This window comes from Vicugna pacos, chromosome 17, assembly GCF_048564905.1.
Source record: "Vicugna pacos chromosome 17, VicPac4, whole genome shotgun sequence".
NCBI lineage: Eukaryota > Metazoa > Chordata > Mammalia > Artiodactyla > Camelidae > Vicugna > Vicugna pacos.
Window position 1 is genome coordinate 7,561,709 of NC_133003.1, and position 72,089 is coordinate 7,633,797.

Consider the following 72,089-nt stretch of genomic DNA (forward strand, 5'->3'; position numbering starts at 1 on the left):
CAGCCTGGCCTGCCTCCCGCGCGAGCGAGGCGCTGCCGCGACCCTGTTTATCTGGCCCCCGCACAACGTTGTCAAGACACATTTCCATTTTCCAAGTGACTGCTGCCACTGGGCCACAGTCTGTGCTCATTTCTCGAGTAGCTAAACCCTTTGACACTGTGGTTTTTAATTAAAATTACATTAAAGTTAATCAACCAGAAAGAGGCTGCTGTAGAAGGCAGGTTTGATTGCAACCTGCAAAGGGCACGGAGGCTGCCAACTTGCTAAACATGTGCCTGCAGATGCCAATCTGCCTGCGTGAGTCCCACGGTTGCAGGGCCGCTGCCGAGAGGTCAGCTCTGCTCGCGTTTGCCCTGGGACCGTCAGGCGACATCACGAAGGCAGCCGCGTGGCGCAGAGTTAAAAAGCAGACAAGCTTCTCTGAAGAGCACCAGCCCCACATCTCGGCTGCCGCTCCAGCCACGGATGTGAAATGGTCACATCCCCACCGTTTCATCCCCAGGAGCAGCTGGGCTAAACCAGGAGCCATCGGTTTTGTCGTTTTGGGTAGCATATGGGGCTGTGTCGGTTTTGCTCTGCTTTGCAAGGGACAGAGGAAGTATTTTGCAAAGTACATGACCCTTGGTAAGGAACTGATTCGCTTTCAATAAATGAAGAGATGAATGAGTGAAGGAAAGAGTGCATTCTCAACACAACCATCTAGGCTTTTTTTCTAAAGCTATAAAACCACCGTCAGTACAGAAAGTCAGCCATCATTTTATCCTGATGGCCAACTCTGACCTGTTGGTAATTGCTGCCTGAATCCCTGTGTTGAGGAAGATTCTGGAGTGGTATCCAGGTAATCAAGCAGAGAGAGCAATCTCAGTCAAGGGCTCCAATGCTCTCCTCATTCTAAGGCTCTGTGGGTCCTGGGTTCAACCCCCAGTATCTCCATCAAAAAAAAAAAAAAAGAAGAAGTAACTAAGGCATTGTGCTTAAGTAAACTGACAAAGCCTCTTCAGGTGCTTTATGAGGGAAGAAAGAACTTTTTCGAGGAAAAGTAACTAACTTTACTGAGTCACAAACTCTCACTAAAAGCTGGCAAAAATGTTATGTAACAGATCCCTGAGTTGTTTCCTGAGTCCACCAGCGGATTCTGCTCCAACCACTGGTCCTGTAATTGGTACCCATGTCCTGCATGGGGTCTGCCCAGGGTGCTCTGCTCAGTGGCAAGTTTCTTGAGACAGGTGCCCCCCAGGTGCCATGTACATTCAAGCTGTGAACATTAATGGCTGGCAAAGTGTCTCCCTATAAAAACAAAATTTTATTCAAGAAGTTAATTCTGTTTTCCACAAGGAGATCTAAGGGCAAGACTGCTAGGTTCTTTAAATAATTTCTCTTCTCTAACAAAAGGAGAAATAACCTTGCAATGTGTTCTTTTTGCTTCTCTGACCAGCTTACTATTTCCTTTCTTTGAATGTAACCATGATGACTGGAGCGACCGCAGCCATACTGTGACCACGAGGCTCAAGCACAAAGCCAGAAAAAAAAAAACAAAAATAAATTCGGAGAATGAGAAAACAGAAGGATGGAAAATAACTTGGGACTTTAAAGACATTTTTTTAACTACTGCCCTAAAACTGGAATCTCTAGATTCCCAGCTACATGAAATAACTAAATGTCATAGTACTGAAGCTACAGTTAGCTGGGGAATCTTTTACTTGCAGCTAAAAGCTTTCTAATTGATATAATAGTCTTGCTTTCCAATGTAGAGAATAAAAACCTCCCAATCCCAAGGTCTATTTCATTCCTTCCACTTTAACGTTCTAATCATGCTACATGATTTGTATTCATACTACATCAAAGTCTGTCTATTCTTTGTAGACATCTTTGGTAGGGAAACACATCAAAGGTTAGCTTTTCTTGCCTGGGCAGATTTTTGGAGTAACATCTCTCTATAGAGGCCTCTATAGGCCTCTGTCAGACCTCCACAAAACTTTTCCCTGTCAATACTCTTGTAGCTTTAAATCAGACAGGATTGGCCCCTAGAATGCAATTTTCCCATGAGAAAGTGAACACTTGTTTGGCGTCTGCACCGATCAGATCATTCCCCGAACTTTGGGAAAGGCAGTAAACAGGCTGATTAGGTGAGCAGGCTGAGATCCATAAGGAAGAAAAGAAAGATAAGGTTGAGGCTGCCACCAGCAACCTCTGCCAGCCCCGTGAAAGGTCTGAAGTCCCGACTACTCACATACATCCCACCATAGAAGTGTCTGGAAAGCTGGCCAGTTCTGCCACCTACACTGACAGACTGAATTTTAAAATATCCATCTACATGCTTTTCACAAGAGATATCTCTAGGGGATAAAGAGCACAGAAAAATTGAAAGTAAAAGAGTGTTAAAACACAGACCACACAGATACTAAGAATAAGAAAGTGGAAATCGCTATGAGACAGGAGGTTAAATTGGAAATTCAGCCGGATGCTCAGATGTGATCAGTAGCCGATACCCCGCGGACACCTAGGAGGTGCCTGCACTTGCTCCACTGACTGGAGCAAAGGGTGTTTGTGCTTTGGGGTGGTCCTTCCCAGACCTTCCTGGAAGAGACCCGATGCTCACTCAGCTGGCTGAGGAGGGGAGAAGGAACACAGAAGCCGCCAGCCTTTCCGCCCTAAAGAGCTGGCCTATCTGCTCCCGTCTGGGCTGTTGAGGTGGAGGGAACAGGGAAAACTCTTTGTTTTTGATGAAAACTGAGAGGCAGATTAAAGTATTGATTAATGCTGTAAAATAAAACACAATGAAACAAGAAAACCACTATGATACTATAAATAGTCTCAAAACATTCAATAGTAGAAAATACGGGTTGCATCGCTGGAATTGTTACCGAGTCCAAACTCGTTCTGCTCGCCGTACAACAGGCCAATAAATCAGGAGACGAGGTATTGAGGCAAGGACTAGTGACTTTATTTGGAAAGCTGGCAGACTGAGAAGACGGGGGACTGACGTCCTGGAGAATTATCTTCCCCAAGTCAGAATGCAGGCTCCTTTTACACTAAAAGGGGAAGTGGGTGTAGTCGGTTGTTGCAGACTTCTTGGTGTAGGAATCCTTTGTTCTTGCAGCTGTCCACATAGGTCAGGTCCGGATGTTCCTGTAAACCTTCAACAAGACAAAGGTTATTTTCTGTTCTGCCAACTTTTTATCTCTATATGAACAGCAAAGTGTTATACCTTTAAAGGTCAGAGCCTTGAGAATGGGCCATCCTGTATATTTCAGGCTCTGAGGCAACATTATTTTACAAAAGCTGCAGAACCAGCGTGACTGAGCACAGGAAACAGAGCACAGGGTTAGAGCCATAGGAACAGATCTAATATGAAGTCAACTTTGTTCTTCCCTATCACGGGATGTGAATCATATGACGAGGGTGAGGCTGCCCACTAAACTGTCGAAAGACCTATGGATCTGTGTCACGTCTGAATTTGTGGTACTGCACAGCACTTGTGGGGTGTCACGGTCGGGATGTTGGAGAACAGTGGGTGCTAAGACAGAATGTGGGACACAAGGTGGTTATTAGAGTCATGATCCACATGTGCAAAGGCGATGGGAGTGGGCAGCAAAGCTGCCAGGTGCTCAGGCTGTCAGCACTGTCCCACGTTGAGCCTGCGGAGCAAAACCCCACTCGGTCATGGGGTGCAGGTGGCCCCAAAAGGGTGTGAGCTCAGTCCAGCCGGCTCTCTGCTGCTAGACCCGCCCTGCAGCCACTGCCAGCTGGAGGCAAACCTGGCACCGTTGACTCTTGACTGCACTGTTCGGCCGTGATGGTCTCTGACCTCCTGTCTTTATTGGGACAGACAAGCCAGCCAAGATCAGTGGCCACTGACTGTTGTTTACAAGGCCCAACTGAATCTGCTGGAGCAGGGACCACATCCAGCATGATGGCTGCGGTCAGAGCTCATCCTTGAGTGTGCTAATAAGCATACAGAGAATCCTAAACCCAGTGATTAATTAAGAAGTACACGTTGGGGGAGGGTATAACTCAGCAGCAGAGTGCAGGCTTAGCATGCACGAGGTCCTGGGTTCAATCCCTGGTACCTCCATTAAAAAAACAGAAAAAAAAATCTTTTTAAAGTACACATGACAGATAAAAAATTCAGGACAATTCATTACCTGTTGACCTTAAAAACAAGTCTCAACATTTTTTGATAACCAAGTCGAAGACAGATCATGTTCTCAGCCACAATGCACAAGCAGTTAAAATGTGAAAGATGGTTTTTTAATCTAAAAAGGCAACATATTTGCAAAATAAGAAATACACGTCTAAGTAAGCCATGAGACAGAGAAGAAACCACAGTGGAAATCAGACGGGCCGTTACGGTCCATCCTAAGCCAATGCCTTTATATCAAAAATGAGGAAAGTGAGACCCAGGGTGGTTAAAAGGTTGCTCTCCATAGCACTGCGTGTCGGTACGAATTAGAGACCAGCAGAGTGTGGTTGAGAGCACAGGGCTTGGGAGTACAGGCTAGGGGTCAGACTAGTTCTAACTCTCTGTCATTTACTAGCTGTGTGACCCAGGACAAATGACAGTATCTCTCTGAACCTGTGCTTTTGGGTAAGGCAGTAATATCTCCTTTGGAGAGTCGTTTTGAGGATAAATTGAGATAATGAGGCATGGGAGGGCGGTGTCGAGAAAGAGACTTGTGTTGCCAGAACTTAGCAGACCCTGGAAGTAGGGCATAGTTGCCGGCAACCCAGACAGAGCCGGGATTTCAACACAGGTTCAATGAGAGGCGTGTTGGTGCGGGGAAGGCAGTGCAGGCGGCCTGTACCCCTGACACTCAAGGCAACTGCAAAGACAAAGAACAGGACAGAACAGAGCAGCCACAGATCCGGTGGCAACAACCCCAGCCCTGCCTGAGGCTCAGAGTGCAATAGAAAAGAACAAATCTGACTCCGTATCAGATCTGTTCCTTTGGCTTTAACCTGGTGCCCTGTTTCCTAGGCTTCGCCTTGCTGGCTCTGCACCTTTTATAAAAGAATGTTGCCTAGAGCCTGATATACGGGAGAGTCCATTTTCAAGGCTCTAACCTTTTAAAGATATTAACGCTTTTCAATTCATATAAAGATAACAAGTTGCAGAATAGAAAATAACGTTTGTTTTGTTGGAGGTTTACAGGGACACCATGATCTGACTCCCATGGACAGCTGCAAGGCCAAAGGAGTCCAAGAACAAAGGATTCCTACACCAAGAAGTTTGCAGCAACCAAGCTCACCCCCTCCCCTTTTTAGTGTAAAAGGAGCCTGCATTCTGACTTGGGGAAGATGGTTCTCCAGGACGTCAGCCTCTCATCTTCTCAGTCTGCCAGCTGGAATGCTACACTGTACCCAGTTTTTATGAAGGTGAGTTTTTTTTTGTACTATGTGTTTGGCACAAAGGCAGAGAGGTAGAAATCCTTACAAGTACAAAAAAGCATGACAAATGTAATTTTCACTTCTAGCACACCAAAAGCTATACTATAAACAAATGTTGAGGATTCCATCAATTATATATCCATGAACCAGAATTCCAGAGGCTCATCTTTACATTTCAAATAGCAAACTTTAATCAATTCATTAGTACATTTGAAGTGTCATGAGCAGCCTTATGTTTGGAGGAACAAATTAAAACACCTTTATTTTTACAGCAGTAAAACATCATGAAATTTCATTTGGATTTTTGCACATTTGTTGAAACCTTCCCCCACTTCACACCTGTACAAGATAAAAGTTATGGAGTAAGAGTTATATAAAAAAGAAATGCTTATACAACTCTTTTGAGAAACAACAGTAAACTATATTATTGACAGAATCAGCAACTTAATTAAAAAGTCTGTTCAAGCCAGTGTTAATAAACCTGGCATATTTTCAATTCAGATTGACACTGTTCAAACTGATACTTCTCAGTAATACGGTATGTCACAAAATCTGGATGGGAACATTGGCTGTCTAAATTAAGCTTTTATTCCTTGAAAACACTGCAGGCTATTACAGATGCTCTGTGATCAAATTGTATTTTTTCATAACAATATTCTCCTTAGGAAGTCAAGATGAAATAACAGGCTGTGTACTGTTCACAATCCAGCTAGAGAAAAAATCACCAACACACAGTTGTCCATGATATTAAAGTTTTAAATAAATAAACAAAATTACCTTGTTCAGGATGGGTATGTGTACTCTATGGATTTCAAACTTGAATGATTTCTTGACACTTTCACTCCTTTAGCAAATATTTATTGAGTTCCTGTTATGTGCCAGGTACCTCTGTAGCAGTCAAGAGTCTGGAATAAGACAAAGATGTAGTTTTGAGTAGTTTACATCCTAGTGATTTTATTACCAGAATTTAATGAGTCTTATTAAACAGGAGTGACACAACAGCTTCTTAAAAAGCTATGATGATCTAAAATAAAATTTCTGATAAAGGTTCAACTGTTCCTAAAAAGCCACATCAGAGGAAACCATATGTCAGTAAGTGGATGTTCAATTTTGTCAAATGCTTTTTCTGCAAGTTTTGAGATGATGGTTATCCTTGGTTTTGTTAATGTGTCTACGTTGAGAAACAAAAAACAAAAGTCCCAAATGAACAACCTAACTTTCCATGTAAATGTCCCACTGGTTTTCAAACCAACTAAGGCGGTTCCATCTTCCCAGTGCCAGACCTCAGGGCTGGGGTGCCCAATGTGGGGCTCGAACCCTTAGCTCCCAAGGAATATTTGTGAGCTTGTGATATCCCCCTCTTTTCTGAGTCACCTGCCAGGGGGGTGGATCCCAACTAGATGGCTTCTTCTTCCCTCCTACCAGACTCCAAGTAGTTTGTTCTTTGTAAGTAAAAGAGATATATAAAAAAAGAAAGATCTTTGTTCTACAGAGAGGTGACAGTGAAGGGCTTACAACATTCTGTGATACTTCACAGTGAAATGCTTCATTTTTGTTAATTCTAAGGTTGAAATTAGTCACCTATAAACTAGAAATGCATCAGGAAGAAGAGAAAGAAATGGATTGGGGTAAAACATTGTTGGAAGAAAGAAAAATAATCAACCAGTGATTTCCAATAAGTTCGACAGTTGAGTCAATAGGTTGTTCCATTATCAATTTCCTGGTTTAGATAAACATTCCGAATGCAAGACACACAAAGTGATACCTATAGCAGAGGAAATCAGATATAGAAAAAAGCTAATGTAGTTATCATATTTGTGAAATTTAGCATTGATACGATATTATCTAAACCACAGTCAACATCCTAATTTCAGCAATTGTCTCAATAATGTCCTTTACAGTGATTTTTTTTTCTGGTTCAGTATCCAATCCAAAATTACACATTGCATTTAAATGTTAGCTCTCTTAGGGCTCCTTTGATCTGGAACAGTTTCTCAGCTTTTCTTTTTCTTTCGTGATATTGACCTGTTTAAGATTACAAGCCATTTCTTTTGCAGAGCATACTCAATTTTGGCTTGACTGGTGTTTTTCATGAACAAATTCAAGTTATGCGTTTTGAGGAGGAACACCCCATATATGATGTTTTGTCATTCTTAATGCATCACAGAAGGGACACATGATGTGAGCTTGAAAATCATCACTTTGCAACTATCATCTTAATAACTGATCCAGGCAAGAATTATCATTGGAGACTAAGTCAGTGAGTAAAACTTTGATGAGGAACAGAATAGTTACATGGTCACAAAGCATCTCCCTATAAATACTTATTAATATTACCAAAGGATAAATAGTAGCTTTGCAATGGAAAAAGTTGCTGGATACCACCTTAACAAAATGATCCTAACCATGTACCCTTAAAGATAATTAAGTACACAGGGAAGTCCTTAAATATGTTTCTTATTTTATTTTCTATCACCTGTATGGAAAACTACATACAAAAATAAAAACTAAGAAAAAAGAATAATGAGACAAAATACAGCACCAAAGAAATAGCATCTTCCTTTCACTTAAATCCTAAGTAAATGGGTCTTATAAGTTGAGATACTTCCGCACTGAGTCTCTGGACTAACAAAGGAATCAGTACCCAAAAGCCTGCCCAATAGATTTATCAACAAGATAGAGCATGACTATGATTCCTGAATTACTCACGTATAGTAATAATTCTAGAGGCTCCCGGCGCACAGGCAGCACGGGCAGCACGGGCAGCACGGCCATCCCAGCGCACAAGCGTGCAACGCGGCCGTCCCGGCGTGCAGCGCGGCCTTCCCAGCGTGCAGCGCGGCCGTCCCGGCGTGCAGTGCGCGCGTCGGGCAAAGGCAGCCGTTAGGCGCTCAGCCCAGAAGGCCGAAGCGTTGGCAGCGTAGCCTGGAGCTTTGTATATGCCTGTGGCCGGAGGCGACGAGGCGGGATCGGCATGGAAGTGAAGGATGCCAGTTCTGCGCTGCTCAGTTAACTACGAGATATTAAAACATGTATCAAAAACCCCATGCAGGCATCTGCCCTGAGCTTGTCAGAGACCTTCTCACGTCATTGGAAAGCCACAAGTTGACCAAAGCCGAAAATCTTAAGCTGCTCCATCTCAGGGTCCCTCTGACGGTGGAGGAGAGTGAAGGACAGCGGGCAGAGGAGCAGGTGGAAGCTCTGCTCCAGACCGTCACAAGCCTCCTCCCTGCGGGCCCAGAGGCTGAGCGGAAAACAGCCGTGATGCGACTGTGGACGAAGAGGACCCAGCGTAGACCCACACAGCTGGCCCAGGCGTCCTCTGAAGGTGAAAGGCCCAGCAACCATTTCCCAGACATTCAGGGGATTGTCTGTTTGGTGTTTCCTTCTATTTCAACAGGCCTGATTTTGTGGTTAGTTGGGTAAACCACAGAAGTAAGTAAGCCCTTCTTAAAAATAAGCTACAAAGAAATCCTTGTGCCTCTGGGAGAAGAAACATGTTGAAGACAGGCTGCGGTTGTCAGGGCAGAGAGCTATCAAGAGGACAGCACGGAAGAGGACCATGACTGTGGAACCCTCTCTGGTAAAGACATTTCTCCTATGGCCTTTGCCACAGTTGTGGGAAGGTCCCTGTACAAAGCTGGTAAAGTGCTTGTGTTGCCTTTGATGGGCTGCATCCTGATTAATTTCATCTGCTTCCCCCGGAACTACCCAAGCACGGGGAGGAGCCCTGCTGGGAGGAGAGCTGAGTTATGCGAATCCGGTGAGATGGCTAAAAACTCCCCAGGCAGCAAATAGTTGCTCTGAGTTAAAATGAGACACTAAACTTGGCTCACCTTAGAGGAATTTTTTCTTTGAAAACAGCAGAGACAAAAAAAGGAGGACCTGGCCAACCCTTAATCGGGTCTGAAGACTCCTTTCGTCTGCTGGCATGGGCTTTGTTAACCGGCTCACTAGTTGGTCGTAAAAGTTAGGGCGCTAGCTCACTTCCCTTGAAAAGAGGCGCTCCAGACTGGATGACGGTGGCAGCAGAAATACAGTGTCGCCTGCCTTTCTGACCAGTCACCTTCAGTTTCCTGCCCCGTGACAACACGCTGCCCGTTGAGGCCAGGTAAGCCTTATTTGCATAACGGGCAAATTGTTTGCATTTTTAAGGGCACAATTGTCTAGCGCTTTTCGTGGACACAGTATGAAGAGGTTAAGTAAGAATTTGAATTTGTTGGCTGTTGCAAGGCTGCATCAGTTTTTGAATTTAAAATAGTAGGATAATTACTGTGTGAAGAATTGTTAATATTCAGGCTTTGGAAAGTTTGATAGCCCCAGAGATGTGCTTGCTTTAGGTCCTAGGAATATTGTTAAGAAATTAATTTCCCACATTCACTTAGCTCCCTATTTGGGGAAGAAAATGCCCATAGACATTAATTTTATATATTGGTACTCGTTTTGTTGTAAGATTACTTATCTTCAGTGCTTCTGTTAATTGGATTACTCCCCACCACTTACAATTCCCAGTTTGCTTGAGCCTTCCCACCACTCCAGCCATTCTGCAGTTATGTTGGTCTGAACCTCATCACCTAAGGATCAGGTGAGATCTGCTTACAGGCAACGTTCAAATTAACAGCACATTTGTTTTTATTTTTAAATCTCTGTTGAGTATTAGGAATTTTACCAGGAGCTGTTTTGTCTAGGCATACATGTGCTTTCATCGTTGTTTCATATTGACTGTGAGTGTGTTAGGTGCTTTTTCTTGATATATTTAAAGCTTAATTAGTTGATAATAAATTGTTCTTAGGTGAATACCAACTTGTGATATTTTATGAATCTTAGAAGAGTTTGTTTTGCCATGAATAGAAAGAAATAAAATGAAATCTGACTTAAAAGCTTATACACACACACACACGTGTGTGTGTATATATATATATACATTTTTTTTCTTAAACTGAATCTGTTTAGATCTGAATTCTTTGTTGAATTTCAGGAAAATTTTAAGTTTCTGTATTTAAGACCAGAGTTTAGCCTTAGTTTCTGATTAAGCCGGGCAGGCTCTGGAAGACATAACCTTTGTAAGAACATAGTTTGTGTAATATTCCTGTCATGTTAATAATCAACAAGTCAGAAATAAGAAGTTGTAATTTACGTAAGAAATGTAACCGGGATCACATCTGGGAAGGAGAGCTGGAGAGTCTGGGAAACTTGCTTTTCATTTTATATCCTTCTATGTGGTTTCAGTTTTTGACCACATGACTGTTTTAATCTTTAAAAAGAAAAGTATGTTTATTTGCCTGTTGTCTTTGGTCTCTGTGAAAGTTATTAAATGTATAGTTGACAGTTAAATTATGTCCCAGACATGGAGGCTGACACCCATGGGAGTCACATCACTGAAGGAAGCTGATCTGTCACAAAGGTGCTACTGAGCTCTTTAAAAATGAAATTGACTCCCAGTTAGAGGTTTACCCAAATAATATCCTTGCCTCTTTTTGCTTTAAAGTTACTGTATGACCCCCTACCACCTTGGAAGACTTCTTATTTATTCAAGGCTCATTTATAAAATAATGGGTATTATTACTATGAGCCATTGTCCTAATCACAATGATTGATCAATACCAGCTGTTCAGAACTTATACCCTAGTGAGAGATGAGTGAATTAATCGTCCAGTATAATCTTTGCTAAATCATTTTCTCCCCTGAAACCTTATTACCATTCAAATAAATGGATCATTTCTCAATAAACTATAAAACAGATCACATACCCTGAAAAGCATCATTAACCCTATTTAATTACACAATGAACAAAGAGGATAAAAGGAAGCAAAATTGCCCAGAAATCCTTGTACGTATTTAAAAAATTAAGATAATTCACATATCTTATACCATTGCTTAGTGGTTCTGAGTATAATCACAAGATTGTACAGTTATCACTAGTACCTAATTCTGTAATGGTTTCATCACCCTAAAAGAAGCCCCATATCCTTTAGCAGTCCCTCTCTATCCCCATTTCCCCATAGTCCCTGGCAACCACTGATCTACTTTCTACTTTTCTCTGGATTTTCCCATTGTGGGCATTTCATATAAATTAATTCATACAGTGTGTGGCCTTTTTTATCTGCCTTCTTTCACTTAGCATATTTTCAAGGGGAAAATATGTTGCACCATTCCTTTTTATGGCTGAGTAATATTCCATTGAATGGATATACCACATTTTGTTTATCCATCCATCAGATGGTGGATATTTGAGTTGGGTCTACTCTTTGGCTGTTACAAATATGCTGCTGTGAACATTCATACATTAATTTTTTGTGACTGTTTTCCTTTCTTGCATATACTTTGGAATGGAATTCATGAGTCATGTGGTAACTCTGTGTTTAGCTTTTTGATGAACTACTGAAGTGTTTTCCATAGCACCCATACCGTTTCATGTTTCCACTAGCAGTGCAAGATGGAATCCAGTCTCTCACTTGCTACTATCCCTCTTACTGATTTTAGCCATCCTAGTGGTTGTGAAGTACTATCTCATTGTGGTTTTGATTTTTATTTCCCTAACAGCTAATAATTTTGAGCATCTTTTCATGTTCTGATTGGCCATTTGTATACCTTCTTTGGAAAAATGTCTATTAAGATCCTTTGCACTTAAAATAATAATAATTCTAGCCACAGCAGCAGTGGTGGAGGAGGGGGCTAAGATGCAATAATCAGAAACTATTAGGTTTCTGAGCAAATGCCTTAAGGGGGAAAAGTAGAGCAAAGAAAGCCAGAAGACCCATGAGTACAGGCAATAACTACAAAACCTAACGGCTTGAAAAGAATATTGAAAGACAATACTCCATTTGCATCCATAAAAACAGAAACAATATACCACACTTCAACAACAGATACTTATTAAATGCCTTTTGTGTGTCAGACAGTGAGATGGCCTTAGGAATCCAAATATGGATAAAACATAAACTTGTCTCCTGGATTTACTCTGCAGTGGGGAGCGTGGACTGAAAGCGTTTTATTTTATTATCGGCTCTGTAATGAGAAAAAGTGCCCGAGATGGTAAAGTATCTGGAAAGCCCTCAGGGAGTTGATAATTCTCCATGTAGCCTATTGGAGCAGTCAGATGTGGCTAGAGAATCATCCTTCTTATGACACTCCTAGAGCAATGATTACGAGCCATTGTCCTAATCAATTAACATGTATTAACATCTGTAATTCTCTTAGCAACCTACACAACAGTGACTGTTACTCAACCTCTGGTTTGCAGATGAAAATGCTAGAGGCAGAAGACAGGATAAAATGAGTGCTGTGCCTAAAGTTTTAATCAGAAGCCAAATTAGGGGAAGATTTATGTCCCATGCTAAGAAGCTGAAATGTATCCCATACTCTGCGAGTTCTTGTAGATTTTTCAGAACAAAGATGTGCACTTTAGAAGTTTGTTCTGGGAGCTGTGTGAACAGCCGAATGGAGCTGGAGAGGACTGGGAAGAGAGGGGGCAACTCCAGAGGAAGGGGTCAATGAGGAGACAGTTACTATCGGTCTAGCCAGGTAAGGAGAGGACGTGAACCACTGAGGAGGAGGTGGCTGGAGAGGGTGGTCTGATTAAGAGCTGTGTCAGCGGGGTCAGTGATTCATTGGTACGGGACCGCGGCAGGCAGTGGAGGAATTAAGTATTGCTCCTTGTGTCTGGCTAAATCTAATATATGATTTCTTACTCACTTGATTAAAATTGTTGGTTCAGTGTCCACATGTGGTCATTAGCTTGGATTCATCTTTGATCACCAACCTCATCACTAACCAAGACTTTCATTACAAGGGGCACTAGGTGAAAATTTAGACCCTTCTGGACAAATCACTGCTTCTGATAGGAAAGAACACTCAAAAGACACATTAAAAGTGGCTGGCTGTGCAGACAATAACTGCTAGAGAGGGTGTGGAGAAAAGGGAACCCTCCTACACTGATCGTGAGAATGTAGTTTGTTGCAGTCACTGTGAAAAACAGTATGGAGGTTCCTCAAAAAACTAAAAATAGACTTACCATACGATCCAGCAATACCACTCCTTTGCATATATATGGAGGGGACTCTAATTTGAAAAGATACATGCACCCCAATGTTCATAGCAGCACTGCTTACAATAGCCAAGACATAGAAGCAACCTAAATGTCCATCAACAGATGGCTAAATAAAGAAAATGTGGTGTATTTATACAATGGAATACAACTCAGCCATAGAAAAGAATAAAATAATGCCATTTGCAGCAACATAGATGGACCTGGAGATTGTCATTCTAAGTGAAGTAAGCCAGAAAGAGAAAGAAAGATACCATTGATATCACTTATATGTGAAATATTAAAAAAAAAACAGACACAAGTGAACTTGTTTACAAAACAGAAACAGACTCACAGACATAAAAAAGAAACTTATGGTCACCAGGAGGAAGAAGGGTGTGAAAGGATACACTGGGAGTTTGAGATTAGCAGCTTCTAACTACTATATATAAAATAGATAAACATCAAGGTCCTACTGTACGGCACAGGGAACTATATTCAGTATCTTGTAGTAACCTATAATGGAAAAGAATATGAAAAGAAATATATGACTGAACTATTATGTTATACCCCAGAAATTGACACAACATTGTAACCTACTATACTTCAATTAAAAAAGAAAAGAATGAAAAAAAAAGTGAGTATGAATTTGTCAGATCAGTACGACCATCTTATCGTAGGGAGTACAGCATGTATCAGGAACTTCAAGGAAGGATGAGGTGATTCTCCATGAGTCATACGTTTTTGCGGGTCTTAAGAGTTTGACACTGTACAGCCTTTTCCCCAGGATCCTTTTTAAAGATGTTTATATAGTCAAAATCCTTGAAAGCTAGAGATGATGTCTCCCTCTAGAGCAAGAATAGATTTGCTTACAGCCTTGAAGCTAGTCTTCCTTTAGAGTAAAGGGCTGATATGTTTATTGGCCTTTGTAAAAAATTTGAGTTCCCGAGGCTGAAGTGAGGCTGTTCTCCTGTAATGTAGCCTCCTACGTTACCAAGGCCACCTGTGTTGCCCTGTGGGACTTGGGGACAAGGATGACTGACACATACATATTCATACCAGGGCCGCTCGCTGTGCAGCATTTACAAAGCCATCTGTCTCTGATCAGGAGACTTTGGGTTTCCACCAGCACCCATAAGGTTGTGATAGGCTGATTAGCTCATAAGCAGGATAAAATCACAGACACTTCACAGTTCTTGATAGAAAGTTAGACTGATTCCAAATTGTGATGTGTTCAACTTGAAAGAACCAAACTGAGCAATTTTTGAATTAAACATGGTAATTTTTAAAAATCATCTCTAAGGTTGTATCTCCATTCCCCACCCAGAAGCTTGCCTAAGATTGAAATAAACTCGGCTTCTTGGTGATTGACTTGCATTTTCATCATTTTTGAACAGAAGTGTTAATGATGAGTGAGTTTGACCTGCTAGAAATCCTCACAGAACAACAGGAGCGGATGGCAGCACTCAGATGTCTAGTTCAGTACTCCCCTGGGGAGACTTTTCTCTTTTCTAAAGGAACAAACCCCCGGAGGGGTCTGAGGATGACTTAAAAAGTGCAAAAATAGCTTCCTCTGAGATTAAATGTACAGTGGCTGTTGTCTGAGATGAAATTCCTCTGAATTTCAGACACTATAAATAGCTACTAAGCATAGAGACCAGTTCTGGGATTTCTTAACCACATTACAGGTGTAACAGGGTAGTGGAGACTGAGATGGGCCCCGTGAGCATCTGAAACTTGAACGAGCTGATTCTGTAAACACTGTCACTTGAAAGTTTTGTCTTTTATGAACTGGAGGCTACAATTTATTTTTGAAGCCAACTGACCTTTTGTTTGAGGAAAACCACACAAACGGGCTTTTGTACCCATGAGAGAGAGATTTCTGAAATCCAGAGATCTGAGGAGAGGATCCAAGGAGCTATGCTTTTCTGAGAAATAACGGGAAACCTGACTTTCACAGTGGTCAGAGTACATCTCTGTCATTAGAATTTTTATTTTTATTTATTTTTTAATTGAAGTATAGTCAGTTACATTATGTCAATTTCTGGTGTACAGCATGATGTTTCAGTCAGACATATGCATATATATATTTGTTTTCATATTCTTTTTCATTATTCTGTAATTTCATATATTATTATATTTCATTCAGTATAAGATATTGAATATAGTTCCCTGTGCTATTCAGAAGAAATTTGTTTTTTATCTATTTTATATATAGTAGTTAGTATTTGCACATCTCAAACTCCCAGTTTATCCCTTCCCACCCCTTTCCCCCTGGTAGCCATAGTTTGTTTACTATGTCTGTAAGTCTGAGTTTTTAAAATAATTAATACAATTTATTTTTAGGGCAGTTTAGGTTCATAGAAAATTAAAAAGTACAAATTTCCCATATACCCACTAACCCCACCACACACACAGTCTCCCTTATTAGTTAGTGCATTACATTTGCTGTAACTGATGGACAAACATTAGTATATTTTTAATAACTAAGGTCCACAGTTTCCGTTAGGTTCACTGTTCCTGTTGTACGTTCTATGGGTTTTGACAAATATATAATGACATCTTTCTGCCATCACAGTATTAAAGAGAGGAGTTTCACAGCCCGAAATATCCCCTGTGCTCCACCTAGTCATTCTTCAGTCTTTCTCCTCAAACTCCTGGCAACTCATATTTTGGAAATGTCCTGATGACCAGTTACTGAGTTCTGATGAGAGTTTTGGAGACACAGTTTTCCCTGGGAAAAGTGGACAGTGGAACTTCCCTCTTTTAACCCTGTGGAAGGCAAGATTTAGACTCTTCTTAGTAAAAGAAAAACTGTCTTCTTTCTCTCGCCTTGAGGTTGTTGGAAACTTGGATTCAAGGTGTATCAGTTGAGATAGGTGAAGTTATGCTGCTAGCCAAAGTTAGGTTTAAAGACCTAAACAGAAGATGTGACACCAAAAAACTCCTAGAAGAGAACATAAGCAAAACACTTTCTGACCTAGATCGTAGCAATATTTTCTTAGATTAGTCTCCTCAGGCAAGAGAAGTAAAAGCAGAAATGAATAAAAATCTTTTGCACAGCAAAGGAAACCATCCAACAGAATGGAAAGATAACCTATGGATTGGGAGAAAATATTTGCAAATGATGTGACTGACAGTTAATATCCAAAATACACAGACTGCTCATACAAGTCAACATTGAAAAAACAAACAACTCGATCAAAAAATGGGCAGAAGACCTAAATAGATAACTCTCCAAAGGAGACATACAGATGGCCAACAGGCACATGAAAAGATGCTCAGCATTGCTAATTATTAGAGAAATGCAAATCAAAACCACAATGAGGTATCACAGAATGACTGTCATCAAAAAGGCTACAAATAATAAACACTGGAGAAAATGTGGAGGAAAGGGAACCTTCCTACACTGCTGGTAGAAATGTAGTTTGGTGCAGCCATTACGGAGGACAGCATGGAGGTTCCTTAAAAAAAAAACAAAAATAGAGCTAACATATGATCCAGCAGTCACACTCCTGGGTATATATCCAGAAAAGACAAAAACTCTAATTCAAAAAGATACACGCAGCTCATTGTTTATAGCAGCATTATATACAATAGCCAAGACATGAAACAACCCAAGTGCCCACCAACAGATGATTGGTTTAAGAAGATGTAATTGATATATATATATATATACATACATACACAATGAAATATTACTCAGCCATAAAAAGAATGAAATACCGCCATCTGCAGCAACATGGGTGGACCTAAGAGAATATTATACTCAGTGAAGTAAGTCGGACAAAGAAAGACAACTATTATACGGTATCAACTATATGTGGAATCTAAAAAATAATATGTATGAATCTATATGCAAAACAGAAACAGACTTACAGACATAGAACACTAACTTACGGTTACCAAAGGTGAAAGAGGGTAAAGAATAAATGAGGAATATGGGATCAAGGAATACAAACCAGTATACATAAAACAGATAAACAACAAGGATTTACTGTAGAGCACAGGGCACTGTATTCAATATCTTGTAATAACCTATTGTGGAAAATAATCTGAAAAAAATATATATGTAACTATCACTTTGCTGGACACCTGAAACGAACACACTATTGTAAGTCAGCTATACTTCAAAAAAAAAGTTATGCTGCTGAAAAGCAAAATCAAACCCAGAAAACCTAAATCTGGTGACTTTTAACAGCAGAGGTTTATTCCTTGCTCATCCCTTTTGTCATGATGGCTCAGCTGGGGACCCTGCCTCTGACTGCCTTCCTCTGGAACCTGGGTTGATGGTAAACCCATGGTTCCAAGAAATTGCCGGGCTCACAGCAGAGGGAATGGAGCGCCCCAGGCCTTGCACTAGCGATTAAATGTTCCCACCTAGAAGTGACACGGGTTCCTTTCACTCATTGGTGGCATCCCCTGCCCAAGCAAAGGAAGTCAGATGGTTCAATGCTACCATTTTCCAGAAGACTACAGGTTGGAAATATTTGGTGAGTAGCAGCGAGGACTACTGTGGTAGGCTGACCTGTGGCCCCCAAAGAGAGATCTCAGTCCCTGGAACATGAGAACGTTACCTTATTGGACAGGGGCCTTTGCAGATGGGATTAAGCTAAGGATCTTGAGGTAGGCCCTGAAAGACACAACATGAGTCCGTATAAGATAGACTGTGGTCTCGTAATTTATAATTGGAAATGTAAATTTCACCTTAGTCCTGTTCCTGGCGCAGAGCTCCTAAAACTCTTGGAATTTCCTGTGATGGGAGCAATAAGGGTGTCTTTTGCTAGGCTAATGAATGACTTTTGGAAAACCCTTTGGTTACCTAAGGGTAGGAGATGATTGCAGTGGAACCAACTCTGTGATTAGAGGGTTGGGGCTTTCAGTCCCACCCTCTGACCTCCAGGGAGGAGAGAGGGTCTGGAGGTAATTTAATTGTCAGTGGCCAAGAATGTGATCAATCATGCCTCTGTCATAGAGTCTCCATGAAACCCCAAGAACAGGGTCCCGAGAGCTTCCGGGTTGGTGTACACGTGGAGGTGCAGGGAGAGAGATGGGTTCAGAGAGAGCATGGAAGCTCCCCCAGACCTTACCTGTGTATCTCTTCCACCCAGCTGTTACTGAGTTCTAGCCTTTTACGATCAATGGGTGACCTAGTAGGTAATATGTTTCTCTGAGTTCCATGAGTGGATCTGGCAAATTAATCAGACCTAAGCATGGGTGACAACCTGGCCTTGCAGTTGGTGTCTGACACTGGGGGAGGGGACAAAGATGGCAGCCATGCAGGACTGCACCCTTAACCCGTGAAATCTGACACTCTCCACAGGCAGAGAGTGTCAGAATGGCGTTGAGTTGTGGGACACCTTGGTATCAGAGAATTGCTTGGTGGTGTGGAGCAAAAACACACACGTGGTATGGGTATGGAAATCTTAGAGGCTGAGGGAGTTTGACACACACAGAAAAGGAGGAGGCCATGTGACCTTGCAGGCAGAGAGTGGAGGGAGGTGACCACAAGCCACAGATGCAGGCCCCCACTGGAAACAGTTCTCACCATAGCCTCTAGAGGGCGTGCTGCCCGGCTGCCCCTTGATTTCTGCCCAGTGATAATGATTTTGGACTTCCGGCCTGCAAAACAAGAGGGAATCAACGTCTGTCGTTCTGCACCACCAGGTTTGTAGTCATTTGTCACAGCAACCGTGGGAAACAGATGTAACTACCATATTGGGTATGGTAGATGTGTTTCAGGTTCTCACTTTGGGACAATTCACCCGGCCCTTTTTGCAGAGTCTCATGACTGTGACCACATTAAAGGCAAGCAGAGATGCTAAAGCGCTTAACAAAGAGGCACCTAGCAGAGAACCACCGTGGGGAGACCTGGCCCCCTGAGACTCACAGGACAGGTGGAATCACATAGACATTCTGCACTGGATTCGCCCTGCGCTATCCTCAAGACCCTAGAGAATCCTCATTAAAAGTTAACAGTGCTGACTTTGTTAAAAATACAGTGGTCCAGGGGAGCGCAGATGTCTGCAAGAAGCAGGCCCAAAATTGGCAACAAGAAAACAGCACTAGAATGGGCCTTGGTCTGTGGTCCAGAGCAAGTCAGCTGGCTAAAAGGGCAAAAGATGACCACGGAAGGTACAGGCACTTGCTGGGCATTCCCTGGAGAAGGAAACACGGTCAGCACCTGGATTTCCTGAGATCAAGCGGAGTGGGACTCAGACTACTGTGGTTTGGCATTTAAAGGAAGTGTGAAACTAAAGCTTAAATTTTTAAATCATAGTCATAAAACTAGAGGAACCTTGGAAAAACATTCAGTAATATAGTCTCATACTGATGAAGAAACTGAGGCTCACAAGAATTGTCAGAGTCTCAGTTTCTCTGTCTTTAAAATAGGAAGTTGGACAAAACCATCTTAAGTGATTCTTTAATTAAGACTTCTGATCTTATGAATTAAGTTGATAACTGACTCTGGCATTCAGTACTGGGAAGAAATCCAAAGTGGATCTGAATACTTTAAAATCACGATAGGAGCTGAAATTCAGAAGCATTTAATTTTTCTCCTCAAAAATATTGCTGGGGGGTGGTGGGTACAGCTCAGTGGTAGAGCATGTGCTTGGCATGCACAAGGTCCTGGGTTCAATCCCTAGTGCCTCCATTAAGAGGGGGAAAAGAGTTAAAAAAACAAAAAGAATGTTAGAGGGGAGGGTATGGCTTAGTGATACAGTGCACACTTAACAGGCATGAGGTCCTCAGTTCAATCCCCAGTACCTCCATTAAAACAAGTAAATAAGTAAATCTAATTACCACCCCCCAAAACAAAGCAAAATAAACACAAAATAAAAGATAAATATATAAACTAAAATATTTTTAAAAAGGAGACTGCTGGGATCTGAACTGATTATTAACAGAAACAGCTATCATCTTCTAGGACGGTTTAACATTAATTATAAAATGCCAAATCTCTTCAAAAGCTTGTTAAAGTAAGTCTTGGGACACTAAATAAATGGTGGACAAGTAGGGAAATGAATAGAAAAACCTCTAAGAAGTATATAATCGTAGTTTTTTTAAAATCTAAAATACCCCAATGAAGATAACCCTGCCCTCAAAATATGTACAGATCTGACCTCTTCTCAGCACCTCCACTGGTTTCACCTTGATCTAACCCACCACCATCTTTTATGTGTGTTATTCCAAAGTCTTTCTGAATCACTCCCTGGCCACCCCTCTCCCGCTATGGTCTATTCTTAATACAACAGCCAGAGGGATCCTTTTGAAATATGTCCAATTTAGTCACTCCTCTGCTCAGCCTTCCCTCCTCTCCCCCCAGGTTTTTCATCTCCTGGAGATCACAGCCAGAATCACTGCAATAGCCTATGAGGCTTTTCTGGCCCAGCTGCTCTGCCCACTACTTCTCTGAGCTCATTTCGTATGGGCCCACTTGCTGTCCTTCAAGCACACCAAGCAGGCTCTTACCTCAGGGCCTTTGCACGTCTCATTCCTCTAACCCAAACACTCCTCCACCCTAGACAGCATGACTCCCTCCCTTGCTTCCTCTATACTTGCTTAAGTGTCACTCTTCCAAGAAGGTCTTCCCTCCCCAGCTCAACTCCTCTCACCTCCTTACTCAGCTTTACTTTTCCCCATGCTGCTAATGGCCACATGAAATACCTCTCCTTGTGAATTTGTACATTGTCTGTTTCTTTCCACTAGAATGGAGATACAGACTTTATTTCATTCACTGCTGTATCCCTAGAGCTTGGAACAAAGTCTAGCACAGATTGGGCACTCAAGAAATACTGGTTGAATGAATAAGTGAATATAAAGTAGTTTTTAAGATACAGGATTTTGGGGTATGATATAAAAAGAAACTCAGAGGTAATCTGCCACAAGTCTGTCTCCAGAGCTCAGGGATGTCATCAAAGACCTTCCCCAGCCCTGTCCTCAGGGTGTTGGCTTTTGGCATGAAGGTGGTGGTTTCAAGGTCACAAAACAGCTGCTGCAGTTCTGAACATCACGTTCTGTCTCAGATATTTGTGTTCATTCCCTTCTATGGGGAGAGGAGGGAATGGCTGTTCTAGGGGGCGGGGATGGATAACAACAGAGGGTTTATCACAAATAATGGGGAGCATATCTGTCATTTAGCATCTGCTTTCTGATAAAGCATGAAGGTTGGGAATTACTGCCCATAGCTGAACTTGAATATTTATTTCTGATGGTGTGTTCCCGTGTTTCTGTCACTTCTTTCTCGACCATATAACAGCCCGGCATTCTGACCAACTTGCTTTGGAAATTGGCCAAGAAATGCTAGCTTGCTCTCAGGGCTGAGTGATGTTGGCATTTAACTTTCTCACCTGGCAAGAACAACTCCAGAAAAGACCCTTTCTCCTTGTACTACCCTCCTGGTCAACCAGCAACCTTCGGGCCAAAGCTGTGAACATATATTTTCTGGCAGCCTCCTTTGTGGCCACTTCAGGACCAGGCCTGAGCTGGAAACTTCTTTTGTGTGGAGGAACTTCAAGACCAGCCCCACTGCCCTCCCTCAGCTTCTCTGCGGGCAAGAAAGCCACAGTCCCATCACCGACGTCGAAATGGCAAATGAGAAGTGATGGTTTGAGTAGAAAGTACTGTCTGGAAAAGAAGAGAAAGAGGCAGCGCTTCTGACAGAGCTGTTCACACTTTCCCTGCACAGCTGGGTGGATTTCCCCAGACCCGTCTGCTTTCTGGCACGGTGACTTAAAAACCCAAGAGCCTCCAAGGTAAGTTGGATTTCTATCAAACACATTTAGCAGCTAAATCACCAAAAGTCACTTTCGAAGATTCATGCAAAGCTGCATCTTTACCCAAGGTCAAGAGTTCAATGGAAGTTAGTAAAAAAAAAAAAAAAGGAACTGGGGGCAGGAGGTAAGAAAAGAAAGGGAAAATATTGATAGATTATCTCTGTTCAAAAGCAGCTTTCCTTTTGAGGGACTTTGTGCTCAGAAAAGTAGATAAAAAATAGTTCCACCAAAAAAAAGGACACAGATGAACTTATTTACCAAACAGAAACAGACTCACAGACAGAAAACAAACTTATGGTTACCAGAGGAAAAGAGGGGAAGTGGAGGGATAAATTAGGAGTCTGAGATTTGCAGATACACACTACTATATATAAAATAGATAAATGACAGGGTCTACTGTATAGCACAGGGAACTGTATTCAATATCTTATAGTAACTTACAATGAAAAAGAATATGAAAAGGAATATATGTATGTGTGTGTATGATTGAAACATGATGCCGGACACCAGAAATTGACACACTGTAACTGACACATTGTAACTTACTATACTTCAATTTGAAAAAAAAAAAAAGAATACAAATTAAAAAATAGTTCCTCAATAAATAGGGTGGGAAATATAGTAGAAGGATGGACATCAATTATATTTCTGTGTATGTTGATTTCTACCCCTGCCCCTCTATTGAGTGAATGTGAAAGAGGGTAAGCATTTGAAGTTTAATAAACAAATAACCCACTTTTAGGCTACTTTCCTCACCACACTTAGATTTAGTCGTCTGGTCTGCCTGTGGCAAAGGCTGTCAACTGATTTTACACTAAAGTTGTATGTAAAATCTGTTTAAAACAGAATTTCTTTAGTAGCAAAATATGTAGTCTCTTTATTGCTTTTGTCAAAGTGATCATGAATCCAATACCAGAAACTTTCTTTTTAATGGATACTCTTAAAATCTTGTGTTATTGGCACAGAGGAAGCCAAAAACCAAAACAGACCCTCAGAATAGGCTGGGCTCCATCCCCACCTCACGACCACTTAACAGTGAGATTTTTCAGAGTGTCATTTAACCCTTGATCTCAGAGCCGGTTTCCTTTTTTTTTTTTTTTTAACATTTTTTTATTGAGTTACAGTCAGTTTACAATGTTGTGTCAAATTCCAGTGTAAAGCACAATTTTTCAGTTATACATGAACATACATATATTCATTGTCACATTTTTTTTTTTGCTGTGAGCTACCACAAGATCTTGTATATATTTCCCTGTGCTATACAGTATAATCTTGTTTATCTATTCTACATATGCCTGTCAGTATCTATGAATTTTGAAATCTCAGTCTGTTTCCTTCACCTTAATAGGAACTTAACTATGAAAAATTCTGCTTTTCTTAATATTAAGTGATTAACAGCTTCCCCCCCCCCCTTTTTGGAGGGAGAGGTAATTAGGTTTATTTATTTACTTATTTTTTGGAGGAGGTACTGGGGATTGAACCCAGGACCTCGTGCATGCCAAGCATGCGCTCTACCACTAAGCTATACCCTTCCCTCTATCATACAGCTTTAGATTCCATAGTCATTTGCTATCTCTGGACCTTTTATTTAAATTCTGCCTTATTCTGGAAGAAACCCCAAGTGGCTCTAAGGACCAGTTTATAGGATTTTGGTGTAGTGTTCAGATTTTTAATGTTTTTCTGAATCTACACCACAGTATCAGAATGAATTTTGAAAGCGTTGGTTCTTATTTAAGGTGGTTTAAAACAGGATTGTGTCTAGAAATCTTCATTTATAACTTGCACCAAAATAATTGAATCTTGCCTCTTAAATGATTGACATATTCCCTCTGCCCTAACATACATAAAAATTTTTAAAAGGCAGACATCCTTCCCTCTGTGGGATCATCTTAATAATACATTGTAAGAATGACCTCAAGAAGGAATGAAACCTACTGGAAAATTGATGATTTGAATTAAAAAAAAAAGAATTCTGTCTCAAAAAGACCATACTTTCAGCATTTAGGTCCATGGTTTCTCTGTTTCCCACAACTGGGGGATCACGAGAGCAGAGCTGGAAAGACGAAGGCGAAAGCGGAAGCAGCCCTGCGCCTCGAGAGTAGCATTTTTATTGGCAGAAAAGGATTTCTTTATATGTCACATGAAAACCTCCAGTGTGTTTTACCCAAAACAGGGGAACTCTCCCACTGAACCACCACTCATCTGCCAAATGAGGAATCATTATTGTTATAATCCAGTCCACAACTTTCACCACCCGACGCAAAGCATGAAAATGTATTTTTTCATTATGGTCTAGCTTTCTTCTGAAACTCCCGCCTTTTCCTCATTTCCACCACCGTGATGGATTTAACGCACACGAGATGAGTTTGATCTGGGTGGCTTTTATATGTGGCTTCTTTCTCTTACGATGTTGTCAGCGTTCGGCTGAGTTGTACCGTGCATGTATACTTCCATGTTTTCCAGTGTGATTCAATCTATACAACGTAACATTTCCATTTAACAGCTTGAAGTCTGCAGTTCCGTGACATTAACTGCATTCACATCGTTGCAGAAATACCCTCAGCTTCCATCGCCGGTACTTTTTACCAAGAGAAACTACGTCCATTAAACTCTAACTCTCCTCAGCCCCTGGCAACCGCCATCTACTTTCTGTCTCCAATTTTGAGCTCTCCGAATACCTCTTCTAAGGGGAATCAAATAACGTTTGTCCTTTTGCGACAGGTTGTTTCACTGAGCAGGATGACTTCAGGGTTCATCCGCGTTGTGCATGTATCAGAATTTCCTTCGCTTTTTAAGGCTGAATCACGTTCCTTTGTGTATGTACCACGTTTTGTTTAGAGATTCATCCGTCCAGGGATACTTGGCTCATTTTCACCTCGTGGCCAGTGTGAATAGTGCTGCTGTGCATACAGGTGTACAAATACCTGTTTCAGTCCCTGCTTTCAAACCTTTTAGGTATACACCCTGATGTGAAATTGATAGCTCATATGTTAATCCTATGTTTAAGTTTTTGAGGAACTACGGTGATATTTTCCACAATGGCTGCTCCCTTTTACTTTATTTCTTCATATGGCAGAATAACATCAAAGTTTATGAATCCTACCCTATTTTGCTTATCCATTCATCCACTAGTGGACATTTGAGTTGTTTCTACCTTTGGGCTGTTTGGATTGTGCTGTTATGACTATTCAAGTACAATTTTTTTGTTTGAACACATTTTTAATTCTTTGGGGGTATATATCTAGGAGTGGAGTTGTTGAACCAGCTGGTGATTTTATTTTTTTCTTTTTGAGGAAATGCCAAACTATTGTGTATACAGTCTGCACCATTTTACATTTCCACGAACAGTGTGTGGGGGTTCCAGTTTCTCTACGTTGTTGCCAACATTTTTATTTTTACCTTCTTTTTTTTTCTTTTTGGGGCAGTAGTTAGGTTTGTTTGTTTGTTTATTGTTTTTTAAAGGAGGTACTGGGAATTGAACCCCGGACCTCGTGTCTGCTGAGCACACCCTCTACCACTTAGCTATCCCCTCCCCATCCTTATTTGTTCCTTCTTGATTACCAACAGTCAGTGTCTGTGCAAAAAAGAGAAGAATTTCTTGATCAAAAAAGCAAAAACAAGAACAAAATAATCTGATCTTTTTTGAAAAGAGAGAGGCAAGCCAAGAGTCGTTAGAGCAGATCTTGCCCTTGGAGGTTTTGGTCCCCTGATATATCATTAAGTTTTTACAAATATGTTGCCTGTATTTAAAAACAAGTCATTTTCTAGAAAGTCTGAACTTCTGGGTCTCTTGAGAAGGACTGAAAACACTGGAGTCACATTCCCACAGACAACAGCCAGGTGGAGCTGGGCACTGGGTCCCCCTCTAGAAAGTTAACACACCCTCCATTTCACCCGTCCCCACACATCTGTTGGCTGGAAGTGAAGGATTCTGTACATAGCATATGTCCTGAGAGCACAAAGAAACGGCAGAGGAGTTTTCCTGACAGCACCAAACAGCCTACATCTCACCACCATTCCATCTGCCATGCCGCCCAGGACCTGCACCCACTTGGACTTATGCTCTGTGGCTTAGACGTATCGAGTCACTGGCAGGACCTGCACTGACTCGGACTTATGGTCTGTAGCTTAGACACATCGAAGTCTGAAGGGACAGAACTCAGCAGTTTTACCATCACCTGCAGAAGGGACTGTCTTGGGCCACATGTACCCACCAACTCACATGCACCCAAGTTTTGTGTTCTGATGCTTGCTAATGCTAAATACAAATATCCTATTTTCTATTCAGATCTGTTATTTCATTTATAAAAGTGCTGTTTATAACCTACTAGATTGATTTCAGAACCCTCAATAGGTCGTAACCTGAAGTTTGAAAAACACAGTCTAAGGAACATGCTGATAATTTATCTCCCAGATTTTTTAAATTCTTTCTCCCTCCTAGTGGTTGTAAGAAAATAATGTCTACATGATATTATTTTATTTTTGACATATTGTATGAAGGTAATATATTATATTTTAATATATTACATTAATTTAATATATTATATCAGTCTAATATATTTTAATATATTAATTCAATGTATTTTAATGTATCAATTTAATATATTACTCTTTTAGTATATTGATTTAATACAATATATTAAATATATATTAAATTAATATGTTAATATTTTATAAAATTATATTTTGCCCTTGCCTTTCATCAAGGAAAAGATATCACCGTATGTCTGCAGCGTGTCCTTTGCAGGGCAGTATTCCTTTTGTGTTCCTCTTGGAGTTCAAGAAAATGTGTGGTCCTGACTGGTATACAGTATTATACTAGATAGTTACCATGGAATAACCTCTTTTATTTCCTATTTTTCCACAACTGTTGGAAACCTTAAAACTTTGGTACATGTCTGCTGTAGCTTTTCTTAACCTGGGCTTTCTAGTTTGATTATTTCTTCCTCCATCTCTCCAAGTTCATTGTCCTCGCCTTCATCAGTTCTCACCTAAATTACTACAGTAACTACTAACCCCTGTCCCTGCTGCCTCTCCTTCTAATCCTTACTCCACCTGCTGCAGAGTGATTTTTCCAAAACACAGAACTTGGCGATGTAAAACAGAAAAACGATCACGCCCACGCTGCAGAGCGTTTCAGGGCCACTTCCAAGTGCCTTGGCTGGAAACTGGGTTAGATCAGCCCTCTGCCAGGCTTAGTGTCTCATGGACAGCATTTGAAAATTTGCATCGCATGCACATGTGCTGACTTGTCGGACTCCTGACTTGCCACACGTAGCCCATCACATTCATTTCAGTTACCTGCAAGACCCCAAAGGCTTTAGAATTCATAATTCTTATTAGAAGGTTAAGAGGTCCAGGAGGGGTGATCATATAGGGTCCTTCTCATCATGACCCATTTTGTCTCCCACATAACCGCATTTGCTTCTGTCTTTCATATCCTTTCTGGGTTTGATTCTAAACATGCCTGAAATCCCAGAGAAAAGAACTGTCTTCCTACCAGTCTAAATAAGTAAACAAACAAATAAGTAAAACTCAGGTAAAGTACTGAGAACAGCATCCCTGATTAGGTGGCATTTAAGCTGAGACTTGGAGGCAGAGGAGCAAGCTGTGCAAAGATCCAGACAAAGAATCTTCTAAGAGAAGTAACAGCCCGTGCAAAGGACCTGCAGCAAAAAAGAGGCTGGTGTGTGAGGCCAGTGTGCTTGAGGCTTAGTAAGAAAGAGCAAGAATTGTTGTGAGGTTGAAAACAATGCCAGGGTTTGAAACATGAAGGGTTTGGAATGTGAAGCACCCCATGGACTGCAATAAGGAAGTTCGATACTAGTGACCCTGTGTTCATTTTTAATGTGAAGAGATCTCAGAATTTAGGATTTAAGATCTGGGGGAGGTTCCAGGATGGCGGAGTGCAAGGACGCATAGCTCTCCCCCTCCCATGAACACACCAGAAATTACATCTAAAAATGGAACAGTTGGCACAAAATAGAAGTTAAGATCTAAAAATAAAATGAATTCTGTACCTCCAAACAGGAAAAAAATACTATTATTTTGTATTCTTCAGTAGCTAAGCAACTATTCTCTTCTCTGATAGTAATAAATAAACGGCATCTTTCTGAAATTTCAGGGCTATCATAGTCTTTTATCCTCATTTGAGAAATTCTGGATCCAGCCAGAACGTTGCCCCAACTACAAATTAAGTCCATGTTAAGCTCAGAGAAGGATCTTGTATCTCGAGCCTCTGATTGCTGGAGTGTAGAATCAGAGACATGTCAGCTAGGAGGAATCCTAGACTTACGTGGTGCAAGTTCCCACCCAAGGAATGGGGATCATTCCAATCCTGCTTGAAAGTTGCACTGAAGACGCAACACAGAGCCACTGCCATTTTGAAGCAGATCTGATAGAGAGTAAATGACTTCAGTTCTGTTCTCATCACATGTATCACAACACTCAGATATTTAAAGGAAACTGAGAAGTCTCTCCATTAAAATGTTCTCTCTTTGTAGGGGAGGGTATAGCTCAGTGCTAGAGCACGTGCTTAGCTTGCACGAGGTCCTGGGTTCAATCCCCAATACCTCCATTGAAATAAATAAGTTAACCTAATTACCTCCCCTCCAAAACAGATAAACAAAATAATTAAAATGTTCTCTCTTCAAAGGCAAATAACAGAAACAAATAATTGTTACCTTTTTTTCTTTTTGGCTATTTACAACACATGCCTGTGAAAATTGTTCTACATGTTTTATCCCATTTAATCTTCTCAGTTCTGCCCCGAGGTGGTTGTGGCCAGCTCTGCTCCATCTCTCTTGCCTGCCCTTCTGCCACAGAGGACAGCAAAGCAAATGCTCTTTTCCTCATCAGTCTTGCAGTTAGGAGAGCTCAGTTTTGGCTAAGGAGACACAGAGGAAAATCTGTTAGGGGGATCCTGAGAAGACTCTTTCTCCCTTTTGAAAGGAGGGGTACATGTTTCTCTCTCATTCCCCTGCCTGGTGTCTCTGCCTCCAGCTTGTGGACTTGAAAGACTAGACTTGGATGAGATGTCTGGAGCCACTGCTGCCATTTCAGCACCAGTGGGAAAATGAAGGATACACAGCAAACCTAGAACCCTCACATCATGGCACTGGCGAGACACCTGAGGACCATTCAACTTCACCTCCACCTCCAGGTGTTTTCACGAGTAAACAGGCGATGTCCTTATGGACTGAGCCAAGGTTAGCTGGTTCTTCAGTCACCTAAAGCCACCATCACCCTGGCTGCTAGAGTGGGTAGTGTTTTTATCCTCTTCACAAATGATGAAGCAGACTCAGAACAAAAACTTAATGTCCTCCAGTTTCCTGAACCAATGTCTACGCCATGTTTTTCAGGTCCTGCATTATACTGGGCAGCGTCATATTGTTATAACTTGTTTTCTCAGTATCTCTCCTTTGAGATTCTTGAAGCCAATGCAGTCCCTCCATAATGTGACTAGTGTGCAGACAGTGGGAGGATGTTAACCTTCATGTTCTGAACACTTATTTCCGTGAACACAGGCTGGAATTCCAAGAGCTTTCGGCTCACCCTCATGTTGACTCATGTTTAGATTTCTTATTTCCCCCAACTTCCCTCTGACCTTCTACTATTTTAGAGAATTAAAAAGAATTGTGGAGGAAGCATCTCCTGTAGTCATCTGCCTTTATACACACATGGGATAATGTATGATTCTTTTTTTCCCAGATTTATTGACATGTAATTGACATGTGGCATTGTATATGTTTAATACATGTGTATATTGCAAAATGATGATCCCCAACATGTGTAGTTAACACCTCCATCACCTCACATCATACTATTTCTGTTTAGTGGTGAGAACATTTATGACCTACACTCTGCACAACTTTCAAGGATATGACAGTATTCACTGTAGTCACCACGCAGTGCATTAGTTCCCAGAACTTATTCATCTTATAACTGGAAGTGAACACCTTTGACCAACATCTCTGCATTTCTCCTGCACCCCGACCCCTAGCAGCCACCATTCCACTCTTGATTTCTATGATTCAGCTTTCTTAGATTTCACATATAAATGAGAACCCGGAGTATGTTTCCCCCATTGATCTTTTCCACTTAGCTTAATGCCCTCAAGGTCCATCCATGTTGCCACAAAAGGCAAGCTTTCCAAGATAAAAATGTCTGAATAATATTCCATTATTATGACAGCTCTTCCTTGGCTTACACTGGGGTTATGTCCCGATAAATCCAGTGTAAGTTGAAATATCGTAAGTCAAAGATACACTATTTACCCTGACACTCAGTCTGATCTATTATTTTTGGACTCTCTAACTGCTGATCTGCCCAGAACACATGGTTGGTCAATGAATATGTCACGTGGGTTAGAATTGAGTACTGTGATGGAACTAGTGATCAGGCAGAAGGAAGGGAGGAAGGAAGGAAGGGAGGGAGGGAGCACAGCCAACATCTACTGCAGTTACAACTTCTCTTTGATCCCTCAATCTCATCTCCTTTCACAGGAGGAGAGCACAAAAGGGTCTGCTTCTGGTCGAATCTTTGACTTGTTCTCCTGTCGTTTCCCATTCTTTTCATAGGAATCAAAATTAGTCTCTAAGGCTGGACTTTCTTTGTTTCCCCTAATAACACATTACTTTTTTTAATATAATCTTAAAGAATTTCACTAGGTCTCCATGAGTACCCTATTGCCCTGAGATTAGGCATAGGGTCAATTCTTTACATCAAATTTCAGAAGAACTTAATGTGGATCTTTATCATCATTTTAATCGACTCTCACCACTTTGGTTTAATTTTATCCTACTTCCTCTCCCATGGGGAGCCTGTTCTAGATTTTGGCTCACTTACTGCAATAAGTAGAAACATCTTTTAGCTTAAAAGTCTAAATAAGGCTGAGATAAACATGTCTGAAGTTCACAGTTACCAAAAGAACTTGTTATAGCTAAAACCAGAAAGAGATTTGGGAAACAATGATTTATAAAGACGGTTAGTATTATTTGAAGAGTGTTCTCTTATCTGGTAAAGATGAGGTCAAATAAGAAAAACAGTGATACGAGTTTCTCTGAGAACATATTTAGAAATACTTTATTGCTCTGACTCTAATTGAGCATTGCAGAATATGACGTTATAGAAATGTCCTCTTCATGCGTGACTTCACACAGTGCAGCCTCGGGAGGAACGTGCTATCCCTGCCCTTGCATCTCACCCACGTGATCTTAGAAGGGTTATTGCAAGCACCAGGGCCATGTTGAAATCAGTGTTCACAAAAGAGGCCCACATGGCTTTTTTGGGCCTAATATCAAGGCATCAAAAATTGCTGGAGCATGGATAGATTCAGAGCTAGAGTGTCTGTCTACTCACCCATTGTCTCCTGCTCCAAACCAGCAGAAGCAGCGGATCACAGCCCTAGACCCATGGGGTCAACTGTGATGCCAGAGGGCTGTGCCTTAGGGCTCATCCCTCCCTCTGCCTAAACTCGCCAGAAGGGGCACCAACTGTGACCTGACCTATACCCTACACAATGCCAGTAGGGGGCCAAACCCCCAGGGAAACAGCCCTCACAGCCCGAAATACCCAGACACATGAGGAGTGCAGTCTGTAGAAACAGACACTCTGTGGATGTGAATAGATTCATGGGACCAGTGGATCTGTACTTTAAAGTAAGCATTTATGGAAAATGGTATGGAGATTCCTCAAAAAACTAAAAATAGTCTTACCACATGATCCGGCAATCCTACTCCTAGGTGTATATCCAGAGGGAACTCTAATTTGAAAAGATACATGCACCCCAGTGATCATAGCAGCACTATAAACAGTAGCCAAGACATGGAAACAACCCAAATGTCCATCAGCAGATGACTGGATAAAGAAGCTATGATATATTTATACAATGGAATACTACTCAGCCATAAAAAAATAAAATAAAATAATGCCATTTGCAGCAACATGGATGGACCTGGAGATCGTCATTCTAAATAAAGTGAGCCAGAAAGAAAAAGAATAATACCATATGGTATCACTCATATGTAGAATCTAAAAAAAAGAGGACTCTAATGAACTCACCTACAAAACAGAAACAGACTCACAGACATAGTAAACAATCTTACGGTTACTGGGTGAAAGAGGGTGGGAAAGGATAAATTTGGGAGTTTGAGATTTGCAAACGTTAACCATTATATATAAAAATAGATTTAAAAAAACAAATTTCTTTTGTATAGCATGGGGAACTATATTCAATATCTTGTCATAATCTTAAAAAGAATATGAAAATGAATATATGTTTATGTTTGCATGACTGGGACATGATGCTGTACACCAGAAACTGACACATTGTAACTGGCTATACTTTAAAAAAAAAAGTAAAAAAAAATGAAGTGAGCACTAATTCCCTAGTAATCTGACATAGGACACTGGAGAACTGAAGTCCCAGTAAATAGAGGAAAGCATGTCCAGTCAAGGGCAGCAAGTCGGTCAGGAATTTGCTGTAAGTCCATGGTGACACCTGTAATATAAATAAAATTACTAGTAGTTCTTACAAGGACCCAGACCCATAAAAACCAAGCAAGCAAGCAACCAACCAATAGCAGCTACAGTTAGTATCAACAATGCTGGGCCTCTTGGAGCAGGGCTTTGAACCATAGCTTTAAGATGAGTAAAAATAGGGTTGGGGAGGGGGGAGTCTGAGGGCATTCAAGGCAGGCAGACAATGTGCATGAAAGCACAGAGGTGAGACGGAAAAAAACCCTGACGTGGAAAAAGCATGTGGGTTCTCTGGCTTGAGCTGAGAAAGTATTATAAAGAATGAGGAAAGCAGAGAAAAGTGATGTAGGTTATTGAATAAAAGGTTAAGGAGTTCACATTTTGTATACTAGGCTGAAGGAAGCCACTGGAATTCTAAAGCAGGTAATTGACAGCTTTCCATTTTACTGCGTTGATATGTAGGAGTTTGTAAAAATACACACAAAATCCCATTCACTGACTTTCTTTTCAAACCTGCCCTCACTCACACAACCTAACATCCATGCAGTTAAAGTCTGGAGGCATCACCAGTTCTCCGATGGGAGACCTGGCGGCAAACAGGAGCTTCAGGTTTTCACGATAATATATTTGGATTTTTGTTACCCTTCTTAGCCAATCTCAGTTTCCAGAAAAGTCATCCCGAAGAAGAGTGCTCTTAGAATTTTTATGTGATTATTGACCTACTAAAATGTCACGGTCAAGGTGCTGGGCTAACTAGGATTAATGCATTTTTGACACACTGAACATGAAAAAGTATTCCTTGTCAGTCAATTAGCTTATTGTCCATGCTTACTGAACCGTTTCGGGAGTCCTTATTGTGAATTCTGAGGATAAGATTAGGAATGTGTTTACAATTGCTTTTTAAAAAAGGCACTGTTATCTATGTATTTTGTCTTCAAATCCTCATACGAAAAGGTGCCCATGTACTAATTGCTCCGTTCAGGTCCATACACCTTATAATTGGGTATTTCCCAGACCTTAGTCCAAGTTTGTCATTTGTTTGTTTGTTTGTTTATTCTCTAAACTGGGAGTTTGATAAGAATTGAGTATTAAGTAATTTGAGACTATCTTCTTAGGTCTGGTTTGGTTTTGTTTTAAATTTATTTTTAGCATAGAGTACATCCAAATAATTTTAGATATCAAAGAATGCTGAGCAAAGAGCCATCAGTCTCTTGAAGCCTCTTTCACAATTCCTGGCAACTGTGCCCACAGTAAATCAGTGTTTTGTTTTGTTTTGTTTTGTTTTGTTTTCTCCTCTGGCATTTACATCAGTATTTTAAAATAACATATACAATGTTTTTTCTTGATTCTGGCTGGAAACTAGACAGAATCACTGTTGCCAAGATCAATGTTATTTTAATTCTTTTTTAAATTGAATTATAGTCAGTTACAATGTATCAATTTCTAGTGTGCAGCGTAATGCTTCAGTCATACATGAACCTACATATATTCATTTTCATATTCTTTTTCACCATAGGTTACTATAAGATACTAGTTCCCTGTGCTGTACAGTATGAACTTGTTGTTTATCTGTTATATAGTAGTGTGTATCTGCAAATCTCAGACTCCCAATTTATCCCTTCCCACCGTCTTCCCCTCCCTGGTAACCGTAAGTTTGTTTTCTATGTCTGAGAGTCTGTTTCTGTTTTGTGAATAAGTTCTTTTGTCTCTCTCTTTTTTTTTTTTTTTAGATTCCACATATAAGTGATATTGTATGGTATTTTTCTTTCTTTTTCTGGCTTGCTTACTGTGATTTTAATCACAGTTCAGTTGTTCACTTAGAATGATGATCTCCATACTGTGTAGCACAGGGAAATACATGCAGGATCTTGTGGTGGCTCACAGCGAAAGAGAATGTGACAGTGAATGTATGTATATTCATGTATAACTGAAAAATTGTGCTGTACACTGGAATTTGACAGAACATTGTAAAATGACTATAACTCAATAAAAAAGTGTAAAAAAAAAAAAGAATGAATGACGATCTCCAGGTCCATCCATGTTGCTGAAAATGGCATTATCTTATTCTTTTTTATGGCTGAGTAGTATTCTGTTGTATAAATATACCACAACTTCTTTATCCAGTCAGTCACTTTCCAGATTTTTATTTCAAGGTAGCCTAATAGAGAAGTATTTTGACCTCTTTCTTGCCTTCAAAGTTCATTCCCAAACAGTAACAGGAACAAGAAACAACGAAAAAAATCCCATTGCCAGTGAAACTGGAAGGTGTTTCATTCAAGTAAACTATGATTACAGAAAATGGTGGAGAACTCATAAATGATGTAGCAGGGGACCCACCCACCATCATTCCTAAACTACAAAGCAACACAGGCGAAAGTTGAAGGCCACGTCCCACGGTTTCTCTCAGCTTTCTCCCTGGGCAGTGAAGCGTGAAGGAGGGCTGGATGGTGGAGTGTCGTTCCCAGGCTCTCGTCCCAGTGTCCCCTGTCCTTGAGGAGCAAACTGGAACAGTGTCAGGCTGGGATTTCCATCAGATTGGCAGCTCCACACTTGGAGGGGTGTGAAAAATTATGAAAAGAGTCATTTCCTGTTCACAATAGGAAAGGGAATCTTTGGAGAAGATCATAGACATGGAATACCAACTACGTTTGCTTTTTTTCAGTAAAAAATTTTAATCGGGCTTCAGTTGTTTACAGTGATCATTTTTGACACAAAGGTAAACAAAAATACCAAAAATCCTTTTTGCATTGCCTGTACCCAGGAGTGACTGTTTCCATGTGAGTCTGTGTGATGTCTGTGTTAAAACGGAAAGGCTGAGTACTCGTTAGTTTCCACAACTGAGAATATTACCAAATGCCGAAATTTGATTTCCATTTTTTAGCTATCATTCTTTTGTGAAGAATAATAATTGACTGGTCTAAATGAAGGTTTATGTTTAAATCTCAACAAAATCTGTCCTAAGCCTGGGTCCCTGTGCAATGTATGTGTGATGTATAAATGAAACGCACTTGTGAGACCCAAGTGTTCACCGTGTACTGAAGGGTACTAATGACTTTAATAAGAGGGAAACGTTGTGCTTAAAGCAAACTGATTAACCTTGACAACAGAAGTGTAAACAAGAGTCTAATGAATATTAATTTTTTCTCTTTCCTGCATTAGCTGAAGCTGTTGACTGATTAGCTCTGACACCTACATGGTCAAATTAACAAGCATATTTGTAGGATATTTTCCATTGTTTATAACATCAACAATATTCCTGAACTTTGGTATGTTGTTAAAAGCAGCTTGCCATCATTTCTTAAAAATCTCTCAGGTTACCTTTAAAACGAGCCTGTCTGTTAGCTCTGACATGGTGGAAGATGGATGTTTTGGAAAGGGTGCATCTAGTTCCAATAATTCATAATGCGATTTCAGAGGCTAAACCAAAATGTAATAGTGACTCCATTATTAGACTTTCACATGAGCTGGATCACTTCTCAGCCGCACTGAGACAAGGGCAGGCTGGATATATCCAGAACTACCATATTGAACTAAGTGCCACTTCCCATTGTGCCCTCGCCATCTGTATAATGACATCAAAGGAGACAAGGCAGGAGCAGATGGCACCAATGGGAAACAGGAGCAAAAGTCACACCCCCAGCACGCTGCTGAGTAATGAAAGTGTGGAGATGCGGGGGAGGAGCAGAAGGACCTTCAGGAAGGGTCATGGCGGGGCTGTGAGTTGCTGAGCCCCACCATTACTGCAGAGCTAGAGCCCCACCCACTCCCACCCTTCTTAGGGGAAGGCCTCTTCCACTATCCCCACAAAGGCTGGCGTGTTTTCACAGGATCCCAACCTCCCTCACCTGAGCTGATCCTTGCAGGTGGTCAGCACCTAACCCAATCCAGACCCATTTTGCCCAGAATGTAAACTAAGTAAAAAGAGCTAGTCCTTCTCCAGTGGTGGCGAGAAGCCCAACACGAAACGTGTGAGCTGTCGGTAGTGATATCTCCCCAGCCACGAGGAGAAAGCTAGCCTCCAGCTAGAGAGCATGGCAAATAATACAACAGGAAGTGAGAAACTGGTCAGGAGATACTTGAGGTTGGGTTTCAGAGAGAAAAAAAGAAATCTCTGGAATGGAAGAGAGGTGGAACTCAGACTCACCGGTGTTCATTGCTCCCTAATTATGCAGGTAGAGGCATAAATTTTACAGGCCACAGCAGAAACGTGTGAAGACTGTCCCATCCAACGTTGGCAGAAACAATCAAGACTGGCCCAGAGCGGCACCTGGACCATTTGCTTCTTACGGTCAGGCACCAACCTGCAAAAGAAGCGAGGCTGTTTCACAGTCAGGCACCTTCTCCACAATAAGGGAAACCATTTAGCTCAGGTCCCCAGATTCGTGCCCCTCCCCAGCTTCACCCCAGTCAGAAAGCTTGTTCAGGATGCCTGAAGTGTTTCCTTCCCCTAATCCTCTTAAATCTAGTAGAAGCCAGAACACTCTCATAAATTTCTCCGTGGAGGTCGCACCATTGGGATGGCTGGGTTCTTTGTTGTGTGTCTAATGTGGGTTTCTCTGCAGAGGAAATTGGAACTAGGGAGAGAGGGAGAGCAAGCAAGAGGGACATTCAGTGAGTCTGCTGTGGTTAAAGTATCTTATAGCAATGATGACATTGTAATAATAATGTGTCAAGTTCTCTGCCAAATATTTTACATACATTAATTCATTTCATTCTGGCAACAACCCTAGGAATCAAAACCCTGAAATTATCACTATTTTATATATAAGGAAACTGAGGCACCAGGAAGTTAACTTCCTCAAGGTCACATGACAAATAATTGGCAGATCCTGGATGCTAAGCTGGTAATCTTGGATCTGTGCTTTTAATCAATATCCCCTGCTACGTCTAATAGGAAGGAAATGTTACTCATGTATTGATTGTGTTATTAAAACTAAACTAATAAAGACTCGACTTTTTTTAAGTTTGGAAAAGTGCACACCAAAATATTAAGTCAATTTTAAATACAGGGGATAACTTTTATGTTATTTATTTCTGGTTTTATTATTGCTATCATTTATTTTTTTCAAATAGATGTGGTTTACTCTTCGATAAAAAAGTCACTAGTTTTCGAGGGCCCACAGTTCTAACTGTCTTGCAGAACTTCCCACACTGTCACAAGGGAACGTTCTCTAAAGCACGCTGTTGTGATTGGGTGAAACTGTTAGATTTTGCAGAGATGTTGCGACCGTGTTTTCCCCGCCCCTGGCACTGCCTGTTGTCTGAGAAGATGTGTGTTATACTAGGAAGCATGAGGATGGTGTGTAATAAGGTTGATTTGCACGTGGTCATGATTCTGCAGAATGAGGGCCCTGAGAACTTCCTCATGGTCGAGTGGATTCAGTACCTGTCATTTCCGTCTGGGAACAGTCGTGGTGAAGGGACACCAGCATGATACTAGAGAAAAGAACATGACATTGGGAGAGCAGGCTGAGATTTGGGAAGAAGGGGTAGTTTATCCCATTAGAAACGCTTATCCCAACTGTATCTTTATCTAATTGTTTTTTAATGGCGGTCCTAGGGATTGAGCCCAGGACCTGTGCATGCTAACTAAGCATGTGCTCTACCACTGAGCTATGCCCTCCCCTCTGTATGTTAAATGGTGTGACCTTGTACAAACCATTTAACCTTCTGGCCTTTAGTTTTCTTGTACATAGAAGACAATTCAAAAATTGTAATATTCCATGAGTTGGTTATGTCTGTAGAACTAATCTGTATACTTTTGATTAAAAGTGAAATTTCCTGATCATTCAAAAACTGAACTTTCTCATCTTTTGGACAGATGGATAACGCTCCCTCAGGGAAACAGGTGTTACAGCTATTTAAATGCATTCCTTTATCTAAATGAAAGTCAAATATACACATCCAAAAAGTCAGGGCTGGCTGGTGGGGAGGGCCCAGGAGACTTGAGAATTTTAGACTTGGTTTCAAGAGCCAAATGGATGTCAGCCTTCAGCTCACAGGGTGAAAGCAACATTTAATATTGATAGCTTCAAGTCGATGCTTTCTGACGTGGATCCTAGCAGAAAAAAAAAACCAGACAAGTATAAAAATTAATTTCTGCCTGAAGACAGTTCATTTGGGAATGAGATGGCCTATATCTAAAAAGTTTCTCTCTCTAAAGAGCATTACAAGTAAAAGGAATCAGTTGTGAAACTTACGGAAGGGGCACATAGGCACAAGGAATGCTTTCTGGTTGCTGGAGATACACCATTTCTTGATTGTGGTGATGCTTCCATGGGTGTATCCATCCATTGGTCAAAACATTGAACCATACAGTTACATTGTATACATTTTACTGTATGCAAACTCAATTGAGTTGGATTAAAAAAATACTCATGGGGACCCCCTGTCAATATATACTCAAAAGCATTCTTTCTCACTTCTTGGAGCTAAGATAATAAAATTTCAAAATATTTAATTTAAAATCTGCTTCCCTTTTAACTCAGAAATCCCATTTATATAAATTATCATTGTAAAAGGATCCTAATTGATGGGAACTGAAATGAATCTTCAAGGATGTTCACTGCAAAGCTGCTTATAACTGGAAGCACAGACGCAAAGTAAAGATTTGGCCTTGAGGTGAGGGGCATGTACCCAGAGCCTGGGCTCTGAAGCCAGGATGTTCAGACCCCAGCTCTGTTGTTTAATAGCTGGACATTTCAGGCAAGTCTCTTAACCTCTCTTGCCTTATTTTCCCCATTTCTGAAATGAGGTTAATAATAATACTCTAGTTGTCATGATGATTAAATAAGTTAATATTTGGGAAGTGCTTAAAACAGTGCTCGGCACATAACAAGTGCTGAATATGTAATCATTAAAGTGAACATGGTGTGTCTCTTATATTACCAGACTTCTAGCCTAAAAATAGTTCATGTTCATGTATTTTTTTCTACTAAGTCTCTGTTGACATGGTGATTTTATATCATATATACTGAATTATAAGGATAAAAATAACAAATTATTTTTATGAGCTGTAACTTACAAGTTGTAGAACATTCTTCTAGAGCCTTCCAAGTGCCATCCTCAACGTCCTGATGATAATTATGGAAACTGAGCGGTGCATTCGGGGGTGTTTATTATACTAGCCTTTCTACTTTAGTGTATGTTTGAAATTTTCCATAATGAAACAGCACCACCTTCTCCTCATTCCTAATGTAGTTTTTAGAGTCTTTGTTCTTTTTAAACAGTTCCTGGTTGAGGGTGGATGTTTGTAATTAAATTGTGGGCTGAGGCTTGTCACAGTCAAATCAAAACAAGAATTGGGAGTGGGGTGGTAGGTAGGCATATTAAAGCTAAAAATCGCCTAGCTTTTAAGGAATAATATATTACTGTATAATTACATGTGTCCTCACTTTTGTTTGCCTTCAAATGAAGCTGCACGTCTTCATTTTGCTGCCACTGGATAATAGTGCGCGTTGAATGTCAAACATAATTAAAACGTAGCCAAGCACGAGGAGAGACATTGTCAGCAGCCGTGAATACAGTGCTGTTTTGCATCCAGTAAAAAACGATGCCACAGGCAGCTGAACAGATGCTGCATTTAACTCAAAGGAGTTTACGGAGAAGGGGAAGGAATTGCACAAGACAGTGTCACCACGTTCATTTCATCTCCTGGCTGTTCTTTACCTGGACTGTTCATTGAATCTCTTGCCTGTTTTCCTTGCCTCCAGGCTTTCCCTCTTTAATTCTTCTTCGTTTTCTAAAACTTGTCCAGCTCAGACCCTGCTCTGGCTACTCAGGTTCCGCAGTCTGTTCAAGCCAGTCCCAGCCAATCCTGTGCCTATCCTGGCCTTCAAAGCCTCTGCCGTCTGGCTCTGACCTGGCTCCTGGCTCCAGCCAGCCTCTCCGGCATCCCGTTCCCTGGTCAAATTAATTCCTTCTTTCCTTTGTACAACCAAACTCCACGTTTAAAATTGCCACCTCATTACAGCCACCTTCCACCCTTTGCTGCCCCCAGTTCATCTGCAAGGTCATTAACAATTTTTTTGAAATGTTTTTAAAACCTCCCAATCCTTCCAATGTCTGCCTTGCAAGTCACCTAGTTACACATTCAACTGTCTTCCTCAGTTTCCAAAGCCATCTGTCATTTCCTCCCCTTTACATCACATCCCTGTATCCTTTCAGCTCCCCGCACCAGTTCCTTCTTCCTGTAGGCCCCCGTTTCACGCACGCTCTACCTGCCAGCTCCAAACATCCTTCACCCTTCGTGATGATTACTTGTCAAATGTGTGTCTCCCCAACTCAACCATCAATTCTGTATGGCGGGGACCACGTTTGTCTTTTTCACATTGTAATCCCAAAGCCTGGAGCCGAGAGACAAAACAAATATTTTCAGTAAATGAAGAAATGCAGCAACTCTCTTTATTTTATGCAGTATGAGGTATCCAATATTTTTGTTTGTTTGTTTTTTGTTGGGGGGGAATTAGGTTTGTTTATTTACTTTGAATGGAGGTACTGGGGATTGAACCCTGGACCTCGTACATGGAGTTATCCAATATTTTGTTCTCTCCTTATGTTAATGCCCTCTCCGCTTCATGCCAGGAATCATTTTTTCTTTCCATTCCTCATTAGAAAGCATTTCCTAACGCCTAAATTCCCTTACACCATTTTTTTTCCAAACAGAGTATGCATGAACTACCACAATCCTAAAATATCCCAAAAGAGATATTATAGAGATTTTTTTTAACACCTTTATTGTGGTATGGTTCCTGTAGAGTGAACTACACACATTTAGATGTACAATTTGATGAATTTTGATAGATGTATACACCAGTTAAACCACCACCACAGTCAAGATAGCTAACATTTCCATCACTCCCCAAGAGGTGCAATTTTCAAATTCCCAATTTATCCCTTCCCACCCCTTTACCCCTTGGTAACCGTTAAGTTTGTTCTCTATGTCTGTGAGTCTGTTTCTGTTTTGTAGATAAGTTCATTTGTGCCCTTTATTTTAAGATTCCATACATAAGCAATATCATATGGCATTTTTCTTTCTCTTTCTGGCTCACTTCACTTAGAATGATGATCTCCAGGTCCATCCATGTTGCTGCAAATGGCATTATTTTATTCTTTTTATGGCTGTGTAGTATTCCATTGTATAAATATACCACATCTTTATCCAGTCATCTGTCGATGGATATTTGGGTTATTTCCATGTCCTGTCTGTTGTGAACAGTGCAGGAGTCTTTTTGAATTCTATTTATCTCTGGACATATGCCCAGGAGTGGGATTGCTGGATAATATGGTAAGTCTTATCTTTAGTTCTTTAGGTAACTTCCATACTGTCCTCCATGGTGGCTGCACCAATTTATATTCCCACCAACCGTGTAGGAGGGTTCCTTTTTCTCCACACCCTCTCCAGCATTTATTGCTTGTGGACTTTTTCAATGATGGTGATTCTGACTGGTGTGAGGTGATATCTCATTGTAGTTTTGTTTGCATTTCTCTTAATTAGTGATGCTGAACATCTTTTTATGTGAATTTGTTGGCCATCTGTCTGTCTTCTTTGGAAAGATGTCTATTTAGGTCTTCTGCCCATTTTTTGATTGGGTTGCTTGTTTTTTTGATATTGAGGTATATGAGCTGTTTGTATATTTGGGGAATTAGTCTCTTGTTGGTGGTATCATTTGCAAGTATTTTCTCCCACTCTGTAGATTGTCTTTTCATTTCGTTGATGGTATCCTTAGCTGTGCAAAAGATTTTAAGTTTAATTAGATCCCATTTGTTTATTTTTGCTTTTATTTTTGTTACTCTAGGAGCTGGTTCAAAAAATATATTGCTGTGGTTTATGTCCAAGAGTGTTCTGCCTATGTTTTGCTCTAGGAGTTTTATAGTATCTGGTCTTACGTTTAAGTCTTTAATCCATTTTGAGGTTTTTTTTGTATATGGTATTCAAGAATGTTCTAGTTTGTCTTTTACACTTTGTCTGTTTTCCCAGCACCACTTATTGAAGAGATTGTCTTCTCTCCTTTGTATCTTCTTGCCTCCTTTGTTGTAGATTGATTGACCGTAAGTGTGTAGGTTTATTTCTGGATTTTCTATCCTGTTCCATTGAGCTATGTGTCTGTTTTTGTGCCAGTACCATACTGTTTTGATTACTGTGGCTTTGTAGTAGAGTCTGAAGTCTGGAAGTGTGATTCCCCCAGCACCATTCTTCTTTTTCAAGATTGTTTTGGCTATTCGGGGTCTTCTGTGTCTCCGTACAAATTCCAGCCATCTGTGAAAAATGTCCTTGGTAATTTGATAGGAGTTGCATTGAATCTGTATATTGCCTTGGGTAGTATGGCCACTTTAACAACATTGATTTTTTCAACCCAAGAACCCAGTACATCTTTCAATTTGTTTATGTCATCCTCAGTTTCTTTCATCAGTGTCTTATGCTTGTCCTTAACTAGCCATACCTGGGCTCCAAAACAGAAACATTGAAGAAGACATAAATGTTTGGGGAAAAGTTTAGCCTAATCATGGAAAATGATATGTGTGTTGCTACACTGCAGCCCATGGGCCAGATCCCAGATCCAGACTTTTTTTTTTTTCGAAGTATAGTCAGTTTACAATGTTTTGTCAATTTCTGGTGCACAGCATCATGTTTCCGTCATACATACACATACATATATTTGTTTTTGTATTCTTCTTCATTATAGGTTGCTTTACAGTAGAAATTCGTGTTTTGTCTATCTTGTATATACTAGTTAATGATGTTTTATTGGAACTTAGCCACACGTTCATTCACATACTGTTTACGGCTCTTTTGCTCTCCAAGAACAGAGTTGAGTCATGACAGAGACTGTGGCCCACACAGCCTAAAATAGTTACTTTTGGTCCCTTGTCAGAAAACGTTTGATGGCTTCTGGTATAAAAGATTGTGTTTTAGAGGCTGCCATGGGAAGGATGTGAGTTCCGGTCCAACGGGAAGAGAGACCTCTCTAGGAACACAGTTTGAGCTCTAGAAAGAACATTTTGCAATGTCCAGTGACCCTCCAGATAAGAAGGTGTAGTGTCCCAAGGTACAGATAAACACCTGGAGGAAAATTTTCTACCCTAGAGAAACAGCAGTACCAACGGGGATGCTCTGTTGGTGGTTTGAGTGAACTTGCGAAGCGAGTATCCAAAGGAAATCGTCCCAAACCCCGATCACAGCCAGCTGTGCTGCTCCTGAATCATCTGAGAGTTTGTTTTTGATGTTAAGCTGGTGGCTTTTGGGTGAAATGGAGGTTGGTGCTCAGAGCCACGGTAGAAGTAGGAGACACGGGGACATAGGACAGAGCAGAGATTTAGCACACAGATGGGTGCCCTTGGCAATCAGTTCACCAACAACTGCAGGTCTCCATCACCCCACACATGGGATGAGGGCTGGAATGTGTAGATGCTTAAATAAGAAAATGCACGTGAAAGTATCTGGCATAATCAGATAAGTATATCCTTATATCCAGGGCTTTGCTGCATGGAACACAGCCATCTACCACGAAGGATTGTGTCATCATCCGGGAGACTGGCAGAATAAGCTCTCCATAAATAAGAGTGATTTTTTTCTGACAGTAGAAGTACATATAAATGCTTATTTGGGGCCCCTCAATGACCTGGGATTACTGTCAGATTCTCCCCTGACCCTTGAAGTCACATAAAAAAGTCCTGGCCCCATGGGATTACCTGCTCCACAGTCTTCCCTCCCCTTCTTTCAAGAGCATTTCCAATCTGGTCTGTTTGGCAGTGACTTCCCCAGGAGACAAAAGAATTGTGCTTCATGGCATTTTTCTTCACCCTTTCAGAGGGAGCATGCTTTCATTTGCTTACTGAGGGTCTACCATGTGCCGAATGTCCTTCTAGGATTTGAATGCACAGTTGTGAACCTCAGTACTTCTTAAGGGAGTGCCAGCTACTGTGATGAATAAACTCCAAATCGCAGTGGGTTAAGCCAGCACATATACATTTCCAGCTTCTTGTAAGGTCTGATATGCAGGAAGACGGGGGTGCACTCTTCTCCACAGGGTGACTCAGGCACCAGGATGATGGGAGCTCTGCCGTCTTCTGCTCAGGGCTTCCAAGAGGTCCTGAGTTAACAGATGAGGGGTAAGAGAGCATGGTGGATGGGCCACATCTTGCAGGGACACACGTCACTTCTGTGCACACTCTGTTGGCCAGAACTCAGTCATGTGGCCTGTCCTGGATGCAGGGCACGCTGAGCAATGGTGTCTGTGGCTACAAACCCCTGCCCTGCAATGATTAGTGCTATTAAAGTAACTTTTTTCAGACAACTGACCATGCCACCACACTTCCCTAGAAAGGAGAGAAGCCATGAACAATTACAGGTATAAACCCTGGAGCAGGATCCTAGTTCTGGAAAAGCAAGCTTGCTGAGGGTGGGAAGAGAAGTCCACATTTTCGGTCACAAAAGCCCTCACTGGAAAATTTTAATAAGTTCTATCAAACCCTCCAAATGCAATCCATGCTCTCACACTAAAAGTAAAAACAGACATTCACACACAAGACAAGAATTCATGCAGAGGTGGTGTCTTTTTTAGTGTAACTTTATTTTTCCACTTTTATTAGATCATTCTGGTGTTTTCTTCAGACTTTTGCTTCATGAATTTGCTACTCTAATCTCAGAGGATGCCTCAGTCCATCTCTGTTGGAAACTTACTTGATAAGCATCTGTCATAGTGTTTAATTATATGTTAACAGTTAGCTTTAAAAAATGCATTAATGACATTTGCATTCTGGAATTGTTCCTCCTGCAGTTGTGCAGATCATGTTGTATAAGGAAGCTTTTGCCAAGGAAAAGATCTAGAAGTTTCCAGCTATCACAGGAACTCTGGGTCTTAATTAAGCAATCTGATTCAACAAAGTGTGTATGAGTGTAAGATCACATACCTGGGGGGCATTAAAGCTAAAGTCTCTTCTCTGAACGTCAGTTACAATTTGTAGTATCACAGTGTCACTGTGAAATATCCTAAATTATAACTGAAAGTTTATCACCGGAATTAAGTGGAGAGAGAAAGTTTTAATCCTTCCGTGGGTCACTCAGTCCGAAAGGCATTTATTTCTGGGTCCATGCGTAACTCGGTACTGAGTAATACTTTTCACCTGACAATATTAGTGTGTAGTTACTTTTTGGATGTCCCCTCTTACGTTGCATTACACTCAGTTATGTTACTTGTCAGCTATAATGATGCAAGACAACAGGATACGATATTCAGAAAAGAACACGATTATTGAAGGACAGTGTGTCTCAAACGAAGCAATAGTGTTCTTGAGGGTCTTTTGGAAATTAGTGGAGACATGTTTGGTTGTCTCAATTATTGGAAGGCATTACTGGCGTGTAGGGGCCAGTGTGCTGAGCAGTCCGATGCAGCGAACAGCCCAGCAGGAGACACAGCCCTAGGTCCTGACAGACATTCATGAAGAAGTAATACCTTCATTATCTGAGCCCAGCACCTGTTTTTCACATTAACACAAAGTAGCACAATTTTTAGACTCATTGACCTTTCTGGAAATATAACTACCATGTAAATCCATGGAAGATTGACCTTTGTTTTGTTCAGAAATTTACAAGGAGATGTTCATCTTGAAATCTCAGGCTTCTCACTGCAATGTTGGTTTCAACCACCAATACCAGTCAGCTTGGTAGCTCTCCATTGGCGTGGATTCTAATTTAAGTAAACACGTAGCCTTTCATTATAAACTATTTTCCGTTTATCTCTCCTTTATTTATAGGTAGGGTTTTTTTTGTTGTTGTTTTTAACCTGTGAATATCAGGAGACTGACAAAATCTTCGTGGCTTTGAGTCTCAGAGGCTTGGGAACCACTGCTTAGGACAGTGCAAGTTTTCAGGAGTACAATGAGATCATAATGATAATGGCAGTTACCCTTTACTGACTGGCTTGTCATGCACCAAAGCAGAGTGCTCACCACTTTACAGATATCTTCTCATCGGGTTCTCACAGTAAATCTTCCAGATGGGTATATTTTTATCCCTATTTTTGCAAGTGAGACAAGTGAGCACACAGAAGTTAATTTGGCCAATACAGGAAGTAAATGGTATGGAACCGTGGATACAGAACCATGGATACGGAACCAAGGATACGGAACCATGGTTAAGCAGCGCTGACGTCACTACCCCATTTTATATAAGGGACTTGAGTATTCGCAGATTTTGGTATCTGCATGGGTCCTGGAAATAATCCCCACAGATACAGAGGGGCAACTGTAATAGAGCATCATTTGAACCCAAATCTGCTTGACCTCAAAGCCAACGTGCTTTCCTGCTCAGTTAAACCTCCAACTTAGAAAAGATTGCTGCATTGGCTGAGGGAACAGCTGAAAGCTGGTAGGTCATAGCTGTGTGTCTGAACCATCATTGCTTTCAGTACAGCAAAACCAGTCTCCTAATTTGAGGAAAGGAGAGAGACTACCTAAAACAGTGCTTCTCAAACTATAATGTACGTACTCAACTGAGGAACTTATTAAAATGAAGATTCTGATTCAATTAGCTGCTGCTGGTCTCCAGACCACTTTTTGTACAGCAAAGATCTAAAGATATGTTTCAAATATCAATGTGTCTTAGGTGTAGACTGAAATTAGAACATTCTCTAACACCATATACAAAAATAAACTCAAAATGGATTAAAGACTTAAATGTAAGACCAGATACTAGAAAACTCTTAGAGGAAAACATAAGCAGAACACTCTTGGACATAAATCACAGCCATATATTTTTTGAACCAGCTCCTGGAGTAACAAAAATAAAAGCAAAAATAACAAATGGGACCTGATTAAACTTAAAAGCTTTTGCACAGCTAAGGATACCATCAACAAAATGAAAAGACAACCCACAGAACGGGAGAAAATATTTGCAAATGATGTGATCGATGAGGGACTAATTTCCAAAATATACAAACAGCTCATACATCTTAATATCCAAAAAACAGGCAACCCAATCAAAAAATGGGCAGAAGACCTAAGCAGACATCTCTCCAAAGAAGATAGACAGACAGCCAACAAGCACATGAAAAGATGCTCAACATCACTAATTATCAGAGAAATGCAAATCAAAACTATGATGAGGTATCACCTCACACCAGTTAGAATCGCCATCAGTAAAAAGTCCACAAACAGTAAGTGCTGGAGAGGGTGTGGAGAAAAAGGAACCTCCTACAATGTTGGTAGGAATGTAAATTGGTGCAGCCACCATGGAGGACAGTATGGAGGTTCCTTAAAAAACTAAAAATAGATTTTCCCTATGATCCAGCAATCCCACTCCTGGACTTATATCCAGAGAAAAATATAATTCAAAAAGACACAGGCATCCCAGTGTTCATAGCAGCACTATTTACAACAGCCAGGACATGGAAACAACCCAAATATCCATTGACAGATGACTGGATAAAGAAGATGTGGTACATATATACAATGGAATACTACTCAGCCATAAAAAGAATAAAATAATGCCATTTGCAGCAACGTGGATGGACCTAGAGATCGTCATTCTAAGTGAAGTAAGCCAGAAAGAGAAAGAAAAATGCCATATGATATTGCTTATATGTAGAATCTAAAAAAAAAAAAAAGGACACAAATGAACTTATCTACAAAACAGAAGCAGACTCAGACATAGAGAACAAACTTAACAGTTACCAAGGGGTAAAGGGGTGGGAAGGGATAAATTGGGAATTTAAAAATTGCACCTCTTGGGGAGTGATGGAAATGTCAGTTAGCTTGAGTGTGGTAGTAGTTTCATTGGTGTAGACATCTATCAGAATTCATCAAATTGCACATTTGAAATATGTGTAGTTTACTCTAAAGAACTATAGCACAATAAAGGTGTTTTTTCAAAAAAAAAGAAACAAGATTTGTAAATCTCAAACTTCCCAAATTTATCCCTTTCCATCCCCTTTTCCTGGTAACCATAAGATTGTTTACTTTGCCTGCGAGTCTGTTTCTGTTTTGTAGATGAGTTCCTTGGTGTCCTCTTTTTTCTTTCTTTCTTTCTTTTTGATTCTACATATGAATGATATCATATGGTATTTTTCTTTCTCTTTCTGGCTTGCTTCACTTAGAATGACAATCTCCAGGTCCATCCACGTTCCTGCAAATGGCATTATTTTGTAAATGTTAACCAATATATATAAAAATAGATAAAAAACAGATTTTTGTATAGCACAGAGAACTATATTCAATATCTTATAATAACCTTTTATGAAGAAGAATATGAAAATGAGTATATGTATGTATACACATGACTGGGACGTTGTGCTGTACACCAGATATTGATGCATTGTAACTGACTATACTTCAATTTAATTAATTAATTAAGTTGGGTTTAAAAAAGAAACATTAGAATATAAAAGTGTTACAATAAAATATAAAGTAAAAGATTAAAAATGTCATTTCTGCATTAAAATCATCAGACGTGGAAAATATAAAATGAATTTGAAATAGTGTTTGATTTTCCTCACCATGTTAAAATGAGAGATGATTAATGAGCAAAAGAGAAAGGAAACTTTCACCTATGTATGGCATATGTGTGTTTACCTGATCAAGTAGCAAAATAAAGAGAAAAGAGAAAATTATTAGATCAACCAGTGAAGTCCCCCCAAATAGGACAGCAGTATATGTGTGGCAGCATTATATCAAAGTTACCATGACACCCATCCCTGGATTCTTTATATAAACATTCAGGTCAAACACGCAACTAAATTAAATCTCCCTTCGAGTCTTAAGGGTTCTCAGACACCTTTTTTTCACCTTTACATTTTGCAGACATAGATAATTGAAGGTTGCTTCTAACTCTAAAAAGTTATGATCCTTTGGTATTTTTATGAAATTTAATCTAGGCTCTGACCTCTGACCTCTGATCCTTTGGTGCCTACGGCAAGGCTCACACACATTAGGAAAGACTGAGAGATCTCTATAGAGTTAAATTTCAAATATATCTGTGCTTCTTCCATTTTAAAAGTAAAAATGCCACAGAAGTCTCCAAGGTCCAAATCTCCTCCGTTCGGCTTTTCTTCACCAACAACTTCATATACTCACGCAAAACCTTTGACCTATAAGAGGCCGGCAGCATTGATAATTATATCTCTGAAACGACTCTTTTTGTGGTATCCACTCTATAATGGATTCAGAGACATGAATAAAACATCTTAATTTTCAAGTATTTCTTTTTAAATTAATATTTGAAAGAAAAGTATCTCGTAAAGAAAGGGGATTTTTTTTTGTAAGGCGTGCGGCTCTTGCATAGAGGGATATAGTTTTCGTGGCCTGTCTTGTTAAAAATGTTCTAGTACCCATCTGATGCACACTTATTTATGGATTTTAGACTAAAAGCTCTTTTTTGCCAGTTTTCTTCACAGGCACTTATCTCGACATCCTCATTAGGTGATTTTTCTCTTTTCTTTTTCGTGTAGACCTCGCCTTGCCCTTGACACTCTCTTTTGTTCCGTGCTGCAAAAGGAATGGTTTTAAAGGCTCCCTCTCCACTAGTCCCACCTTTTTTTTTTTCCCTTTGTAATTAGCCTTATTTGAGGACCAGAGAAGCAAAAGACTGGAAAGAAATACAAAAACTGTTGAACAAAAGACGATGTTCTTTACCCGAACCATATGCTGTATAGTTCGTGTAGAACCTGGGTCAGATGACTGCATATATGCCTTTAAAATGAAAAGAGAACAGAAAGAGAAAGAACGAGAGAAAGCACCGCCTTCCACAGCAGCTGCATCGGTATAAACAGGCTGGGAGTAAATGTCACAGTGAAGAAGGATAATGCATCTTACCTCCATTGCCAAAGTAACTCACGTTAAAACCAAAGTACGTGCTGAAACTCCGTGCCTGGTCACAATGCTCGCAGACAACCATTTGAAGCACCTTAATATTAATTTGCTTTCATTGGAATGAGAGAAACATTTTCCTTTCTTAAGACTCTAAGCGTGTTTTCTCATTCGAGCCACATGGAAATGGAATTGTTCAGCTATTTCCTTTAAAATGGGTTCATTAAAAAGGTTTTGATGCAGTGCTGATTAATGAAACGTTTTTTTCTGCCTTCTCTTTTCTTATTTCATTAGTGAGAAGGACCAGTGGATTTATGCTGTCGTCTCGAGAAGTAAAACTCTAGCTTTTAAAATGCTAAAGTTTTGTGTACCAATAAATTTCATGAGAATGACTAGCAAAAACAGTTTTACTGAGACACACGTTACTGAGTGTGAAGACTGAGGGTTCTAAAGAAATAGTTGTGAAGAAGTCCAACCTGTCTTCCTCCCCACTTTACCCATAAAATAAACATTGTAAGTGTCAGAGTGTAGGCTTTGTTGTTTGTTTGTTTCTGGTTTGTTTGTTTCCTTTTGGATTGGGCAAGTGTCAATAATCCAACAGGAAGTACAGAGGACACTCTACCTGGAAATGAAAGGAGAATTCGGGGAACAGACACGGGGGTTAGAGTGCCCATCCTCTGCACAGTCAAAAATCTAAGTGTAACTTAGAGTCAGGCCTCGCTATCCACGGTTCCTCAGTGTCTGTGGTTCCTTGGTATTCGCGGTTTTTCAGCATCTGCCCTTCCTCAGTATTTGCAGTTCCTCTGCATCCCCGGTTCCGCATCCTCGGATTCAGCCCACTGCAGACCTTATAGCACTATAGTTATTTACTATTGGAAAAAATCCATGTATAAGTGGATCCTGGCAATTCAAACCCAGGTTGTTCTTGGGTCCACAGTATTTATAAAGGTGTGAAAGGCATTTAGGAGAACCCACAAGTTGTCGAGATGGATGCCCCTGTCATCCCACGGCCTGAAGTAGCAAAAGGAAGCAACCCTGTTACCAAAATCCGTGAAAGGAACTCTGGCATTTTGAAGAGCCTTGTAGCCCACGCACGATGACCTGGCAGTGCAGAAGTCAGAGGTACAGACACCTGTCTGTCTTAGTTCCTGCCCTCTGATTTTCGGCAGGTGACTCTCATTAGCTAAACCCAGGTGGAGACCCAGGGGCAAAGGCAGCTGGTGACACGGTCCCGCAGGTCAGCCTCAGCAGAGAGCAGGTGGACAGGGAGTCAGGAGGGGCAGAGGGGAGCAATCCTTGGCTTTAAAGTCCCCATAACTACCTCTTTCTCTCCCTATTTTTTGATACAGGCATCTTCCCCTCAAGCTTTCTTTTCCTTTGCTGTAAAGTCAGTTTAATGAACTCTTTTAGGAAACGGTTCTAAACAGCAAACTTGGTTCTCAATTGTCTTAACAGGTCTCAAAGAGCCCAAAATACCTGAAGACATGTGACTGCCCCGCTTCACCTGCTCTGGGGTGGAAAGCACTTAGACGGACGTGGTCTTTTCATTCGATGACTGTTTACCGAGAACTTACCACGTATATCCCAAGGCACCATCTAGGAAGCACGGAGGACCCAAGGTGAGTCAGACGAGGACCCCGGTCACCAGCGTAAGTCTCTGGATCCCGGAATCCATTTCTCTTCCTTCTCCTGCACATACTCAGCCAGGAGATGGTGCCGTGACCCAGACCAGTAAGATCGTTCCTTTCTTCCACCTGGTGTGACAGGCTCAGGACAGACAAATTACCTGAGATAGACCAATATAAGTCTTATTTGGGATGGTTTTGCCGTATTTATCGAGAAAGAAGTGCTCTTCCCAAAGGAACTGTCCGGTGAGAGGGGTGTGAGTAAAAGCCCACGAGAAGGATGCAGCCAAGTTGAGGAAAGCAGAGCTGAGAAGGAGAGAGGGAGGCTGAGGCTCTGGACCAGCCACACCTGCCGCCTGTTAGACTCACGTCTCCACATCCTGAGACAAGGTTCTTGTTCTGCCTGAGCTGTGGTTTCATCTCTTACAACAAATGAGTCAAGAAGTTTACGTGTAATGGGGAGGATAGGTGTGTAAGTAACACACAAAACAAAGTTAGAAACAGCCTTTTTTAAAAAAGTAGTATACAGACTTCAGGGAGACTAAGGTTTACTTGCGGAAGGAATTATCTGAACAGTCAAGGACATGAAGATGCCATTTGAACTGGGCCCTGAGTCACAGATGAAACGTGGACGTGGTGATTTTTAGAGCAGAGAGCTCAGACAGAGGTGGCAGCCATGGCATTTGTGTGTTTGTATCTCGCAAAGACAGAGGTGCACAACACAATTACACCTTACAGTTTTTACTAGTGAGGACACAAACGTTCAGAGTATGTGTAAGACTCCGAGAACATGGAGTCAGTTACTTAACAGCTCTTAGCTTTCGAGGGTAGGACTGTGAACGAATGGTCACGTCGTCTTTGTACGTTTCTGTTTCTCAAACTGCGTTTTGGTAATAAGGAGAAAATAACATTTTTTTAAAAACTGTAGTGAGAAAAATGCCAGAATTGATCCCAAAAGGGGGAGGAGGGGCACAATTAATGTCAAGTTTTGAAAGTGTTCATGCTTAAGCTCATTGAGTTTTGAATTGTTGGAAGACGGGTCAATGGCAGTTCTTAAAAGCATACCCACAAATTCCAGGGTAGAATTAGCTCAGCTTAGCGCTAGGAATCACATCGCATGCTGTTGCAGACTGCCCAGGATCAGTGCATGCGTCAAAGACCTCCCTGTCACACTCGACTGTCACTCCAGGAAAACTAGATTTCAGCATACCGGTTTATCAAAGGGAGTCGAAGACTCAAGCCATATAATCGCATCAACCGAATATAACCATAAAAACCTGGCATTTTAAAGCAGGTTCTGTAAACGGTGGGGCTGCATCAAAAACCAGGAAGACTTTGAGCATTTCCTTTTTCATAAGGGAGAAGTTTTTATTTGTGTAAAACTAAGCAGTGATGAGCGTGAACATACACGCCTCCCTCTGTTTGAACCAGCGGAGTAAAATCAACACATTTCGCAAAATCAGTTAAGGAATTGTAAAGACCACCCAGCTCAGACTCACGAGAAGTTGACAGCCTTCTCTCTTCTGTCCCTCCTGAAAAAGAGAAGGGCTCCGCTCTCTGTCAGAATTGTTTTGGGCACCATTCTTTTACCAATGATCACGAATGGGACTTCGGATAAGAAATTCTTGGCATCCTTCCTCCCCAACCAGCTTTCATTGTCTCAACCGACTTCTTCCTCTGTTTTTACAGGGTATAGCTGGGGGCTTGGGTCATAAGCTTTGTGTAGCTGGGGGTTTGGGAAAGAAGGAGGGGTGGACCAGAGACCTCAGAATGTGAAATTTAAGCCTACTTTATGTGGCATCACAAGCATGCTTTCTCGGGGTGACCTTTATGTTTACTGTCGTTTCATAGATTAATTGTTTTACTGTTAATGCTTCCCCTTACAGTCCCAAAATGAAGTGTGATTTGCATATAGTCCTTTTTACAAAATGTCTAAGCATGCCCTAGTAAATTAGATAAGCGTACATAAACCTACTCTTTAATAAATAGAACTTAACTCATTTCAGATTTTTGAATAGGCTGAAGTTAACTTCACTTTGCTATTAAGGAAAACTCGTGTTCATTTCAAGATCTAGGCTACTGTGTGAACAGGGAAGAAAAAAAAGCAATGGGCAAATCGTGTCCAGAACAAACTCAGGTTACATTCAGGAACTTAATGCCACTTTAAATCAGCAGAGAAAAGGCAAAATATTCCATTAACTAGTTTAAGGACAATTGGCTGTATACTTGAAAAAAAAATGTGTATATCCTTACCTCATACCATTGACAAAAATAAATTTCAGGTAAATAAATATTTAAATGTACATTTTAACTGTAAATGTTACAGAAGATAATAAGGTAAATATTTTTATAATCTTACTAGGGGGAAGACCATTATAAGATTTGCCAAGAAATGCAAAAACCATGAAAGGAAATTTGTAAGACCTGGCTACATACAATTGCATTACTTTGTGAATTAAAAGATACTATAAACAAAGTTATGTCGTTTGAATCAGTAGTTTGGAAAAAAAATGCTTTGAACACATTTGAACACATGTAGCCCAGGCAAAGGGCTTATATCCTTCATACATAAATAGTTCTTGCAAATCAATAATGAGAAAAACAAACAATCCAATTAAACATGGCCCCCAAAGAGAAAAAGTAGGTGTTAAACTCAAATCAAGATGTTTAATCACACTAATAAAGAAATGCTCAGTAAAATAACAATGAAGTATAGTGCCAAACATTTAGAAGATTAAAATTAAATAACAGAGTAGCACTAAAGATGTAGAGAAACAGGCAATGTAATTCACTGTTGGGCAAAGTGTAAATGATACAGTCTTTATAGGACAGTATCAACATGTTAAGTCCATACACTTTATGACCCAACAGTTTCACCAGGAGGAATCTGTCTTATAGAAATAGTGGCATGGGTGTGCAAACACATCTACAAAAGAATGATTGTTAAACTTTAAAATGGCATTAAAATCAACAGTAATCTATATAGTTATTAATAAGGACACTAGAAAAATAAGTTACAGTGTGTCTATGTGTTTCAGGCATGTATTACTGTATAACAGACCACTTCAAAACCTCTGGTTTAACACAAGTTACTGCTTCTCACAATTCTCAGGGATGGGAATACGGGCAGTTCTTCTGATCTGTGTGGTAATGACCGTGGCCAATCACATGCTGCAACAGCTGGTGGCCCGTTTCTTGCTGGAAGCTTCAGAAGGCTTCACTCATGTCTGGTCCTCAGTGCTCCGCACGTGACTGGCTCAGGCCTCCATACAGCATGGTGGTCTCACAGCAGCCAGACTCCTCACAGACGCAGGACTTGCACAAGATGGCATTCCAAGGGGTCAAGCCCCTGTGGCCTGTCAAGCTTCTGCTGTCCCGATGGTCAAAGCAAGTCACATGGCCAAGCTCAGTATCAGCGTGGACGGGAGCTACAGAAAGGCATGGATGCCTGAAGGTATGGTCCTCTTGAACATGCACAGAAAATGATGTAGCCATTAAAAAAAAAAAAGGAATGGGCCGCTTTTATATTTCTTGGTAGACAGAGAACTGTCCAGGATGTATCTGTGTGTGTGTGTGTTTTGGTGCTTCATTGTGGGCTTTTTTTTAATAAATGAAGTGTAGTCAGTTTACAGTGTGTCAATTTCCGGTGTACAGCACAATAGTTCAGTCATACATATACATACATATGTCCATTTTCATACTCTTTTTTGTGATAGGTTACTACAAGATACTGAATATAGTTCCCTGTGCTGTACAGTATAAACTTGCTGTTTGTTTATTTTATATTTGGTAGCTCTTACCTGCAAATCTCAAACTCCCAATTTATCTCCTCCCAACCCCGTACCCCCTTGTAACCGTAAGTTTGTTTTCTACGTCTGTGAGTCCATTTCTGTGTTGTAAACAAGTTCGTTTGTCTTTTTTTTAGATTCCACAGATAAGTGATATCATATGGTATTTTTTGTTCTTTCTCTGACTTGCTTCACTTAGAATGACATTCTCCAGGTCCATCCATGTTGCTGTAAATGGCGTTATTTTATTCTTTTTATGGCTGAGTAGTATTCCATTGTGTAGATATACCACATCTTCTTTATCCAGTCAACCGTTGATGGACATTTAGGTTGTTTCCATGTCTTGGCTATTGTAAATAGTGCTGCTATGAACATTGGGGTGCATGTATCCTTTTGAGTTAAGATTCCCTCTTGTTATAATATGTCCCGGAGTGAAATTGCCGTATGATAAGGTAAGTCTGTTTTTAGTCTTTTGAGGAATCTCCATAATGTTTTCCATAACGGCTGCGCCAAACTACATTCCCACCAGCAGTGTAGGAGGGTTCCCTTTTCTCCACACCCTCTCTAGCATTTATCGTTCTTGGACTTTTGAATGATGGCCATTCTGACTGGTGTGAGGTGATACCTCATTGTAGTTTTGATCTACATTTCTCTGATAATTAGCAATATTGAGCATTTTTTCATGTGCCTATTGGCCCAGGATGTATTTTTAAGAGGCAAGTTGTAGAGCAGTATTACTAACCCAATCACATTTGTTATTAGAAAAAAGTTTTAAACTACATATATATATTATACATATATGTGCTTATGTATGTATGTGTGTGAATATACACACCACACACACAAAAGAGGAAAGAGACAGAGACAGAAAGATCTGAAAGGATATACTCCAGTGCACTTCAAACTGCTATCAGTGCTAATTATTAGGAATTAAGGTATTAGATTGGGAATGGAAAGGTTTTTTTTAAAATTATTGTTGGTTGGTTTGGGCTATAATCTTTATTTTCTCTTTTGTATTCTTTAAATTTGTTCCAACTATCATGCATCACTTCTGTAGTTTTTTAAAAAGAAAAAAATATTCCAATATCTCCTTTGGTTCACACTGCAGACCTACAAGCGGTTTTGATAAACCACGTGTTGATTGTGATCTTCCAGAACAGTGTGCTGAGAAAGGGGGACAGGTAAGTAGACACAGAACAGGGACATGAATCGTGGCAGGACAGTGTATTGGAATGACTTTATAAACAGCTTTCAAACGTGAAGAGATCCTTCCTTAATTTCTTCCTCCACTGGATGTGATTTGTCCTAGACCAAACACAAGTTGTGATGTTCATAGTAATTAAAATCTGATTTGGTTTGCCACACACAGAAGGATCTACCAGATGGATGTTGCTCCGCTTTGGTTTGAAAACTAAGCAACCAGGACGTAAGAATGATGAGAAAGATGATATAGTGCATAGTCCATGCCAGGCACATCACATACACGGCAACCCTGTACATGGTCCGCTCCTGTAATCTGCACTTGGCCGTGGAGGAAAATGACTCTTTTCCTGGGCCCCATACCAAGCACCTGGGAGCCGACATCTGACCTCACGCAGTCCTGACGCAGGGCTCCTGTTCCACAGCTTCTCCGTGGGGACAGTGGTGGATGATCTCTGCATATACACAAACATTCTCAAAGAATTAGAAGCCGTATCCTGAGTACAAATAAGAAAGAGTGATAACCAAAAGTTTCCGCTGTTTCACTGCCCTGTTCCATTATCCTTTGGTGCACGGCTAGCTGACGTTAAGGGTACTCTGATGCCCATAATCTTGATTTCAGCATCATACTAATTCAGAGGTGTGACTACCCCATCCGTATCTGTCGCTCTGCGCCCTGAGGATCCTCTGTGCCTGTCAGAACGTGACCTACCAGTGCTGAAATGAGCACTCAGACAGCAGCTGATGGCACACCATGAGATCACTGCAGCCCGACAGCAGGCGTGTTCACCAGTTTTGACCATCATGACGGCAGTCAGAAGGCTTTGTGGTAAAGGGACAAGGGAGCAGAGATCTGGCACCAGGCACCGGGAGAGAAGAAAGCAAGACAGTTTTAAACAAGGACCACATGGAGTGACTCATTAGATGCTGAGAGCTAATAAGAGGCTGAAGATTTTCAGCTGAGCGCCGATGCTGGGGGCAGCAGGACCTCCTAGCATCTAGAAATTGAGAATGCATCAGGAGGTGGTGATAAATCCTGTGCTGATGCCTGGTGCGTGGAGCTGTTATATTTTTAGGATGAAGGCAAAGATGTGAAAATCCAAGAGAGCGCCCGGGCGAAGCCGAGGTGTCGAGAGGTCTGCGTGTTTGTGGTTCCTTCGCTCGCCAGCAGGCGCCGTGCCACGGCTAGCATCCTAGGTTTCAGAATACAGATGGCGGCCCTTTCCTGATGGAGCTGGTCATGTAACAGAGAAGAGACAATTAACCACAAGAGACTGTGAGATGTGATGGGCGTTGGGGTCGCAGAAAGGCAGAATCCGTGGAGGGCGTGGCCTAGAGAAGTGAAGAGACCTGCGTGGAGGTGCAGGCCTTAGACGATAAGGAGGAGTGATGAGGGAGGGAGGGGAGTCCCCGAGGAGGGGCAGGAGCGGTAAGACCAGAGCCAGCAGGACGGAGGGGCGGACAGGGCCCGGATCTTTATGCTCAAACAGACTGCTCCGTGCCACACAGTGAACAGATAAAGTCCCCGCCCTCCAGAAGCTGGTCAGACGCGAAGCCACAGAAGAATAAGTGTGCCGAGCGTGAAGACAAAGATGAAAGACGATGCGGTGTGACAGCATGAGGGGTCCATGGTGACCGCTCTTGTGGGAGAGAGGTTTGGACTGAGGTCTGAACGAGGAGAGAGAAGGCAACCTATGAACGTCTGAGGGAAGCATTCCGAGCAGAAGGACAGCAGACTCCTTGAGAAAGAAACAGGCAGGCATGTGCTCAAGGCCCGGAAGGCGGACCCCTGTGGCCAAGACGGGGAATGAAGGGAGGGGTAGGGGACACGGTGTCCGAGAGATGAGCGAGGACACACCAGGCAGACACCTGAGGGACGATGACCAAACGTCCAGGGTGGCCCCAGGTAACCCCAGTTAGCACCCTTTAGCTTGGTTTAACTACTGATACTGCCCTCCCTCCCTAACTCCATAAAGTATGGCAAGGAGTTCAGATGTTGAAGTTCAGATGAAAGCCATTGGGAACTTTTCAGCAAAGGTGACAACGTGATCTGATTCATCCTTTAGAAAAGTCTCCCTGGGAGTGATTTAAAGACGTTCAGTAAGGGGGAAGAGGGGGGCCGTGAGCCCAGTCAGGAGGCCTCCCACTTCCATTCATTCTGTTTAAGGCCCTGACACCCAAAGCACTTCTGGTGTTTCTCACAGTGCTGCAGAATCTTGGAATGTGAAAAGAACCTAGAATTCCGTTTGTTTAAATTCCTGTACCATGGAAGGATGCCTCCTACGATAGTTGATGCTTACTGGCTTTAATGAAATTGAAATAAAAGACTGCCGTTAAATAAAGAGGCAGGGGACTTAGGCTAAGAAGAAAACAGTCTTTGCAGCAGGTCAGAGCCAGGTAGGTCCTGACCCTTTCTGAGACCCTTTGTGACCTTAGGCAAATGACCTAACCTCTCTAAGCCTTGGATTTGCCGCCTGCAAAACAGAGACGATAATAACCACCTGGGTACCTTTAAAGTATTTAAAATAAGGTATGTAAAGCACTGCCTGGTGCATAGTATTTCAGTATTATAAAAAGGAATTAAGCAATAAAGTTTTTTTTTGTTGTTAAGAAAGAAAGGGAGAATTTTATTCAAGCCAAATTTGAAGATTATAGCCTAGGAAGAACACCTCAGAAGGTTCTGAGAACTGTTCTGCCAGTTAGAAATCAAGGCGGTTTTACAAGGTTTTTGAGACAGAAGGTGTTTATTTACAGTTCTCATAATCCAAATCTAAGCCTCATCCTGTTGGGTCATGTGACCCCTTACAGGCTCAAGAAGGAAAGTTACCTTTTAAGGAGTTGTCAGGTTGATGCTAGGAGAATGTTGCTCTTTTTTTTTTTTAATTGAAGTACAGTCAGTTGCAGTATGTTAGTTTCTGGTGCACAGCACAATGTCCCAGTCATATACATACATAGATTCATTTTCATATTTTTTCCATTAAAGGTTATTACAAGATATTGAATATAGTTTCCTGTGCTATAAAAGAAACTGAAGCAATAAAGTTTCTTTAATGCCATTTCCAAAACCCAGTCCTACCTGACAAAGTGAATTTCAGGTTATTGTTGACATCACTTTTTCTAGTTAGCTTCAAACTTCTGTTGAAAATAATGCATTCTCTCCCCGGAGTAACACATGTGTTGATATGCACATCAAATTTTGCAAACATTTATTGATGGGTTCTCAAAATAATTTTGCAAACCATTGAAGGGCTCCTTTTAAAACAGAAACTGAGGCAAAATCACAGAACTGTAATTCCATCTACTCCCCCAACTTTCCTGGCAGAGCGATTTAAATCTTTCCCCTCTGTTGCTCACACCCCTTCTCTAACTGCAGTCTACCCAACCTCACAGAACAAACAGATGGGTTATAAGGGACTATCAGACACCCAAAGGAAAGTGTTGTACAGTTTCACCATTGAAAATTATTGAAAGTCTCCAGCCATCACTACCACGGTGTTTTTCCTGTAGTGATTTTTGTCCTGAAGGCTCTGGACAGGTCTGACTGTTCCTGAAATATACATTTACGTGGTCTTCACTCCAGCAGCTAGGATAAGGTGACCACATCTTTGTGATTTACCACTGGTGCTGAGAGACCAGGACCACAAACACTCGTCCACATCTAAAGAGACAACGTTTTTCAGAAATCTTGAGTAGTAATTACACTAGCTCTAAAAGGAATTCATCATAAAAATTTCACAGAGATTGTATCCATCACAATACTGACATGAATTCTCTATTTTACATTTACTTATGTCCTCCCCCCAAAAAGATTCCATTTGAACTTTTCTAGTTTCAAAAGAACATGAAAGGGTAACTTCCTCAACTTGATGAAGAATATCTTCAAAAATCTATAGCTTATTCTTAACCTATGACTATACTTTATGGGGAAAAACTCAGAAGTTTTCCCACTAAGATCAGGTACAAGACAAGGATGTCCCCTCTCACCACTCCTTTTCAGTATTATATTGCAAGTTCTAACCAATGCAATAAGACAATAAAAGGAAATTTATGTATGTATATATATATATATATATATATGTATATATGTATATATACCCTTACACACTTATGTACGTGGAAGGAAAAAATAAAATGGTCTTTGTTTGCAGATGATATGATTGTCAATATAAAGAATCCAAAAAAATCAACAAAAACTTGAAACTAGTAAGTGATAATAACAGGTTTGAAGGATGCAAGGCCAGTCACTTTTCTACATACTAGCAATGAACAAGTGGAATTTGAAATTAAAGACACAATGCCATTTATATTAACATCACCAAAATGAAATACCTAGGTGTAAATCTAACAAAATATGTACATGATCTATATGAGAAAAACTATAAAACTCTGGTAAATAAAATAAAAGGAAGACTAAATAAATGAAGAGATACTGCATGTTTATGGATAGGAAAACTCAGTGCTGTCAAGATGTCGGTTCTTTCCAACTTGATCTACGGATTCAGTGCAATCTTGGTCATAATTCCAGACATTTACCTTGTGGATATTGACAAATTGACTCTAAAGTTTACACCAAGAGGAAAAAAGCTCAGAATAACCAACACAATATTGAAAGAGAACAAAGTTGGAGTATTAACTCTACTCAACCTCAAGTCTTACATTAAAGCTACAGTAATCAAGACAGTGTGTTATTGATAACAGAATAGACAGATAGGTCAGTGGAACATAATAGGAAGCCCAGAAGTAGACCCACATAAATATGGTCAACTGATCTTTGGCAAAGGAGCAAATGCAATGCAGTGATGCAAAGAGTCTTTCCAAAAAACGGTGGTGGAACAACTAGACATCCACCTGCCTAAATAAATAAATAAAAGAATGTAGACATAGACTTTATACACTTCACCAAACTTAATTCAAAGTAGATCATAGACCTCAATGTAAAAAGCTATAAAACTCCTTGAAGATAACATTGGAGAAAACCTAGATGACCTTGGGTATGAAAATGATTTTTTTTTTAAACGGAGGTACTGGGGATTGAACCCAAGACCTCGTGCATGCTAAACATGCTCTCTACCACTGAGCTATATCCACCCCGCTGAAAATGAATTTTTAGCTTGGACAGCAAAGGTATAATCCATGAAAGAAATAATTGATAAGCTAGACTTCATTAAAATTAAAAACTTCTGCTCTGTGAAAGATGTCAAGAAAACGAGAAGACAAGCCACAGACTGGGAGAAAATATTAGCGAGAAATACATCTGATAAAGGACTGTTATCCAAAATATACGAAGAACTCTTAAACATCCATAATAAGAAACCACCTGACTGAAAAAATGGACCTGTGGACCTTAATAACCTCCTCGCCAAAGAAGAGAAATAGATGACAAATAAGCATGTGAAAAGATGCTCCATATCATGCTATCGGGGAATTGAAGTTATAACTATGAGATGCACACCTATTAGAATGGCAAAATCCGGAACACTGACAACACCAAACGCTGGTGAGGACGTGGAGCAACAGGAACTCTCGTTCCCTGCTGATGGGAAGAAAAATGGAACAGCCACTTTAGAAGACAGACAGTTTCTGACAAAAATAAGTATACTCTTATGCAATCAAGCAATTATGCTTATGGGTATTTACCCAAAGGAGTTGAAATAAAAACCTGCACATGAATATTTATAGTCAAATATTCAATTCATAATCACCCAAAACTGGAAGCAACCAAGCTGTCCTTCAGGAGGTGAATGGATAAATAAGCCGTGGCTCATCTATACAATTCAGGCATAAAAAGAAATGAGCGATCAAGCCATGAAAAGGCCAGGGGAGAACCATACCTGCATGTTACTAAGTGAAAGAAATTTGAAAAGGATATATATATTGTATGATTCCAACTGTACGGCAATCTGGAAAAGGCAGAACTATGGAGAGAGTAAAAGAGCACTGGTTGCCAGGGGTTGGCTGGGGGCATGGGGTGGTGAGGAGGTACGAACAAAGCAGTAAAAATACTCTGTATGATCCCATAATGATGGATACCTGTCATTACTCCTTTGTCCAAACCCATTGACGATACAACGCCAAGAGTGAACTGTATTGTAAACCACAGACTTTGGATGATTACAGTGTGCCATCGTAGGTCATCAGTCGTAACAAACCGCTCTGGTGGGGGAAGCTGATAATAGGGTCTTTGTGTGGGTGGGGTCGGGGTATACGGGGAATCTCTGCTTTCCCATAAATTTGTCTATGAGCCTTAAACTAGTCTAAAAATAAAATCAAGTCTTAATTTTTAAAAAGTGACTTTTAAAAAGTTCTTAAAAGCGACTTGTCATTCCTGTTTGAAAAGATACTGGCTTTGAAAAGATTACGCCTTGTTAAAAAATAGACAGCATCATAAAAAAAGAATTAAAAATGCAACAGAATCTGATGCAGACCTCCCCACAGGCCCACCCCTGCCAACACTTGTTCTCAAAGTGGACATTTGCGTCTCAAGGGTCACCAAGAACACGGAACTCATTCCAAACATCTCTGCGGCTCAGTTGGAACAACTGTTCGTGTTTATAAGGCACATGGTCTGATGAAGATTCCGTTTATTTTAGATTAGTCTGGGGACTGGCATGTGGCTGCGAAAGGCTGAGGATGAGAGGACACGTTTCAGCAGTGTGTGCTGGGAGCAGAGCCTTCTGTCACTGCCTCACCCTGTCCTGCAGACCCTCATTCTACCAAAAGCACCTATGATTCCCTGCCAGGGGGCTTTCTTCCGGGCTCACGGAGCCCAGGCTGGAACTACTGGGGGCTTAGCTCCCCCCGTGAGGAACCCCCAGCCAGTGGCAGCTATGCACTCCAGCTCTCTTGCAACCTGCTGGGGTAACTCAAAGAAACAGCTACACGGACTCCCAGCATCCCAGCCTGGTTAACTCCAGCCACTGGTTCCCGTAACGCAATCTGCAATGGCCCTTTATTAGCCACCTTCCCTTCTTTCTCTCACTTCTCTTCTTCCCTGGTATTTCCTGGTCTCATCTCCTCAATAAACTACTGACCTATCCTTTTAGGATCTGCTTCTGGGGTAACCTAAACTAAGATAAGTCTTATTCCTGACTTCCTTGTTAATCTGACTTCAATTTTCCCCAAGTTCCCAGCTTCAGGTTCAAGGTCATGGGCTTCAAAGGAGGCTGGCTCACCCCCGCTCCAGAAAACAGGGTCCATCGCAGTGCAGGTGGCTCAGTGATGACCAAGGAGACATGAAGGGAGTTCAGCCAGGGGACTTTAAGGACATAGAGGAGCCCGTTTGTTTTAAGCCCCTGGCCTCTGTCACGTCTGGGTGAGACGCTGGAAGTGGTGCAGTCATCTTGTCACCATGAGGGAGACACTGGGAGGATGGAGCGAACACCGCCGAGGGAGGCAGGGCCCTGATGACAGCACGCCTGGAGCACCTGCCTTTGGGATTCTCGTTACGTGAAACAATTCCTGTCGCTGGACGCAGCTGAGTCAGGGTTTGTTGTTACTCCAGGCCAAAAAAAAAATCTAATTAATATATTTTCATGACTAGAGAAAACAACACCCATTGCCATTCTTACTTGGTGAACATGGTTCCATCTCCTGCCCCCTTCCCCTAAATTGTTTGTCCCGATGTCTGTCTGTCCCCTTTTGGCTCTTGATTTCTGTTCTACCATGTCCTCTCTGGTTCACGACAGACTTGTGCCACACGAACATCCTTATCTCCTCAGATGCAGAAAACAGAATATCGCATCATCAGAGTCTGCAAGTTAGGAAAGACAGACTTAAGACGGTGAGGCACAAACTAAGGTAAGCCCTCATAAGTGTGCAGATCTTACTGGGAGAGGTAGGAAGTTGGCAGGCTAATGCTGAAAGCCCTGGGACCCAAAGGGCAAACTCTGATCAGTGGTGTAAATTCAGAAATTCTGCTTCATTGTTTTGCTCAGAACGAATCAGGCCCTGTAAACTGACTCAAACCCAGCTACCTCAGAGGAGAAGACATCAGTAGGTCAATTGGTTATTTATGGTCAAAATCCCTGTAGCCTTTCCCAATCTCAAGGGACTTATAAAAACCATCAGGAATTTTCTTGAAGGTCCTGGATGAAAAACAACCGACTGGAAGAGTCTTGAAGGGTTTTTAATCCAGACAGTGGCCAAGCCTGGCGATCTGACTTTGCTGCGTGTCGTCTCCATGTTCGTGCCAGGCACATGGAGCCATGGGCTTGGAATGAGGCATCGTTGCTGGGATCCACAGTTCTGACTCAGGGCGAGCACTGGGGTGGATCAGAGCTGACCCAGAGCCTGGTCGCGTGATATCCAAGTAGCAACCACCCTCCTAGTTATGACAACCCAAACAGTCTGTAGTCATTGCAATGTATATATACCCCCCAGGGTGGCGGTGGGGGGCATAAATCCTGAGGTGAGAACCACTGGGATAGAAGTGAGTTACGAAGACAATCCTGGGCTGAAGAGATCAATTTGGGAGTCGTTAGCCTGGAGATGTTTGAAGTCATTAGACCAATAGATATCACCAGGGAGTAGATGGAAGAGAGAAGACGTTCAAGGGTGAGATTGGGGGTGCGGCTGCACCAGTATTCGGAAGTCAGAGAGATGAGGAACCAGCAAAGTGTCAGCAAAAGAAACAAGTAGGTCAGGTGGGAGGAACGGAGAGAATGTGATGTCCCGGTGGAAAAAAAGTGTATTAACCAAAGAGACAGCATACAGCTGTGTCAAACAGATCAAGTCAAACAGCACTGAGAATTGATCATTTGGTTTCCCATCATGAACGCTGTTGATGCCTATGATGGTACCCATTTGTAAGCTGCTAAGTACAGTACTGATTCAACAAGAGGTGGGTCTTACATGTACGACTCCACACCAATACTTCCTCTAAACTAAGCAGATCAAATGCAGTGTGATTTGATGTTTGTTGATTTGCACAGGTGATCCTTTGACACATCGATTTGATCTGGGTAAAATATGCTTCTAATTGATTCCATAAATAAAGGAAAATAATTACAGACACTAAATACAAAAATGTTTTCAACGCACTTTCTGTAAACAGACTGAAGGATCAGGCACAACCAGAGGGCGAAGTGGAACCATGATGGCGAAATGGCAGGACATGTTTTCAGAGGGTGCAGAGGTTCAGGGGGCAAGTTTGAACATGCAGAGGAGAGAGGAGAAAGTTGTTGGAGTGATATCCTCGGGTGGGCAGGAGAGAACTGATCCTGACGTTTGAGTCATGTTATGTATGTTTCAGTATATTTCACAGATGCCGAGAATGTTAAGCTGGAGATACAGGAGCAGGTGCCGTATCCTCTGGAAACTTTCTGTCCCGTAGCTGCCTGCTTACAGCTTCTGCCTCAAGCACAGCAGGAGGCCTTCTCTGGCCGGAAGAGAAGGTTTGGCCCCAGAATGTTGGCTTCCCCTCCCCCAAGCAGCCCTCAGGCGAAGACAGATGGGAGTTGGAGTGTAGGTGCCTGGTTCCTTCGCCCTGAGGGAGAGGCGGCCCTAAGGAGGTTCCTGTGCTGTCCCCCAGGAATCCCCAGTGCAGCCAGGCCTCAAGGCCCACAGCAGAAATCTCTTTGGCTCCCCCTGTGCTGGTTGGCTTCCCTCCCCCACCTCACTTCTCCACTTCTGGGGATCATCTCCCAAATAAGCTACTTACACTCAAATCCTTGCCCCAGTGTTTCTTCCGGGGAAACCCAGCTCAGACAGTGTACATTCAAACAACTGTAAGTCCTACCTGCTGGTCAGTAGTACATGACTTCTTACAGGTTGTGTAGGAAAGTTGTCATTCTGGACAAACTTCAAGCAATGTCTTTATGCCTTTGCAGATTTCAGCCCAGAATATAACATAACACAGTGCAATATTTATCTTGACGATAATGACCCCAATCTGTGCTTGAGTGTCTCTCTCTGTCACATCAGCGTGACAGCACTGAGCGTTTAGCTTGAGTAAGTGGTTCCCTGTCCTTTGATAATACACCTTGGGCCCAGCATCCTGCTCAGTGCAATTTTCAGCTCCATCAGGGGAAGCCTAAGACAGCTCAGAATTCCCAGAGATTTTCAAACTGTGCTTCATTTGTTCTGTTATGCACTCAGTCTGTCTTGTCCCTTTGAACTGGACTCCCCAGGGGATTCAGTTAGGTAGCCACTTCTTTTGTCCTTTCATTTCACATGCTCTCGCTGGCCATTTCCTTTTTAGTCTGAATTATGTTATTTCCTTAACCCCCACCCACCCCAACTCACTCAACTTTCATCAAAAATCCCACCAAGACAGGTAACTATAATATAAACCCTTCCTTTCCTTAGCACCTTAAGATTTCATTTTGCATAGTTAGGGGATAATTGGTTACATTTATATAGTGTTTCTGAGGTGCCAGACACTGTTATAAGTGCTTTACATGAGGTTTTTTTTTTTTAATTTCTTTCTTCACATCAACTCTGTGTTACAGGAATAATATTATCTCCATTTTACAAGATTGGATTATGATGAATTTTAATTGGTACACTTTGAATTCCACAGCACTTCAGGGCTAGAAGCAACCTTGAAAGTTCATGCAGGTGATCTTTTCCAAGTATTCTAGGATAATTGTAGACCCAAACCTTTGAAATGGCTTACAGATGCTGTGAACGGAATTGTGTCCCCTTAGAATTTTTATGTCGAAGCCCTAAGCCCAGATGTGATGGTATTTGGAGGTGGGGCCTTTAGGAGGTGATTAGACTTAGGTGAAATCTTGAGGCTGGGGCCCTCACGATGAGATTAGTGCCCATTTAGGAAGAGACCAGAGAGCTTGCTTTTTTGTTTGTTTGTTTTTTAAAGAATTGTATTTGACAATCAGATCTAAAAGGGGTCCTTTATAAAAGAAATCTCCTATGAGAGTTGTTTTGTTAGGTTTTCTCTTTTGGGGAGATAGTTAGGTTTATTTATTTTTTACTTTTAGAGGAGGTGCTGGGGATTGAACCCAGGGTCTTGTGCGTGCTAGGCATGTGCTCTGCCACTGAGCTGTACCCTTCCCTGCCCCAGAGAGCTTGCTCTTGTTCTCTCTCGGCCCCGTGTGGGCACAGCACAAAGACGGTCATCTGCAAGCCAGGCAGAGCCCTCACCGGAACCAAATTAGCTAGCACCTCGACCTTGGACTCCCTCACCTCCAGACCTGTGAGAAACAAACATTGTGCAAGCCATTGGGTCTGTGCTGTTTTGTTACAGTATCCTGAGCTGGCTGAGACAACAGGTTTCTGCAGGACCCAGCGTGGCCTCTCTCTCCAGGCCCATCTCACAGCATTATCCCGTCCCCCCAACCCTGACACTCTGGTCACAGAAGCTTCATTCTGTGTCTGCAGTGAGACGCATTCCTCCTATTTCCGGGCTTTGATAAGTGCTGTTTCCTCGGTCTCAAACTCTGTGGTAGACAAAATAACAGCCCCCAAAGATGTCCATGTCACAATCCCCAAAACCTGTGTATATTGTTACTTTACATGATGAAAGGACTCTGTAAGTGTGACTAAGTTAAGGATCTGGAGATGAGAGGATCATCTTGGATTATGCAGATGGTCCTAATGTGATCACAAGGGTCTTTCCAAGAGGAGGCAGGAAGTTCAGGGTCGGGGGAGACAGAGAGGCCCACAGATGCAGAGCTCAGAGTGATGCCTTTGCTGGAAGAGGAGCCAGGGCGCATAGTGGTCTCCAGAGTCTGGAAAAGACAATCCTCCCCTTACACAGTCTCTGCCCAAGAGCCTCCAGAAGGAAAGAAGTCTTGCTGACCCATCGTAGATTTCTGAACTCCAGAATTGTAAGATAATAAATTACATTTGTTTGTGTCGCTGTCGGTGGTGACCTGTTACAGCAGCAATAAGAAACTAATACTCTCTTCCTAGCTACTCCTCTCTTCATTTTAATTCTTATTGTTCTGTAGATTTTGATTCAAGTATCACTTCCTCAGGAAAGGGAATATCACTGTCACCCTTACCACTCTGACCACAAACTCATCGCGAAATGCCCTGTTACATTTTCACAGCCTTTCGTACTTCTCCTTCATAGCCCTTAACACTGTCAGATTATTTGATTCACAGCTGTGTAACCCCCCAGATTCCAACTTCTGTGAGGGCAGAGTCATGCTGTTTTATTTTTCACCCATTATATTCCCAGCATCTCACACCATAAAATCACAAACGTTCAATAAATCATTGTTTAATGAATAAATGAATGAAGAAGTAACTGATTAACAGAGGACATGAAAATGATTGGTTGGCCCTAAAAGAGACATAGAAGATTATTGTTGTAAGTTTAACTGATTAGCCTCCAAGTAAAACTCAGTGCCATATATAAAAGGGATCCTATGAAGCATTAATTTCCATATTTAAGAAGCATCAGAAGTTTACAGTCAGAAACAGGTGCTGGTTAATAAGAAACTAGAGGTTCATTTCTATCTCATTTTAATTCTTCTGTTTCTAGGTCATGTCTTTTTCTTGCTTCCACCAGTTCAAGTTTATGAAAACTGCTTTGAAAAGGAAATTAGCTCTGAAGTTAACTTTTATAACTCTCTTAGTCAAGGTAATCCTCTCTGTGGTGTAGCAACAAACCCCCAAATCTCAGTGGATTCAGAATCAGATAAAATGACTTCTTGTCCTTAGGAAGTCTGAAAAAGTTGTCTTGCATCTGGTGAGTCAGGAATTCAGACTCCCTTCATCTCCTGAAGCCTCGCTTTGATCTGTGGCGTCCAGGCTGCCTGCCCTGGCAGAGCAAGAACTCACAGCCCTGAGCCACCGTGGTCCGGAAGTGACCCACATTACTTCTGTTCTCAAGCCATTGGTCTAAACTTGTCACGTGGGCCTGACCCAACGACCAGAGAGTCCGGAAAGTGTAAGAGGCGTGGGGAGTATTTGGTGAGTATTGTCCACGATGGCTGTAAATGTTTTTGGCAGTGAGTTATTATCCATATGCTGTAAGTAAATTGAAATGTTGCCCAAGTAATATTTAAATGTCCTTAAAAGTTCCAGCTCTTGAAGGAAGCGATACAGTGAGTCATTTTGTAAAGTCTTGTGTGATAATCACTTCAGAAGTCTCAGAGAGGCACGTCTATGTTTATGTTGGCTTTTCCTAAAATCCCAAAGGCAGCTCGCCCCAGCTCTTCCCGACTCCCGTTGACGTGGGGTGACGTCACAGTGGTGGCTTGAATCTGGCCACAGTGGGGTCGTCTACACCAGAGTAGTTAGCAAATGCTGCAAATGAGGACCTTTTGTTTTTCGAAGAGGCGGCTGTTAAACGTTTACTAGCACACCACCTTATAGACACTGGCAGTTAAAACAACTGTTTGGTACTAGAAATCAGATTGCAACGTAGTTTCAAAATGAGCCAGCTATATACAGTTTTAAAGCCAGATCATTTTGTGCCCATGGAGTTTGCACAGGCACCTGCACACGGGCTCGTGGCTGGCCATGCGGAGGCTCCAGAAGGAGGAGCAGGAAAGGGCTGTTCTAGATTCTGCTGCTAGTCACTCACTTACGAGTCCTTGCCCAGGTCACCCAGTCACTCTCAGGCATGGTTTTTCAAATATCAAATAAAAAGTTTGTGCCAGCTGGCCTTCCGGACCCTCTCCTGCTCTGATATTGACGATGCAGGTCCCAGTCACGTCACGATGCGCACGGCCTGCACTGAGACCGAAGGTACTAAGAACCCCGAATTGTCTCCAGGGCAGATACTGTCATTTATTTCCAGATGCTTCTGTCGGGACTTGCGTTTGCTCTGTGGGAAGTGTGCATACCGCAGAAACATCTCTGCAAGAATGGCCCTCTGTTGTTGTAAAATAACTGAGAGAGTCATTTCCCCAAGAATTCAAGTTGCAAGCTCTGTCATCCTGAGAATGAAACTGTACAGCAGCAGCATCTTCTGGCTTTTTAGATCGTGTGCTTTATTAGCTTTTGTCCCAATGACTTATTACTGCATAATGAATCACCTCAAAAACTCGGTGACTTAAAACAAACCGGTTTAGTACATATCACAATTTTCTGTGGCCACCTTTCATCATCCATAACACCAAAGAAGTAACTTAAACACCACCAGACCCCTGTAATCGTGCCGTCCCCCAGATACACCACTGCCACCACCAACAGCGAAGAGACCAAATCTCTCAAAGTTCCACTAAACATTATGCCTTGCCCCTCTAGATAAATCTTGCAGCAGGTTTAGCCCAGTCTTGGTATATAACAGTTATGTAAAAATGTGTTAATTTTGTCAGTACATTAAAAAAGTCTGTCTACAAAATACATAATTTATATATATATGTATATATATGTAAACCCCTTCATTTATTCTTCAAAGAATAAATCTCTTCCCTGATAAATCTTCCAAGACATTTACATATATTATATATATTAAATGTATATGTGTACTGTTTTGTGTGTATTTGTGTGTGTGTATATATATATTTATTTTTTTTAGAGAGATTTATTATAAGATACTGGCTCATGCAGTTGCAGAGGCTGAGAAGTCCCACTGTCTGTCTGCCACCTGCAAGTTGGAGGCCCAGGAAAGCTGGTGGTGGAGTTCAGAGACTTGAGAGTCAGACAGCTGATGGTATAGACTGCAGTCCAGAACAGAAGGCCTGGAACCAAGAGCAGTTGAGGTCCCAGATCAGCAGTCAAACCCGGTTAACTCAGCCTTCCCCACATTTTTGTGTGATTCAGGCTCTCAGTGGATTGGTTGATGTCCACCCAACATCGGGAGCGCTCTTTGCTCTACTCCGTTCATCAAATCTTTTCCAGAAACATCCTCACAGACTCACCTGGAAATAACGTTTAACCAGCTCTCTGGGCGTCTCATGGCCCCATCAAGTTGCCACATAAAGTTAACCATCAAAGCTAATAACACTGATACTTTAAGTGCTAGTAAAGAAAGTTTAGAAGATGTATACCCATGACCTCGCCAATAAATTTGACAAGATCAAAATTTAAATAAATCTCTGTTACAAAATACCATGAACAAAGTTCAAAGAGAAGTGACAAATTTGGA

General features: G+C 41.3%; 1 long non-coding RNA gene, 1 other non-coding gene and 1 pseudogene across 3 annotated transcripts; 2 read left to right on the plus strand and 1 right to left on the minus strand.

Annotated features, from left to right (window-relative positions):
- The first annotated feature begins 8,362 nt into the window (after positions 1-8,362).
- LOC102527809 (DNA-directed RNA polymerase III subunit RPC9 pseudogene) lies at positions 8,363-54,102 on the plus strand (annotated as a pseudogene).
- Positions 23,652-23,725, minus strand: TRNAA-GGC (transfer RNA alanine (anticodon GGC)). The gene has a single exon. It is a non-coding gene; the product is annotated as a tRNA-Ala (tRNA).
- Positions 54,103-63,859: 9,757 nt separating the features above from the next.
- LOC140686685 (uncharacterized) lies at positions 63,860-71,691 on the plus strand. 2 transcript variants are annotated; one of them, XR_012060484.1, is made up of 5 exons: positions 63,860-64,882; positions 66,336-66,477; positions 69,534-69,632; positions 69,713-69,964; positions 71,520-71,691. It is a non-coding gene; the product is annotated as an uncharacterized lncRNA (long non-coding RNA). The 2 variants fall into 2 exon arrangements; XR_012060485.1 differs by having other exon boundaries at positions 71,552-71,691.
- The last annotated feature ends 398 nt before the right edge of the window (positions 71,692-72,089 follow it).